At 35.1% G+C, this 72,089-nt stretch overlaps 1 protein-coding gene across 1 annotated transcript; it reads left to right on the top strand.

Moving 5' to 3' along the window:
• Window positions 1-34,368: 34,368 nt before the first annotated feature.
• On the top strand, window positions 34,369-52,501 carry TYRP1 (tyrosinase related protein 1). The gene is made up of 7 exons (XM_015437168.4): window positions 34,369-34,815; window positions 35,972-36,294; window positions 38,898-39,102; window positions 43,265-43,432; window positions 45,509-45,688; window positions 50,415-50,561; window positions 51,394-52,501. The coding sequence occupies exons 1-7, from the start codon at window positions 34,431-34,433 to the stop codon at window positions 51,597-51,599; spliced, it is 1,614 nt and encodes a 537-aa protein (XP_015292654.3). The 5' UTR covers window positions 34,369-34,430; the 3' UTR covers window positions 51,600-52,501.
• Window positions 52,502-72,089: the final 19,588 nt, after the last annotated feature.

Here is a 72,089-nt window from a genome sequence, read left to right as displayed (position 1 = left end):
GAATCTTCAAGGGACCTTCTGTAAATGGGTCAACCACAGTTTCCCACTAAAGATTAGAGATAATTTAATTCTCCACAAACGCAGTTGCAGAAATTGACTACTGTAACCTTAGGACGAGTTTTACGCAATAGCCACGGATATAACTCGCTGCAGCTCCAAGACTAGTTTTACATACTGCCTGCTTCCAAAACTTTATTGGTGCCCGTGAACTTTCTTTTAAAACAATATATAACATGTTTCTTTCTGATAAAACCCCCAACCTTCTCTTTTTTCTTTGGACGTACTGAACACCATTTCGTCTATGTGTATGCTACAAATTGTGATTCTGTGATTTCCAGCATAAAATGTTAACTTTAGATATTTATCTCTACATTTTATATTGACCTTGACACTGTGAACTAAGGAAGTTGGGTCAAGGAAAATCAAGTATTTCTTCTTTCTATAGTGGGAATGGACAAAATTAAAAGAAATTAATGCCCTGTGTTACAAATGATAGTTGAAGGATATAATTTTAAATTCAATGTAAAGGCACATTCTATCATAAACAGATTTTGTAATAAATTCCACCTCCATGCAAAAACCTTCCTGACCTAGTTAAAAAATAAAGTAAGTTTCAATCCCTCTCCTTAGCCTGTTTCACACCCCTGTGTGTTTCCTTCAAATCTCATATCACAACTTGTAATGTTTTTAATGTATATTTCTGTTTATTTAAATGTCAGGGTTTGGGATTTATATTTTTACTTGTTCTCTCTCTCTGTGTGTGTGTGTGTGTGTATGTGTGTGCGCACATGTGTGTTTACCCTGGTTCTTCAACTAGAATGCAAGTTTCTTGCAACCAGGGCCACTTTTGCATTGTACATATTTGTATTCTCTTTGTATTTGCCTGGCACATAGATTATCAATAGTTTGTTACAGAAAATAATGATCCTATATCCCTAATCAAAATTTATCATTCTATGCTCTATTTTCCCATTGCTTTGGTTGTTTACCTCTCTTTTAGCAATTACTATTATGTGTCACTTTTTAATTATTTGAGCTCCTTGAGAATAGGGACACATCTCATTCGCCTTTGTGTGCCTCTGCATTAGCCAGTGCCATCCTCACAGATAGTTATTAAATGATAGCTGAAATGACAATAGAAGATTCTGAAGGCTGCTTCTATTGCTTCCCTGCAACAAAGACAGAATTATGTGGCCAGACGTCGAGATGCTTAACTACTGAAAGGCTGGATCTCAATCTCAAAACTTTGGGTTTATTCCAGGATCATGTGAGTTACAAAGAAGAAAAAAAAAAAAAAGAGAAAGGAATGCAAACTATTTCTGCCTGAAAGCATAATCTTACCCTAAAAGTCATATGAAAATTCCAGCAGCAAGTCACTGACAAATCACAAGCATTGCTGTCTGTTTTCCTAATCATATATTTCAAACACTATGTATTAGGAGACAAAGAAATGGTACAATGACCTAATTCTGGTGTATGTTTCCAACTTCTGTAAAGTTGGGAAAACAATTAAACTGAGGAGCATAAAAATAGTTTAAATCCTTTTCCACTTCACAGAACCAAAAAGGAAACTTGGCTTTCTCCTATAAGGTTTTCGATCTGGGACAGATAAAAATATAATGTTAATTTTTTAACAACTCAACACAATGCAGCATCCATAAGAATGAATGTGATGAATTGGTGCAAGTCCTACACAGCAGGTAAAGGGGCCCTGAGGTTTGCCTATTGCTGTTACCACATACTCACTTAAACCAATGGTGGCAGCTGGTTCTTTGCATTTCAACTGAGGAGCAATGAGTGTATCACTTCTTTTCATATCAAATTATCCACATTCTTTGTGTTAGAATAACCTGGAAAGGTAATAAGCAATGTCCTTTTTAACTTTCAATGTAAAAAAATTACATTGCTCCTCAAAATATAGAATAAACTGTGATTATGTGGTCATAGATACAGTGTGTGCCTTACAACAGGGTTAGCTGATTTAGAAAATCAAAGTACAGGATTATTGAATAAATTTGACTATAAACCATGAAAAAAGTATGTTTTTCATACAGCATACTTATTCTAAAAAATTACTTGTTGTTTATCTGAAATTCACATTTACTTAAGAGTCCAGATTATATCTGGCAACCCTATCCTAAGTTCAAATTTCACCTTCGCTACCAGCTACACTTTGCTAGTTATTTAACCTCTTTGAGCCTGGAAAATTAGAGTGAACATATCCATATCTTTCATGGACTTTTTCTTTCCCTATTGTTTTACTGTGGTAAAACACATGTAATATAAATTGTACTATCTTAAGCATTTTTAGGTGTGCAGCTCAGTGACACTAAGTACATTCATACTGTTGTGCAACCATCAATACCATCCATCTCCAGAACTCTTTTCCTTTTTGCAAAACTGAAACTCTATACTCATTAAACAATAAATACCCATTTTCTCCTTATATCCAGCCCCCAGCAACTTCCATTCTACTTTATTTCACTACGATTTTGACTACTCTCAGTACCTCACATAAGTGGTATCATACAGTATTTGTCTTTTGTGACTCACTTATTTCACTTAGCATAATGTCTTCAAGCTGCATCCACGATTCATCTGTTGATGGACACTTGGGTTGCTTCTACGTTTTTAACTATGAGTAATGCTATGAATATGGTTGTACGAATACCTCTTCAAGAGCCTTCTTTCAATTCTTTTGAGTATATAGTCTGAGGTGGAACTTCCAAATCATGGGGTAATTCTATTTTAAATTTTTTGAGAAACCACCATACAAGTTTCCACAGCAGTTGTACCTTTTTACATTGCCATCAACAATGTACAAGGATTCCAGTTTTTCCACGTCTTTGCCAACCTTTATTATTTTCTGTTATTTTGATAGTGGTCATCCTAATGGGTGTGACGTAGCATCTCATTGAAGTTTTGATTTACGTTTCCCTGATGATTAGTGATGTTGAGCATTTTTTCATGTACTTATTGACATTAAGTCTTATTTTTGAGAAATAGATCCTTTGCCCATTTTTTAATTGGGTTAATTTTGTTATTGAGTTTTAGAATTTCTCTACATATCCTAATATTAATTCTTTATCAGATATATGATTTGCAAATATTTTCTCCCATTTTGTATACCAAGGGTAATGCTGACCTCACAAAATGAGTTCACCAGTGTTCTCTCCTCTTTAATTTTTTTGGAGATGCTTGAGAAGGATTTATGTTAGTTCCTCTTTAAATGTTTGGCAGAATTCACCTGTGAAGCCATCAAGTCCAGGGCTTTTCTTTGTCAGAAGATTTTTTTATTATCGATTCAATCTCTTTACTAATTATAGGTTTATTCAGATTTTCTATTTGTTCATAGTTTCGTCTTGGTAGGCTTTGTGTTTCTAGAAATTTGTCCACTTTATGTTATCCAATTTGTTGGAATAAAATTGGTCGTCGTATTCTCTTAAATTCTTTTTATTTTTGTCGAATTGGTAATAATGTCTCACTTTAATTTCTGATTTTAGTAATTCAGTCTTCTTTTTTTCTTAGGTCATCTAGCTAATGGTTAGTCAATTTTATTGATTTTTTTGAGGAAAAACTTTTTGTTTCATTGATTTTTCTCTGTTGTTTTTCTATTCTCTATTTTTTAAATCTCTGCTCTAATCTTTATTATTTTCTTCCTTCAACTAGCTTTGGGTTTAATTTTGGTATGGGGAGTAATTTTTCCTTTCCTTTAATTTTATCAATTTTTGCTTTATTTATTTTGACAGTCTGCTTTTAGTCATGTAAATGCTTACACTTGTTATATCCCCTTGTGGTAATTTTTCCTTGCCTTTAATTTTATCAATTTTTGCTTTATTTATTTTGACAGTCTGCTTTCAGGCATGTAAATATTTACCTTTGTTATATCCCCTAGTGGTATTGAAAGTCATATACATATATATATATACACACACACACACACACACACACACGTGTGTGTGTATATATATATATATAATGTTTTTTGTCTCGTAACATTTTTGTATTTAAAGTCTATTTTGTCTGATATTAAGATAGGCAGCTCTGATCTCTTTTGGTTACTATTTGCTAATAATTTTATTAAGGATCCGGTGTAGGTAATGAGTCACTTTGCTCTTGCTGCTTTCAAAATCTTTGTCTTTGTCTTTCAACAGTTTAACTATAATGTATCTCAGTGTCAGTCTCTTTGAGTTTATTCTACTTAGTTTGTTGAGTTCCTTGGATATTGACATTTATGTGTTTAATCAACTTGGGGAAATTTTTAGTTATTATTTCTTTAAATATTCTCTCTGCTCATTTCTCTCTTCTTCTGGAGCACCTGCAATTTGTATGCTCATCCACCCAATGGTGTCACACCGGTCCCTTAGGCTGAGGTAGCTTTTTTCCAGGCTTTTTTTCTTTCTGTTTTTCACACAAGAATTTCTATCATCCTGTCTTCAAGTTCACTAATTCTTTCTTCTGCCTTCTCAAATTTGTCTTTGAATTCCTGTAGTAAATTTTTTATGTCAGTTATTGAAATTTTCTATTTCAGAATTTCTTTTTAGTTTATTCTTAGATAGTCCATCTCTTTATTGATATTTCCATTGTATGTATACATCATTTTCTTTACTTTATTCAATTTACCTTCCAAGTCCTCCTTCAGAGATACAAGCCATCAATAGACTCTAGAGTTCTGAAATGCTGATATTGTACAGACTCTGCCAGTGCAATTGTTACCTAGGAGGGGAGACATATTTCTGGTATTTCCTACTCCACTATCTTCCCCGAATTGCATTTTTGAGATAATTGAGACATTACTATGTTTCCTGGCACAGATGTCAGATCCGAAGTAAACCTAAACATAACTTTTAATATAAACACATATTATCAGTCAAGATAAAGTTAAGTATATATTATGCTGACAATGCCCAAATCTAAATCTAATATAAAACCAGTTTATTTTTCATATATGTGTCATTGGTTGGGATTCTATGCAATGGCTCAATAATCCAGATTGTCTGGGTCTTGAAGCCCTAAAATTTTGGCATGGGACATTCTCTGTAATTGTCAGGCACAAGTGAGGAAGGCATAAAAGTTATCTCACTAAATACTTCAGCCTCAAAGTGATATACTTCACTTTTCCATGCAACCTATAGACAAAACCCATCATATAACTATGCTTAGCTACAAGGGGATGGAAAAATAAAATCCCATATGCCTGAAAGGAGAGAAGAACCAGATGTGGTTAAGCACTACAAGCTTTTACTGCAATACTTACCATGAAAACTAGAAACAATAATAGAATCTGCAAGTTAAGTAAGTAGTCAGCGGTCTAACCTCCTTCCTAATGTAGAAATCTCTTCCAAGATGTCACCAGTGCTTTAACTAGCCTTTGTTCAAATGCCTCTACTGGCATGGGGCTCACAGCCTCATTATTAAATATCTTCTTCTTTGTTAAAATCATTGAACCAAAATCTGCCTTCTGATAATTCATAAGATTTGCTTCACCCTGTGACTGTCACTTTCAATGTTTGCGCTTGATTAAAAAAAGAAAAACAACTGTAGAAAATAAGGTGCAAATTAAGAAGACATATTTATTTTAAAAATGAAGAAAAAACAAATACTTAATAAAAGAATAGATCACTTTTAAGAGCTAACAATGCTTAGGAAAAGTCACAATATATAATCTGTCAATTAGAGTTTTCTTGTAATTTTTTTAGACTACAAATTATTCTTCAGAAGAGGAGTATGAATGTGCAATAGGGCTTATTGTCTTTTTGCTTTTTGTTTTTATTGTTCTATGTATGTAACACCTTCCTTATTACAAAATAAGTTTTACGCAGCAAATTTCTAACTTAAAAAAGGGAAGTTTAATAGCTTAGCTAAATTTTAAGCTACCTTTCTTAATCTATTAGCCGGATACAAGTATTTTGTGTAAAATATTATATTTCAAAAAATTATAAACTGTGATGATGGCAGTGACTAATGTTTAAAGACCTAAATTTTTTTATTCACGGATTAACATAATAACAGTAATATCTAATATATGCCTTCCATGAACAGAGAACATAAAATATTTTGTAACTGGATGATTATGATTCATCTCTTCAAAATAAGAGTTTGCTTTCCATTTGATCTTTCTTATTGATTAATATCTGGGTTTAATTTTCTCTCTCATCAGGTTCCTATTTTGTTTGTTTAAATTTTTCATGCATATTGGCAGAATATCATTGAACTCTTCAGAAAGAATATAGAGCTACATTTTTATTGACCTACTTATAATTCTATATAAGAAAATAAGTTAATAGTTGAGCTCATTTCAAAAAAGGGCCAGGTGTGGTGGCTCACACCTGCAATCCCAGCACTTTGAGAGGCCAACGTGGGCAGATCACTTGAGGTCAGGAGTTCAAGACCAGCCTGGTCAACATGATGAAACCTGTCTCTACCAAAAATTCAAAAATTAGCCGCGCGTGCTGATGGGTGTTTGTAATCCCAACTACTCAGGAGTCTGAGACAGGAGAATCACTTGAACCTGGGAGGTAGAGGTTGCACTGAGCCGAGATAGCACCACTGTACTTCAGCTTGAGCGACAAAGCAAGACTCTGTCTCAAATATATGTAAATATGGGAAAAGATTTCATAATGACCACTGACTAAAAGAAGACTCAAATAGCACCTAAAATATTACAATAGAATTAGACAAGGAGTTTGATATTAAAGATCATAGGCTACTTTGTCTATAATTGTTAATACAAGATGTTAACACAGCTCAAAAATGAAATATATATTGTATGAACCAATTTTTTAGCTCCTTAGACATGTTTGACTGCTTTTTATAATCATCTCTCTGCCCCTCCACACCTCCTTTAGTTTTCCTGTTTATTTTAAATGATATAATAACACAACCAGAGCAGTTGTAATGCTTTGGAAATAAATAGTGCTGGAAATGGCACTAAGAAGACCCGTTCAGTCTCAGCTCGCTTCTTTACTGGTACACAGATTTGAGCAAATCATTTTAGTTTTTTGAACCTCCATGAGTAAGGATATCTACCTTATAGAATTGTAGGAGGATTAAATATGAGATGTGCTGAAATTTGCCCCAGTGCTGTCAATACTTCTCGAGTTCCCATCCCTTTATGATGTCCACGGAGATAAGAGGTCTCAGACAAAAAGCTGGAATTAAGAAACAAGTGAAAACCAAATATAAAAATTGAAAAAAAAATCCATAGGCCTTTGAAAGATAGAAATATAGAATAAGTAGTGCAAGTGGGCCATTTTCTAATTTTTTAAAAAAGGCCTTTTTTCCTATAGAGTTTATATTAGTGCATTTTTACAATTATACTTAAGAGTTTTTATAAATATTTTACAAAATTAAGAAATTGCTGTTGACAAAGCCTTTTGTGGACCTCAAGAAATTCTGGATGCTGGCGTGATAGATGTGAATAAACAGACACGCCAACACCAACATTTAGAATAAAGAGCATGCCCTGCTATGCTATCAATGGCCTCTTTTTCTCAGTATGACCCATGAGAATACCAGCACATACTTTTCTGCTGCTTTTCTGAATGGGTGTGCATTTCCGCATGAAGACTACTACTTCCTACCCACTCCCTCTTACTGCACATTCTAGGTCCCTGGGCTTCCCGTTTAGTGGAGGGTTACTAAGAGATGTTAATTGACAATCAAGTGCAGAAATTCTTTTATATTACTAATAATAAAATCTTGTAACCCTATTCTGTGACTCTACAGTGAAAAGGTAGGATGGTATACAACCCCCAAATAAAAGCCTTAAGTAATCAAACTCACACAGTTATGGACATGACTTATTTTCATTATCTGCTTAAATTTAAGTGATATTTGTTAACCATACAGAGTCCATGGGGTAGCAGTGATTGGGAGTGCCTCCTCTTGTCTATCATCTTGTGCCTGAGCAAGGTTACTGCACTTGGACCCTCATCTTCCTGGCTTGGCTTCCACAGTCACCTTACAGCAACCCTCTACACCTCTCTCATGCTGCTCTCTATCCCTCTTCCAGCACCTCATTGCTACCAAATTCTTCATTCCCTCCTCTCTTGATGTAACTTCTAACATCCAGCCTCACGGCAGATTGTCAGAGTGCATAGGGAGGAAACAGAGGTAAATGTTCGTTCGGATGAAGAGGTAGAAGGGGTCAGGAGGTTTCCATCATTGTCTGTCTTCTGCAAGCTTATCTAAAAGTGAAGAGACATCCTTAAAGTGAGTATTGATCAAATGTCAGTTGTCTCTTCAAACTTCCTATGGTTTAAAAATAAATGAAAAGAAAAAAGCTCTGTTTTCTTACCTAAATTTGAGTTATATTACCAAATGCCCCTTAGGTAATGGGGCCTTTATAGGTTCCAGCGTAAGTAGTATATGTTGTGTGCATGCATGTTTCTCTCTCTCTGTGTGTGCATGTGTGTGTGCGTGTGTGCGTGTATGTGCATGTGTGCGTGTGTGTGTGGAGAGAGAGAGAGATGGAGAAAAGGGAGGCGTGATAATCTTTCTAAACTTATCCAAATTGCTTGTGAGAAAAATAGCAGTAATCATAACACACCAAGTCCCTTATTGCTGGTAATGCTTTTCACGTATCTCCCCAGATTCCCTCATTTTAACTTCTTAAATGTCTCACCTCCTCCTCCATACCCTGGAAAATTATAATATGCTGATTCAATTTTTAAAAGTTATTTGAAATGTAGCCAAACTCATTTGATCTTCCTCAATTCATCACTGCATATGGCTTTCATCCCATTTTATTAGTACATTTGACACTGATTATGATAAATCCATCCAGAGCCACACATCTCCATCTGCAAATTTCAAGGTTTAATTTTAAACTTTTTAGGGTAAGATATTTTAAAAATATTTTCAACTTGTAGGATTTCAAATACCTTATTTCTAAATGTTTCAATATGATCAATCTTATACATGCGATTTTATACATCTATATCAGATATAAAAAAGATTTAGATTATTTAGACATTCAGTTAGTTCTCTTTATACATGAAGCTACTTTTACGAGCAAAATGAAGGGGAAGTGAGATAGTTGCAGTGCTGTCTTTTGAAGGACAGGCCAACTTATTTCTTGCTTCTAAAGGAAGTAGGCTTTACCCTTGAAGCCTTCCCGGTCATATGCTCTTGTATGTACTGTTTCCTTTCATCAGTAAGTTCTCCTGAGCTTCTCTCTCTCTCCTTCTCTCTCTATCTCTTTCTGTCTCTCTCTCTGTTTGACTGTTTCTCTGACATTACCCAAAGATAACTGGTTTTATTTTCTGGTCTCAGAATTATTTGATGTCCTTTAGTAATGAGGTCAGTTTCCACAAATGCCTTATTAAAAAAAAATTCTCCTTCAAATAGGCAAGAGGTGGAGGAGTTGAGTTCAAAACACCTGGAGTCTCCTTTGATTAGCAGTATTTAATTTCTGATAGTACCCATTTTATGGCATTTTAGTGAAGACAAGTCTAAAAGTTAACAGAGGAGTCAGGCCAATGGTTCCAATAGGAACATACTCCTTTGTTAATCTTTAAATGCTTTTCATTGCATTATTTGTGGATAGGGACCAGCAATGTTCCAAAATAGGAAGTGTGTTTTTGCCAACATTAAGTTCCATAGGTCTCTGATTTTCCTGTTTAGTGGAGGGTTATTAAAAGAGAGTACTTGATTTCCCACAGTTGGAAATTTCCCTGGTTTCTCTAGTCCACGTAATTCTCCAAAATGTTATAGAGTAGACCAAGACCTGAATTTTACCTGTGTTTTTGATTAGGCTTCAGTTTGTTTTATGAACTGAAGTTCTTGTCTCCTTCTGTGCTTTTTCCACAGTGCAGGCAGTAATCACAATATCCTTCATATAGTGTACCTCCTTTCCCTCGATGATATTAGAAACACATGGTATCCATTCCCATTGTGCATTTAGATAATAGCAATGAAAGCACAGAATATTATCTTGGCACCATAGAAGCTCTACAATCCCCAAGCGTCAACAGTACATTTTCTTCAAACGTTAGCAACTTCAATCCCTGGCAAGAAAAACAAAAACAAAAACAGATTATGCAATCTATAATGATCTTACTCTTCACCAAAATTCTATTTTTGTGTTCATTATTAGAAATTTCCACAGACATATTTTGGCAGTCATAATTCTGCCTGCCCAACTAGATGTAAGCTCAATGAGGAAGGGGGTCTATTGCTTTCTTTAATGACGGAGACACTGACGAGTATATGAGGAATTTTACCCATTAGATGTTTGAGGCTATAGAGATCTTTGATCGTGCCACTGCTCTCTAGTCTGGGTGACAGAGTGAGACCCTGTCTCAAAGAAAAAAATAAAAACAATGTGTTCACTCATTTAAAAACTCTGTCAGACCACTCTTTGTTATAATTTTTTTAATTTTTTTAAAAAATTTCGTGGGTGCAGAGTAGGTATATATACTCATGGAGTACATGAGATATTTTGATACAGGCATGCAACATTAAATAAGCACATCGTGGAGAATGGGGTATTCATACCCTCAAGCATTTATCCTTTGAGTTACAAACAATCAAATTACACCTTTTAAGTTATTTAAAAATATACAGTTAAGATTGACTATGGTCACCCTATTGTATTATCAAATAGTAGGTCTTATTCATTCTTGCTATTTTTTTTTGTACCTATTGACTATCCCTACTTCCCTACTCCCCTCAGACCCCCACTATCCTTCCCAGCCTCTGGTAACCATCCTTCTAGTCTTTATGCCCATGAGTTCAATTGTTTTGAGTTTTAGATTCCACAAATAAGTGACAAGATGTGAAGTTTGTCTTTCCGTGCCTGACTTATTTCACTTAATAGAATGTCTAGTTCCATCCATGTTGTTGCAAATGACTGAATATCATTTTTTACTGCATTTTGTATATGTACCACATTTTCCTGATCCATTTATCTGTTGATGAACACTTAGGTTGCTTCCCAATTTTAACTATTGTAAACAGTGCTGCAATAAACATAGGAGGGCAGATATCTCTTCGATATATTGATTTCCTTCCTTTTGGGTATATATCTAGCAGTGGGATTGCTGGGTCATATGGTAGCTCAATTTTCAGTTTTTTGAGGAAACTCCAAACTTTGCTCCACAGTGGTTGTACTAATTTACATTACCACCAACAGTGTATGAGGGTTTCCTTTTCTCCATGTCCTTGCCAAAATTTCTTATTGCCTGACTTTTGGACATAAGCCATTTTAATTGGGGTGAGAGGGCATCTCACAATAGTTTTGATTTGCACTTCTCTAATGATCAGTAATGTTGAGTATCTTTTCATAAGTCTGTTTGCCATTTGTATGTCTTCTTTTGATAAATGTCTACTCAAATCTTTTGCCCAATTTTGATTGGATTATTAGTTATTTTCTATAGAGTTTTTGAGCTTCTTATATATTCTGCTTATTAATCCCTTGTCAAGTGGGTAGTTTGCAAATATCTTAGCCCATTCTGTGGGTTTTCGCTTCACTTCATTGATTTGCTGTGCAGAAGATTTTTAACTTGATGTGATCCCATTTGTTCATTTTTGCTTTAGTTACCTGTGCTTGTGTGGTATTGCTCAAGAAATCTTTGCCAGGACCAATGTCCTGAAGATTTTCCTCAATGTTTCCTCATTGTAGTTTCATAGTTTGAGGTCTCAGATTTAAGTATTTAATCAAATCATTTTTTATTTGCTTTTTGCATATGGAAAGAGATAGGGGTCTAGTTCCATTCTTCTGCATATGGATATGTAGCTTTGCCGGCACCATTTATTAAAGAGATTGTCTTTTGCCCAGTGTATGTTCTTGGCATCTTGGTGAAAAATGTCTTTACTGTAGGTGTGTGATTTTGTTTTTGGGTTCTCCTGTTCCATTGTTCTATGTGTCTGTTTTTACACCAGTACCATGATGTTTTGGCTACTATCACTCTGTAGTATAATTTGAAGTAAAGTAACATGATTCCTCCAGTTTCGTCATTTTTGCTTAGGATAACTTTGCCTCTTCAGGGTTTGGTGTTCCATATAAATTTTAGGATTTTCTTTCTATTTCTGTGAAGAATGTCTTTAGTATTTTGATAGGAATTGCATTGAATCTGTAGATTGCTTTAGGTAATATTGACATTTTAACAATCTTGATTCTCCAATCCATGAACATGGAATATTTTTCCATTATTTGGTGTCTTCTTCAATTTCCCTAATCAGTGTTTTGTAGTTATCATCGTAGAGATCTTTCACTTCTTTGATTAACTTAATTCCTAGGTATTTAATTTTATATGTGGCTATTGTAAATGGGATTACTTTTTTATTTTTTTTCACATTTTTCACTGTTGGCATATGGAAATGTTACTGATTTTGGTATGTTGATTTTGTATCCTGTAAACTTTACCGAATTTGTTTGTCAGCTCTAATAGTTTTTTGGAGGAGTCTTTGGCTTTTCTTCAAATATAAGATCTTATCATCAGCAAACAAGGAAATATTGACTTCTTCATTTCCAATTTGGATGCTCTTTATACCTTCTCTTGCCTGGTTGCTTTAGCAAGGCACTATGTTGAACAATAGTGGTGACAGTGGGCATCCTTGTCATGTTTAGATGTTAGAGAAAAGGCTTTCAAATGTTCCCCATTTACTGTAATACTAGCTATGGGTCTGTTGTATATGACTTTTATTATGTTGAGGTATGTTCCTTCTATGCCCAGGTTTTTTAGGGTTTTACCACAAAGGGATATTGAATTTCATCAAATGCTTTTTCAGCATCAATTGAAATAATTGAATATTTTTATCCTTAATTCTGTTGATATGATGTATCACATTGATTGATTCATGTGTATTAAACCATCCTCACATACCAAGGCTAAATCCCACTTGCACGTGATGAATGATCTTTCTAATGTATTGTTGAATTCAGTTTGCTCATATTTTGTTGAGGAGTTTTTCATCAATATTCATCAGAGATATTGACCTGTAGTTTTCTTTGTTTTTTGTTTTGTTTTGTTTTTTGAGACAGGATCTCACTCTGTCGCCCAGGCTGGAGTGCAGTGGTGCAATCTCTGCTCACTGCAAGCTCCGCCTCCCGGGTTCACACCATTCTCCTGCCTCAGCCTCCCAAGTAGCTGGGACTACAGGTGCCCACCACCATGCCTGGCTAAGTTTTTTGTGTTTTTAGTAGAGATGGGGTTTCACTGTGTTAGCCAGGATGGTCTCCATCTCCTGACCTCGTGATCTGCACGCCTCAGCCTCCCAAAGTGCTGGGATTACAGGCGGGAGTGTTTTCTATTTTTTTTAAATGTGTCTTTGTCTGATATTGATGTTGCAGTAATACTGGCCTCATAGAATGAATTTGGAAGTATTTCCTCCTTCTTTATTTTTTGGAATAGACCAATAGGGTTTCACCCACATTGGCCAGGCTGGTCTCGAATTCCTGACCTCAAGTGACTAGAAAAGAAAGAGCAAACCAAACCCAAAATTAATAGAAGAAGAAAATAATAAAGATCAGAGCAGAAATAAATGAAATTAAATTTTAAAAAAATGAAACAAAAGTTGATATTTTTAAAAGTTAAACAAAATTTACAAACCTTTAGTCAGACTAAGAAAAAAAGAAGACGTTCCAAATACATAAAATCAGAAATGAAAAAGCAGATATTACACCTCAGTCCCTCAAAGTGCTGGGATTACAGGTGTGAGACACCACGCCTGGCCAATCCCGGGCTTTTCTTTACTAGAATACTATTTATTATGAATTCAATCTCATTATTTGTTATTGGTCTGTTCAGCTTTTGGATTTCTTCATGGTTCAATCTTGGTAGCTTGTCTGTATCTAGGAATTTGTCCATTACTTCAAGATTTTCCAATTGATTGGTATATAGTTGCTCAAAGTAGCCACTAATGATGTTTGAATTTCTTCAGTATTCTTGTAATGTCTTCTTTTTCACTTCTGATTTCAAGTATTTGGAACTTCTTCTTTTTTTTTTTTTTTTTGTCTGGCTAAAGGTTTGTCAATTTTGTTTAACTTTTTTAAAAAATCAACTTTTGTTTCATTGATCTTTTGTATTTTTTTCATTTTAATTTCATTTATTTCTGCTCTGATCTTTATTTTTTTCTTCTACTAATTTCGGGTTTGGTTTGCTCTTGCTTTTCTAGTTAAGATCTATCACTAGATTTCTGATTTGTCATTTTTCATCTTTTTTGATGTAGGCACTTGTATCTATAAATTTCCCCCCAAGTAATGCTTTTACTATATCCCGTAGGCTTTGGTATGTTGTGTTTCATCATTATTTGTTTCAAGAAATCTTTCAGTTTGTAAAAAAGTCTGATGAATCACCCATCTGCAACACTAATTATTAATCAATATAGATTTATAATTATTATGTTGTTTATTTCGGAGCCTTCAAAATAACAGTAGTTTTCAGTGGAACAGAGACTTCTAGCTGAACACTAAACTTATTTCCTCTTTTTCCTTGACATGTAGCTAGACTACATTAACCAAATTTCCTTTCAGTATGTGGGGTTAACTGACTAGTTTTAGCCAATGGAATTTTGTAGGAAGTAATGTAGTCCTTTACAAAGTCTGGCTTATACGAAAATCTGCCTCATAATAATATTCTATACTCCTTCACCATCTTTTTTTTTTTTTTTTTTTTTTTGAGATGGAGTCTCAGTCACTCAGGCTAGAGTGCAGTGGTGCAATCATAGTTCACTGCAGTCTCAAACTCCTAGGCTCAAGCATCTTCCTTCCTCAGCCTCTTGTGTAGCTGAGTCTCCAGGCAAGCACCATCATGCCCAACTAACTTCTTTGCTCTCTTGATGCCAATATGCACGGTGGTATTTGAAAGCAAGTGTTGAATAGGGAACGTTCACAAAATGTAAGAAATATGAGTCCTTTCACTTAGAGAAGGACTACTCTGATAAGAAATACCCATTTTAGATTCCACATGAGGAAAAAATTGGCAACTATGATAAACAACTGAGTGTCTGAAATTTGCCTACAACTGCAACTACGGCTGATAGTGAGATATCCATACCTTTTGCCGAAAGTATATGTTGAAAGAAGTGGAAGAAGAAATACCATGACTCAATCCCCAACCTCACCTTATTTATGATACCAGACAAGCATAACACAGAAGTTATAGGGCTCCTTCAGTTTTTGTTTTTGTTTTTAGAGATAGAGTCTGACCGTCACTCAGGCTGAAGTGCAGTGATGTCATCATAGTTCACTGCAGCGTCAACCTCCCAGGCTCAAACGATCCTCCCACATCAGCCTCCCGATTAGCTGGGACTACAGGTGTATTCCACCATGCCTATCTTTTTTTTTTTTTTTTTTTTTTTTTTTTGTAGAGATGAAGTCTCGCTGTGTTTCCCAGGCTTATCTCAAGCTCCCGACCTCAAGTGATCTTTCCTTCTTAACCTCCCAAAGTGCTGAGATGACAGGCATAAGCCACAGTGTCTGGCCTCCTTCCTGTTTTTAAGTAAGGCAATATAAAAAAAAAAAAAAAGCCTTATTCCCCATTTTACATGCACATCAAATTAAATATAAAAACTATATTCTAGAGTCTAACAATTTCTAAAAGAGTCACTTTCAAAAATTGTATTTGTATTTATATACATATATGAATCATATATAATTATTATATTATGTAATTTACATATAATTATATATAATTATAATATTGCAATCACATTATATGTATTATAACAGTATGTATTCCATATTATATATGTCTATATATTATAGATACTATTATGGATCGTTATATACACATTACATCCCATGCCTTGCATTTTTCAAATACTAAGAAAACTTGGTTCAATATTTACTCTATATAAGGTGACACTTTTTTGCTACAGAATGCTGACTTCCTAATCATTTTTCCTAGTGAAATCTGTCACTATCCCTATGCCTTATTTTATGAAAATTATAATAGAAGTTAAAGCAGAATTAGTGTCAATATTATTGATATAGATATATAGGCTTGATATTTTGTTCTTTGCTTCATGATTTCAAAACATGGTTTAAAAAATAATAACAGCCAATTTGCTCACAATACATTCCAAAGCATTGGGCCCTGCTCAACTCTTGTACATAGTACATGCTAAATAATAAGATGATGCCATGGTGGTGACTACAGAGATATGTTGAGAAATGTTGAAATAATTGAAATGTTATCTTTTACCAACATCACAATGTAGCCTTAATCTTTGAAATAAACACAGTAATGTTTACTGTGCAACACAGGTACTTCTCAATTCCACTCCAAACACAAGTGTTTCTGATTATTTTGGCTTTGATACCTCACACACATGTAATTTAGAAATTTCTCATAGGGAAGTCTTACAAGGTGATTTGCTAAAACAATCAGAATATATGTCATTAGTAAGAGAAATATTTTAAATGATTAAATCTTAATTTAGCAAGAGAGAATTTCACTGAACAGAAATCAAATTATTGTTGACTGACCCTGCACCAGTATTTGCAATGTTTTGTTAACTTTTGAAAGCTCAATTAAGAAACTATTGGCATAGTGTATCAGCAAACATGTTATCTGAGACCTCAACTACAAAACATTCTGCCCTAAAATGGAAGTGTTGTTTGACTGAATCTCTGCTCAGTGACACAAAAACACAGGTCTTACATTCTCCCACTTTGCTTTCATTTAATTTAAGCTTCTCCATGGGGTAAAAACACATGACTGTTCTAACAGATGACTTTGAGTTGTCTTAATGCCTGTGAAATTCTAACCATTAATCTGAGCTAAGTACAATGGAGGGTATAACTTAATAGCATGTAATCCAATTGGACAATTAATATATTCAGTATTATTTGCCACAAATGATCACTAAATACATTAATACTCATTAGCAATTTTACTGAAAAATACAGATGCTCTTAAAACTCCTTTTCCTCAATTTAATCCAAACCCCTAATCTTTATCATTTAGATTTTTACTAATTATGTTATAAATGACAATTTTAAAACACTCTTAAAAAATGGGAAGGGGGTCAGTCCTTTTGTATGAGACACAAGTTTAGCATTAACTATGAAGGTATTCATAGTAACTAATTAGTAATAGTTACTAATTAGTAACACACTAATGGTGGTTACTAATTAGTCTTCTTATGTTGCCAACATGTATATTTCTGAACAGCCCAATTCTAAATTCTCTACCAAGTGTTCTTTCATGTGTTTATTTCCTGTTATCTTCATAGGTATTTCTTTGGTTTAAAAGTGCACAAATATTAAGAGATAATTTACTTCAAATAAGATAAAGGCCTAATAAGGGAGTAATGAATGATGGAATTAGGAACCAAGGAGTCCATTTTAGGTGGAGTGGTCAGGCAAGACCTCACTGAAGAGGTGATATTGGAACATGGACCTGTATGAAGTGACATAGCAAGTCACGCAAACACCTCAAGAAATGGCAGAGGGAATAATAAATGTGAGGCACTGAACTGGTAATAAGTTTGCTGTTGAACAAAGGGCTAGCAGGGAGAGCCGTGGGGAGATGTTAGGAGGTTATCAGATCACACAGGCTCCTTCTGTAAGGATTTGGGTTTATTCTAGGTGGGCTCAGAAGCGGTTGAAAGGTTTTCACATGAGCATTAGTAATCAGATATGAGTAATCAAAGATCTCTCAGGATACTGAATGGAGAGCAAACTCCTGTGTGGTTAAGCGTAGAAGGAAAAGGAATAAATTAGGCTATTATCACAGTCCACGTGATAGATAATCATGAAGCTGGAATCAATTAGACCAACTGATAAATACAGGTTGTACAAACAAAGGGGAAGAAACAATGACTTCCGTGTGTGTGTGTGTGTGTGTGTGTGTGTGTTTCCAAAGCAATGGGGTTAATAATGATTCCATTTACTGCAACAGGAAAGACTGAGGAGCACATTGTATAAATATCTCATAAACTTTAGACACCTAAATGGACTGAGTGAGTAGACACTTAGATATATAAGTCACAAGGTTGTGACTTATATTTCTATTGCTATGGCTATTGCTATTGCTATTGGAGTTACTAACTTGGAATTTACCAGCTCATAGATGAATTCCAGTACATGAATCAGATCAGCCAGAGTAATTGTTTCCAAAGGGGGATTCTTACAACCCCTCAGCAGAAATATAAATCCATTAGGGTCCATAAAGAAGGTATCAGAATTGCATTTTACTTTTATGTTTATATTTAATTAGTATTCTATGAGTTGACACTGATATCCTCACTTGATCCATGTTAGTCTTTTTTGTGTCAGACTACACTCAGGTGTCCTGAGGTAACTATGGGAATTATACAACAAAGAAGTGCGATGCTCAAAGCCTCAGTCTTTTTTTTTGTCATAATGTAGCACACTGTAGTCTACCTATATCTGTACAGATGAGTATACATGAGTAGATAAAAGTTTTAAAAATATCTTTATAAAATAAACATTTTATTTTGGAATAATTTTAAATTTACAGAAAAGTTGCAAAATTAATATAGTTTCCACATATCCTTCACCTCAAATTCCTCTAATGTTAACACATACTACTTAGTACATTATTCAAAACTACTGAAAAACCAATACGGGTAAATCGCTACTAATATTGCTTAAGAGAAAAAATGATCATCTAGTTAGATTTGGCAAGAAGTCTGAATAAAAAAATAAAAACTATCAAAAAGACTACCTGTATTTGTCCATTCTGTGTTGCTCTTTAATATAAAGGAGTACCTGAGACTGGGTAATTTATACAGAAAATAGGTTTATTTGGGTTCACAGTTCTGCAGGCTGTACAAGCATGGCACCAACATCTGCTCAGCTTCTGGTGAGGCCTCAAGAAACTTTTACTTATGGCAAAAGGTGAGAGGGGAACAGGCGTATCACATGGTAAAGGACGGAAGCAAGACAAAAAAAATGGCCAGGCATGGTAGCGCATGCCTATAATCCCAGCACTTTGGGAGGCCAAGGGAGGAGGATTATCTGCAGCCAGTGGTTCAAGACCAGTTGGGCCAGATAGTGAGACCCTGTCTATACAAAATAAATAAATAAATAAATAAATAAATAAATAAATAAATAAGAGAGAGAGATAGAGAGAGAAGGGAGCAAGAGAGAGTGGGGTAGGTCCCACACTCTTTTTAATAGTCAGATCTCTCAGTAACTCATTACCAAGAGGAGGACACCAAGCCATTCATGGTGGATCTGCCCCCATGACCCACTCAGCTCCCCCAATGCCCCACCTTCAACACTGGGGATCACATTTCAACATGAAATTTGGAGGGGACAAAACATGCAAACCACATCACTGTCTAAATATTATTTTATATATTTATTTTTCACAATTAACTTTGTTCTAAGTGAGTAGATTCAAAGCCTTGCAATACTAGTTGAGTGCTTAAAGCCATGAGAATTAGCTAGGTACTTTAAAATTAATCAACCAAATCTTGAAGACAAATACTCAGCATGTCTCAGTGATATTTAAATCTATGTAATATTCAATCTAGAACATTACAAAATTTGCCAACATTGATGTTTAGCATGATCTTTTGGTATACTATAATATAGATGACATAAATTTAAATATACTAATACAAAAAGATGCTTTGGTTTAAAAAATGAAGTATAGGTATTATAGTTTACTACTTTACAGTTATTCTTTATACTAAATTTGGAATCTGATGATAATATATGTAGAAGATTTTGATGACTACAATAAGTAAAAGTGTGAATTCACTGATACTAAATCCTTAATGGCATCTTCTAAGTATTTTTCACATTTAGCAGCTTTCTGACAAAAATGTGAAGAAAAATCTTATTTTCAAAGTTAATCTGTTCTGAGCCCATAATGGAAATAAATAGGAAATCAAACCAATTTGTAAGCTTTTCTGATATTCATGCCAGTATAACAGAATTGTGCAATGTTAAAAATATGTTAAAAATATTGCATTATGAAAGAAAAAATGCTATGCAAAGTTATAGTACTTAATATGAGTGTGTACACTTTTCAAGTGGAACTCCATGTATGATGTATAATAAGGACTAAAGTTAGGTTTTGTTGGTTTTACAAAGATACTAGAGAAGAAACATTGAGCTATATTGAAAAAAAAATAAAGTGTGTAAAAACCTATTTAATAGCATCCAACTAAGACATATTAGGCTGGTGCAAAAGTAATTATGGTTTTCAATAATATAAAAGCAAAATATTTGAATCATGTCTTTTTTTTTTTGACGAAGTTTCACTCTTTTTGCCCAGGCTGGAGTTCAGTGGCATGATCTTGGCTCACTGCAACCTCCACTTCCTGGGTTCAAGCGATTCTCCTGCGTCAGCCTCCCGAGTAGCTGGGATTACAGGTATGCGCCACCATGCCCAGCTAATTTTGTATTTTTTTTTTTTAGTAGAGACAGGGTTTCTCCATGTTGGTCAGGCTGGTCTCGAACTCCCGACCTCAGGCGATCCGCCCACCTCGGCCTCCCAAAGTACTGGGATTACAGGCATAAGCCACCACACCTGGCCCATGTCTCATTTTTATAGAAAATTTGCTTTCCATTAAATTCTGTTCATGATATATTGAATTACATAATATACTATATAATAAGTATAATGATATAATTGCAATTAATTTTTAAGACTGACTTTAAAGATTATTTGAATATTTTCTCGTTACCTATAAAACGTAACTTTAGTAATGCTTTTAAAACTTTCAGGAACCTAAAAATGCAATTATTTTCTCAAAATCTAATGATTTATTCTTGTAAGCAGCCTAGTATTGCTAACTAAGAAGTAAGACATCATCAGCTTACTCCAGACTGTAACCAGGTCTCTGCCTTCTGAACGTGTAAAGTGTGATAGAAAGTGTGTGCTTTTCTCAGAAAATGTCAGTTTTGCACTTTATAGCATCCTCCATCAGGACTTCTAGTTGCAACTTTCTAGGTAAAACAGGTTATTTTATAAATTATTTCTCCTTTCCCGAGGGACCTCTACCTTCTCTCATGTACCTATTGCACAGATTCCTACCTACTATTTGGTAATATAATAATAGGCAAAAATTGTTGCTAAAACATAGGCCACATTATAAGGTAATGTATTAGAATTTTAACAAAATTTTCTGTGACAGGTCAGCATTTACAAAAGATATAAATTTCTGTATCTTTTAAGCCATCCCACATAATAGGCTTCGTGCTTTACTTACATGAGGCTCATAATATATTTCTATCAGCTCTTGTGATTGGTTAAATAGAAATAAGAAACATCTTTGAAAATCTATACCCATTTGAGAAGAATATAACTCAATGGGGAAATTTTAAAATAAAAAGACCTATTTGGAATAAACACACCTCTTTCTAACTATTAATCTCCTTCAGCTATCAAATATAGTTTTGGATATTGGTCTGGTGATCAGTGGGGTAACTTGCATCATTTTTTTTACAACTGTGCAAATAACAAAAGTAGCCATAAATTCTTCATATGAATACTGAGTTTGGTGACTTGATTTAATGGTTATAGGTCCACTTGCTAAAGATATTGGTATATTCCTAGGCCATGCGACCCTGGAAATAGAGCCAGATTGTAATAAAATAATATAGTTCTAACCTTGTTTTTTTTATTATTCTATTAAAATCCAGGCCCAGGCTGTTGACCACATGCATTTAGGTCCTAAAAGTCAGTAAGATAGGTTGAATTGTTCACAGTATACCTGGGTGTTCATCTTCTCATACAGAAGATAATTGCCATGGAGAGATAAACACTAAAGAAATTTCTAGAGAATATACTTCAGGAAGAAGGAAAATGATACCAGGAAGATTTGAGCAATGAGAAGGAATAATGGTAAAAATAATTAGTAAACATTTAGTATGCTAAGGAAATACTTTTTAAAATATGATTAACAATGTCTACTTAGTTACTACAATGTCTACTACTACTAACAATGTCTACTACATATATATATATACACACACACACACATATATATATAAAAGAAAGAAAAAGAAGGGAAAAACCATGCATAGAAAAATGAGACAAGTAAAAAGCAAATGTATGATGGTAGAAAGTAATATAAATATATTATACATTTTAACAAAAATGAGTGAACCAAATACTCCATTTAAAAGACAGAGCTATTGACACTAGATTCAAATAAAATTAAAATATATGCTATTTACCAGATGCTGCTTTTAAATATAAGGATGTGAAAGGGTTAAAAGTAATGGCAAAAAAAAAAAAAACACTAACCGAAAGAAAGCAAATAACTATAACAACTTCAGATAAAATTTCAAAATTAAAATGTGTTATCAGAGATAAAGAATATGGATTACTTGAGAAAAAAAGTTTAATTTCTAGAAACACTTTAAAATTATAAATTTATTTGTAAATAATAAAATAATTTTACAATGTAAAAAGTAATAACTAATAGAATTAAAGACAGAATAAATAAAATTTTCAAAATTATGAGAGATTTAACATCTAATTCTCAACCATTGATAGGTCATGCAGATGAAAATTAGTAAAAGTTTAACTCCCACTCATGAGTGAGAACATGCGGTGTTTGGTTTTCTGTTACTGTGTTAGTTAGCTGAGGATGATGGCTTCCAGCTTTATCCATGTCCCTGCAAAGGACATGAACTCATTCCTTTTTATGGCTGCATAGAATTCCATGGTGTATACGTACCACATTTTCTTTATCCGGTCTGTAGCTGACAGGTTAATAGGTGCAGCAAACCACCATGGCACACGTATACCTATGTTACAAACCTGCCCGTTCTGCACACATGTATCCTGGAACTAAAAAATAAAAATTAAAAATTAGTAAAAGTTTAGAATATTTTAGATACACATTTAAAAAGCTTAATTATCCTTGAAAATGGCAAAAAAAAAAAATGCATGTTCAATTCCACAATTAGAAAATATATATTTTCTCCAGCATACAAGTATAATTTTTAAAATTATCTCTGTCATGTACTAAGCCATGAGAAAGATGCAAAAAATTTTAATGAATCAGTATTTTTAAGATTTGATTTAATTAAATATATGCACTTTTCAAAGTATAAATAAAGTATGAAGCTATACATTTTAAAACTTGTGAGATCAATGAAATGAAAATAAAACCAATAAGGAAATAGGTAGCCATATTACTAAGGGTTCTTCAGAGCAATAGAATCAACAGGGTGTGTGTGTGTGTGTGTGTGTGTGTGTGTGTGTGTGTGTGTGTGTTGTGTAAAGAGAGAGAGAGACAGAAAGAGAAATGGAAGAACAGAGAAAGGGAGAAAAGAAGATTTATTATAAGGAATCCATAAATCTTGCAAGTCCAAAGTCTACATTGTAGCCCAGTAGGCCAGAGAGCCGGGAGAGCTGATGGTATGATGAGGTCTGAAAGCAGACTGCTGGAGAATTCCTTCTTACTCAGGGATGGCAGCTGGCTGCTTTGTTCTGTTCAAACTTTCAACTGTCTGAATGAGGCCCACACACATTACAGAAAGCAATCAGTTTATTCATTGTTCGCTAGTTTAAATGATAATCTCATCCTCAAATACCCTTAATGTTGATACATAAAATTTACCCATTACAATAGCCTAAAATATTTAGCAATTCTAAAGGCTAATTAACTAAGTATCCAACTTCAGTTAGAAGAACAGAATGAAAACAAAGTAAAGGAAGATGATATAAGCACAAAAATTAATAAAATATATAAAATATATATTTGAAGTCAACAGAACCTGAAGTTGCTTATGTGAAAAAAAATTAAGAGTGAAACCTCTGGCTGAACTCATAAAAAAAGGGCAAAGTTACAAATAAATACTGTTAGGAATAAAGAAAAAGGCATAACTACAAACTCACAAAGATTAGAAATTAAATAACAAATACTGTATCAAGTTTATGTAAACAAAATTGAAAAGTTCAAAGGAATATAAAAACTCCTTGGAAAAATACATCAAACATGGCTCAAGAAAAAGTAGAAAATAGGAATAATTTACATGGACATTGAAGATATTCAATGAATAATTTAAAATCTTTCCAGAAAGAGACCAACAGTTCCAAATAAATTTATAAGAAACAAATTAATCCAAAATCACCTAAACATATTCATAAATTAGAAAAAGTAGAAACACTTCACAATTACTCCATGAATTCAGAATAACTTTGATGCCAAATGCCGACAAAACTAGCGCTAGAAGAGAACTTAAGATCTTATGAATATAGCTGCAAAAAATTCTAAACAACATGTTAGTCAACCTAAAATCAGAAAACAGTTTGGAAGAAGAACAATTTGAGAAGTGTTTCTCTACCACAGTAAGATCTATTAAGAAGTATAAAATAGTAATAATAATCAAAATATATACTATTGAAGATAGTCATGTTCACCAACAATTAAATTGCAATGGCAGAAATAAATCCTTTTATACATGAAAACTTGAAAGCATAATATTGTAGATAATTGAGGAAATGATGTATCATTCCGTAAAAGATGCTCTGAACACTGATTTTTGATATGGAATAAAAAATTTAATTATGATTCTGACGCAGGATTTTCTCAGCCCCTCCACTGAACTCTCAACAGGGATGGTCCTTCTACTCTTGCAGGAGGGATCACGTGAGCGAGCAACTGCGGGACCCATTTGGCCCCGCTGGACCCCAACATAGTAACTACCTCCGTGTGGGGACTGTGGCCAGACCAGGTGTAAGCAAGTGAGTGGCGCTCTGGTGCCCACACAGGAGCAAGCTGCATCCAAGTCCTGCGGCCAGACCAGGCGCGAGGGTGCCTGCGACCCTCGAGCCGCAGAGAAAGTGTTACGGTGTTCCTTTAGTTCCGCCATCCACAGTCCGACAGACGGTGGCATGTCAGCAGCTCAGTTGGCCCCTTGCCTTAACACATGGGGCAGCTACCCACCCCTGGAATGGTTGAAAGGTGGTGAAGATAGAGAATTTTACTGAGCGATGAAAATGGCTCTCAGTGGAGAGGAAAGCTGGAGGGGACAAGAAGGTCAGGTTGTTTCTCCCTTTACCTACTGAGTCTGGGGTCTTTAAAGGCACAGGATGGGGAGTGCATGTTGACTGGTTTGTGAGTGTGCAAAAAAGTTTAAAGCAAAGGCACCACTCAAAGGTGGGCACGACGGTGTAGAAAACCAATTAGGAATGTAAAATAGGTGAAGGGTGGGGACGAATCAGAAGAAAGCATGCCAAACAGGAAGGCAAGTTCTCAATCTAGTCCAAGGATTTAATTTGTAACTTAGCTTTCCGGCCTTAAGCTGTCTTCAGATTGGAGGTGGGGTTTCACCTGGTACCCATTCCTATCTGCCTAGGCATTTGGCTGCCTCCTGTCACTATCATGTACCCCTCTGAAGAGGTAATTTTTTTTTTTTTTTTTTTTTGAGACGGAGTCTCACTCTGTCACCCAGGCTGGAGTGCAGTGGCCCGATCTCAGCTCACTGCAAAATCCACCTCCTGGGTTCACACCATTCTCCTGCCTCAGCCTCCCAAGTAGCTGGGACTACAGGCACCTGCCACCACTCCCGGCTAATTTCTTTGTACTTTTAGTAGAGATGGGGTTTCACCGCGTTAGCCAGGATGATCTCGATCTCCTGACCTCATGATCCTCCCACCTCAGCCTCCCAAAGTACTGGGATTACAGGCATGAGCCACCGCACCCGGCCCTGAAGAGGTACATTTAACTACCAGTAGAATAGGGGTGAAGACCAATCTTAATTACTTCCTGCTGATAGAGGGCACTATTTTGGGACAACAGTGGTCAGATTTCCCTCAGAGGACTATCTAAGGGGCCCCACTAAGAAGGATACATCCTTTGAGGCTCTGGTTACATGATCATTTGGAGTTCGATGGGTTATTAGAAGACATATATCAAAATGAAACAAGGTGGGTATGGAAAGCTCAAAAATCCCAAAGCAGCTGATACCACCAAATGACTGATAGCTATAGTTATGCTTGCTAAGATTTGGGTGCATGGGGCTTGGTTTGGTTACCTCCCTTGGTCTTATTTTCACAAAGAATGAAACCTCCAGGTTATGGGCACCCTATTTACTCCTGGTAGCATTTGCAGGATAATTGCCCAGAACTAGAAGGTTGATCCAGATTTTTTATATTGCCCATTCCTTCTGTTTCTTCTGACCGGCAGCCAGAGATTACTAGTTGGTTCACAGGAATAAAGAGGGTTAGGCCTAAATGTAGACAAAAGCTTAAAAACAACTAATGAGACTAGAATTTAATGATAAGAGTATGATAAGTTTTGAAACATATTTTTTCTCTCTCCAGTCCTCATTTTTGTTAAAAACAAATCATGATAGGACTGAGTCATTTGCAAAATAAACTTTACTCTTATACTGGCCTGATTATTTGCATAAAGTGCAGCAAGAATAATTGTTTTTCACATAGGCCTTTTAAATTGGCTTTGATGGAACTCTGTTCCACCATGAAGATCAGAGAAGACTTTTTTTTTTTTTTGAGACGGAGTCTCGCTCTGTCGCCCAGGCTGGAGTGCAGTGGCATGATCTCGGCTCACTACAAGCTCCGCCTTCTGGGTTTACACCATTCTCTGGCCTCAGCCTCCCGAATAGCTGGGATTACAGGCACCTGCCACCACGCCAGACTAATTTTTTGTAATTTTAGTAGAGACAGGGTTTCACTATGCTGGCCAGGATGGTCTCGATCTCCTGGCTTCATGATCCACCCGCCTCAGCCTCCCAAAGCGCTGGGATTACAGGTATGAGCCACTGCGCCTGGCCCAGATAAGACTTTTTAAAGTCAAGCCCAGCCTTGGGTCTGTACCCTCAAATATCTGTGAGTTGGGTAAATTCCTATATTCTTGAGGTCTCAAGAACATGCGGCTCCTGGGCCTTTTAGAAAGTGACATTCTTTACTCACCACAGATTAGAAACCCTGTACACAGACTGTGTAGAGAAGGTATGAGGCATTTTTCCAAGGTGTTTTTACTGGCTCTTCAAGTTAAGCTTGATTCCTTAAAGGGAAACACACCCTTCCAGTCAAAGCCTTGGTAAAACAGTTTCTCCAGTTGTGTCCTGTTGCAAAACAAAATGGTTTCTTATTGCACTCATGCAAATAACTGTATTGCCATAGGTTGAGAATATTCACAAACAGTCTCCAAATTCTGGAGAAGCCAGGCAGAGAGAAACGAATATGCTCCAAATGTTGTTCACAAGAATACACCTTACTCAATTATTAAAGGTTGTAAATGGCTCAAAATAAAAGTGGTCCTTGACTCTGAAAAGCAAAACAAGGATCAGCAACGTTTTAAACAAAAAGTTAAAAATATTACTTTAGTTTTTTATTAGTTCAGTCAATTTTGTTAACTCTTGTTCAGCCTGATAGTAATGAACATTTCAGCTCTTCATGAGTCGTGTATGTTTTCTTCTATTCCAATGTCACAATCTCCAAAGATATCAGAAAGTTGCATCTGTCAAAGTCCTATAGTTGATTATAAAACATCTTTTGGACAGGATCAAAGCAAGAGAACAATTGTCTGTGAAAGACAAAATATCCAGGGTAGTTACAGTCAAAAACACAATTGACAAAGAAACTTGCTTATTTCTGTAGTTTATAATAACTTAACATAATAACTGTAATTATGATTGATAGCATGTACTCAGATATTAGGATTTCAGAAATCCCATACAATTTTGGAACATATATTAATAATATTCACTAAAATATATCCTGAAGAAGACTACATCTTTTTTTTATTTTGGTAATCCCATGTAACTAAGCTTGTCAAATAATACTGTTTACCTCTCTTTTGGATGCTCCAGGGGCCCTCTGTAGCATCCAAAAGTTAGGGGTCAGCAAAGAAAATTTGGGGGCTGAAATTTGATTTTCAGAAGCCTACCAAATATGTTAAAGGTTTAAAACATTTGATATCATGGAATAGAATTCCAGATTACCATGTCATTTATTTTAGCCAAAATGATGACTCAAAAATTTTAAAAGAAGGCAAAAACCTTTACTCATTAAGAGGGAAGATTTAGCTTTCCAAACAATCTGTCTTTAATATTACGTAAAAGTCCTGCTCAAGAAAGAGAAAGCCAAATTTCACCCTTGCATTAGTCTACTATTAATGTCAACCTCAATTTTTAATGAAACCTGATAGATAATTCTACACAATCTTAACCAGTCTGACCATGAGGTGAGATTCTTGTAAACCTTTCATAACCCTTCACAAATTGTTGTTAAAGAGCATACTGGTGCATTAAGAAAACTTTGTTGTGGTATTTCAACGCTCAATTTATGGCAAAACCATATACAATTTTGAATTTAGTGATTATGTTCACACATGTAACACATATATGATTACACAGACAGACAGAAGGTCCAGTAGTTGTAAGATTTTTAATCTGCCAATCTCTGAATTGGATTATTGGCCTCAGTGTGGAGCCTTTCAAGAAGCAGGGCTAGGAAAGCATGCAGTTTCTAGGGCCTAATAAACAGACATAGCTGAAAGACAAAAACAGATTTTGAAAGGGATCTATCTGTTTTTTATTCTGGGAGAGCCATAAAAAAACAGAGGTGTTTCCCCCAAAAAACCCCCCAAAAAATGAGGTCCATGGTACCTTCTCTCTGTTTTTCCCAAGGAATCTCATGCTCTCAGAGTCATCCTAGGACCTCTTGTGTGTGCACTAACAGTGGCAAGACAAAATGGAGAAAAATAATTTAGTCATCTGAGAAAAAAATCATTTCCCAGAAAAACAAGATCCAAGAAGAGAAAAACTTAAAGGCCTTTCAAATATACCTATAGTTTGATAGTCACTTTTAAATAAGCCTATTGTTAACCATAGCATTCTTTAAGAGACTCTTTTTTTTTTTTTTACATTGGCCAGGCTGGTCTTGAACTCCTGACCTTGAGTGATTTGCCCACCTCGGCCTCCCACATTGCTGAGATTAGAGGCATGAGCCACCATGCCAGACCAAGAGACTCGTTTTAAATCCGTTGTTACCTATCTTTAGCCATGCCAAGCAGTCAATATTTCTGGCTTTTTAACTTTACCAAAAGTAACCTCACAGGTGAAACCAGTAAGCCTTAACTAAGGTTATGGCTTAACTGCAAATATATGAGGTATTTTCAAAGAGGTGGTAAGCAGTTTTTACAAAATCTAGAATCTTTAAAGATAGCTCAGAGAACGGAATTTTTAAGAAAGAAGCTAGAAGTTGTTTAGGGAGGGGAAGAGAATCAGCAAATGGTGAAAGTCACAGATATTAACCAGAAAGTACTCATTCTTTAAGTCAGGATTGAACCCAGGCCACCATTTAAAAATAGTAGAGACCAAAAGAAAGTATTGCCATGTGGTTACAAGGTCAAACTCCCAAGGATGTAAAAGAAGATGGAGAACTCAACCAGTTTTTTTCAAATCTTTACAGTGATCTTAACTATTCCGTTTGCCAGTTTGCCCAGGGAGAGAGAGGCCAGAAGTTCAACTGGAAAACAAAACAAAACAAAACAAAACAAAACAAAACAAATAAAACCTTTATTGCTGGCATGTCCAGCTTCTGGGTTCCCTTCCACCAGCTCAATTTTAAGCCAAGTTGTTCAAAATTTGGGGAAATTAACTTTCCTCAGTTTGAACAATGCATGTGAGGGGAGTGTGCTGTGGTATAGGGACACAATTATGCATCTGTGAAGAGGAGACAGAGGAGGAAAAAAAGGAAAGAAAGTTTTGTTTTGTTTTGTTTTGTTTTTTCAAAGGAGGCTCAGTGATTCAGGAGGAATTCAAGAGAGGTATAGACTGTGAAGATGATTGGATACCCATCTGGAAAGAAGGGAAAAGAGGTGTCCCTCAATTCCTTTCTCTTCCCAGTGAATACCTAGGGAACATGAGGGAGAGAAAGAAAAGGCATCCTCCATCTTCCTTCCTTCCTTATATCCCTGAGTCCCAGTGACCTCAGCAGGGTGCTTCTCATGGGTGTCAATGTAGCTTTGACCATGTTAACAGGGGGCCTAGATGGTGGGGATTATCCATACTCACCCATGTGCTGCCTTCCCCCGTGCTCTCATAGAAAAGCTCCCTGTATTTGCAGGACTATCTGAACTCCTGACATGGTAGAGAAAAACTAAAACAAAAACAGCGTAAGTGCAGGACAGGGAGGTGCCTGGGGAAAAAGCCTCTTGCTCTATGCAAATAGGTTCTTTCAACAGGGGAAAGACTTAATTGCCATACCCTCATTGCCCTAAGAACAGATGGAAATCACATTGTTCTGAATTGCATAGCAGATGACTGGGTCAATTCTACCCAGTAATATTTCTGCAGTTTGCAGCAACACTCTTAACATTATAAAAGGAGAGATAGGAGCCATTTCAAACTGTGAACAAAGAAAAGAAAACTACCATAGAAAGTCAGGGGCCTCTACTCAGCCTGCCACACTCAACCCCTCACAGGAGGGATCACATGAATGAGTGAGTGCAGGATCCAGCCTGCTGCTCTGGGTGCCAACCCAGGAGCAAGCTCTATGCAAGGACTGTACAGCCAGACCAGGCGTGGGGGTGCCTGTGGCTCCACAGTCCCAGAGGGGGTGTTACACTGTTCCTATAGTTTTGCTGTTCACAGTCTGACAAACGGCAGTGTGTTAGCAGCTCAGTTGGGCCCTTGCCTTATCACATCGGGCAGTTGCCCTCTGCTGGCAAAGGCGAGGACCAGTGTGACAGCCTTTTCTGGGTACCTGCACTTGGTGGGTCCTGAGCTCTTCTCTAGTGTCCAAGAAGAATCAGGTCACATGAGTGATTGAAGGGTGGTGAAGCTGGAGAATTTTACTGAGCAATGAAAACAGTTCTCGGTGAGAGGAAAGAGGGGAACTGGAGTGGGGACAGGAAGGGCAGGTCATCTTCCCTGAAGTCAGGTCATCTCTCCCTCCACTGACTGAGTCTGGGGTCTTTTTAGGCACAAGATGAGGAGTGCATGCTGATTGCTTTGTGAGTATGCAAAAGAGTTTAAAGCAAAGGCACCACTCAAAGGGCACAACAGTGTAGAAATTCAATTAGGAAACAGTAGGTATATGTAAAACAGGTGAAAGGTGGGGACCAATCAGTGGAAAGCATGCCAAACAGGAAGACAAGTTCTCAATCTGGTCTTAGGATTTAACTTGTGACTTGGCTTTCAGGCTTTAAACTGTCTCAGCTTAGAGATGGGACTTCACCAGGTACCCACTCCTATCTGCCTAGGCATTGGGCTGCCTCCTATCACTATCAATTTCTAGCTTACATCAGGTGCAAGGTCCAATTGCATGTATGTTTAAAAGTTTAAATGTACTCAATGTACAGGCAATATTTCAAGTACTTGAAGACAATGTAAGAAAATACTTCATTTCCCTGGAATAGGAATATTTTTGTTTGTTTGTTTTTGAGACAGGGTCTGGCTGTGTCAACCAGGCAGTGGTACAATCTTGGCTCACCACAAACTCCGACTCCTGGGTTCAAGCAATTCTCATGTCTCAGACTCCCAAGTAGCTAGGATTACTGGCACACACCACCACACCCAGCTAATTTTTGTATTTTTAGTAGATTCAGGCTGGGTCTTGAACTCCCGACTTGCCCAGGCTGGGTCTTGAACTCCCGACTTCAAATGATCCACCCACTTCAGCCTCCCAAAGTGCTGGGATTGCAGGCATGAGTCACTGTGCCTGGCAGAGGAAGGATTTCTTAAGCAAGATATGAAAACTAGTAACCATAAATTAAAAGTTTGGTACAATGACATGAAAATTAAGAACTGTTCATCAGAAGACTACATAAAGAATGTAAAAATGAAGCCACGAATTGAAATAAGATATTTTCAATATATTTATCTAATGGAAGACTAGAATTAAGAATATATAAGGAACTTCTACATATCAAGAAGACAAAAACACAATACAAAAATGGGTAATAGACATGAAAATACCATTTAACAGTAAGGGAAACAATAAGGATAAAAGCACAAGAATCGTATTAAATCGTATTAGGTACTGAGATTAATGAAATATCATTTTACATACATATAATTGGCAATTAAATCTATTAACATGAAGTGTTAGCAAGCTTATGAATCAATAAGAAATCTTACACACTACTGGCAGGAATGTAAACTGATATAACTACTTTGGAAAACAGTTTAGAATTCTTTTGTAAATATTCACAAACTCCATGACTAGCAATCCCCTTTCTAAATATCTGCCATTAAGAAATTCTCATATATGTTCACCAGAAAACATTTAAAGACTATAGATGCATTATTCATAACACACACAAAAAAATCATGGAAAATAATCCAAATATCTCTGAAGAGAAGAATGGGTAAATATAATGTGGTATATTCTTATAATGATATTTCAAACTGCCATTGTTAAAAATCTGTAAAATACAGTATTTTATATGCAACAACTTGGATATATTTTGGATAATAGTACCAGTGGGAAAAAAATCTGGTCACTGAAGATTACTTCTACAGTAATGATACCATTTTTTGTTATTCTAGCCTAGAGATTCAAGAGGAAAAATAGTTGCCCCATATATATGAGCTAAATTATCACCAGAATTTTTCTGTTTAATAAAGCATTTTAGTAAATATCCTAATGTGTATATACATTAGTAGATTGTCATATAAGTAACAGACAAACGAGAAGGAAAGAATAACATTTTAGATTCACAAATATCTTAATAACCATAGTTGGATGTAATTGTAATAAATCATATTGATGATATAGACAAGGGACAATGAACAGGAAATTCCTTTTATTCTTTCTTACCTTAATTTATAGATATATCTTTAGCTGTCTTTTTTGTTTGTAACCATACACCAAATTATTTTATATAATTTTCTGGACAATTTGATGCCTTAGAGTCAAATAAGACAACTAACTCTGATCATGAATTATGATAACCTTTGTACAGTTATTATGTATTCCAAATAAAGATTAGATTTTCAAATTGACTTTATATGCATGGCTTTTCAACTCCAGAGGAACATTCTTCTGGAAATATATGAATCTATTACCCCTAGTGCCATTGGTCTTTGTTGTTCTTTGTGTTTGTAACCCTACATTCAATTATTTTAGATAGTTTTCTGGACAATTTTATGGCTGATGACAGCTAACCCTGATCCTGAATTCTAATAACCTTTGCACAGCAATTATGTATTCCAAACTAAAGCTTACAGTTGAAGATTGAATTCATATACATGAGTTTTCAACTTCAGGAGAACACTCCTCTTGAAATACAGGAATCTGAATCTATTACCCTTAGTGTCATCGGCTTAAGACTACTTGAAGAGAAAGTAGGAAACTAGAAGACATTGAGTAGGCAACTTCTAAACAATAGAAGTAGCAGTGACCCTGTAATGTTTTGCCACAGAGATGGACACCAGCCCCAGTGAAGGTAAGGGAGTTGAAGTTCCCAACTCCCCGTCAAAACCCACAGGCACCATGAGGGCCAATGTCATGTGCTGTGGTGTAACTGTACCTGATTCCTTTTCCACTACAATTATTCTCTCTAGAAATTGTAAGAACAGCAGCATCTGTTTTCAAGACAGAAAAGAACCAAAAGCTACTATCAGGTACAAACACTAGCCTGGCCTTTGTATCATTAGGAAAAGGTAGTTCATCTTGTTTCAGCCTCTAAAGATAGACTGTGAAAGGAAAAAACAAAATCTCTGCAATGCAAACAAATCTCACTGGTTTCTCTGACTTGTATTCCAAATTAGTGCTTCTGGCCTTTACTTAAAACTGTAAGCATCACAAGGAAATCAGTAAGAAGGGAATCATGTGCTGATCAAGTCCTTAAAGGGCAGAAACATTCACTGAAGTGAAAAGGATTAGTAAAGGGTGGAAAAAAAGACTAGCCCCTCCTAGTTTGGGTGAGCAGATTTGGGATTAATTATCAGGCAGCAATCCACATGCAATTAACAGTTCTGACGTGAGAGGACAAAAAACTCAAGCAGATATAAAACATTCAATTCTAAGAGAAGTTCATCAGAGACATCCTTCAGGATTTTAAGGTACTGGAAAGAAGTCCTATGGGCAGTGGGTGGACTCCTCCCAAAATTCCATTAGTATAAGGGACTTTAAATCACAGAAATTAACTTGCTGGAAATCTGTTCCCAATTATTCCTTCAGCTCCAAGGTTAAATTAAATGTAATTAATGATGGTGACCTGCTAATTCATGCTTTTGATAACTGATATCTAGTAATATATAAGAAAAGAAAATGACAAAGACAGGTAATTTAATTATGTGGGTATCACACATGTGGGTGTTATACATGTCAAATTTTAAAGGTAAATTACTATTTTTATTATTTGTGTGAAATGTCATTTTCCATATGGATTCCATTTTGAAGGTGGTTTGGGAAGGGTTCATACCATTTTGAGTACCAAGAAAAACTTGCATAATCTCATTTTACTTACTCTTTTTCAGCTGAATTTTCATCTACATGCTTCAGTCTTCTCTACACAAAGGGCTGTGAAACAGATCTTTGTTTTGCACTGTTACTTCAAGCAGAATGAGTGCTCCTAAACTCCTCTCTCTGGGCTATATCTTCTTCCCCCTGCTGCTTTTTCAGCAGGCCTGGGCTCAGTTCCCAAGAGAGTGTGCCACTGTTGAGGCTTTGAGGAGTGGTATGTGTTGCCCAGACCTGTCCCCCATGTCTGGGCCTGGGACAGACCGCTGTGGTTCATCATCAGGGAGGGGCAGATGCGAGGCAGTGACTGCAGATTCCCGACCCCACAGCCCTCGGTATCCCCATGATGGCAGAGATGATCGGGAGGTCTGGCCCTTGCGCTTCTTCAATAGGACATGTCACTGCAATGGCAATTTCTCAGGACACAACTGTGGGACGTGCCGTCCTGGCTGGAGAGGAGCTGCCTGTGACCAGAGGGTTCTCATAGGTAAGTGGAGATATGAATGAGTTCACAAGTCCTGCATGAGACTCAAGGCTCTTAATAAAATCTTAAATCATTTGAGCTGCAAGAATACCTGGAAATCATATAGCTCAACCCTCTCTTTTTATAATTGAGGAAACTGAGGCTTAGAAGGGTTAAGAAACTTCTTTAATGTAAAGGGTTGGAGTTGAAGCTCAGAACTTCTGACCAATATTGTCTCCTGAAACATTGTTGAGCAACCACCATATCCTAGAAACTGTGTTAGGTATTATGACTAGTCAATTCAGTAACTCCTTCAGGTAAACATGTTAATTGTCATAGATGAGGTTCGGAAAGTTCAAACCCACACAGCTGATATTTAGTAAACCTGAAACTCAGCTGAGAACTATCTATCTGGCCCTTATATTTTAGTTCTGCAGCTACCCCTGCTGACCCTTAAAGAAGTTTCCTACCATGATGATCAAATTCAGGCATTTGAGATGAAGAGTTTGGCCTGCAGACTAAATACTATTAAATAACAAAGCATTAAACAGTAACAGCTAACAATATTTGATTTGTTCTATGTGTGAGATAGGAGACTAAAGGTTTAACAGAACATGTATTGAGTCTTTACTATGAGTTAGGCCTTGGGCTAATTGCTTTTTATGTGTGTGCTCTTTGAACTTTCAATTCTATAAAGCAGGTATTATGTTTATCCACATTTTAATGATTTAAAAAAAAAAAAACTGAGGCTTGGAAAAATGTGCCCAAAGTCATAGAATAATTTTCTGGTGTTAACTACTATGTTATACCACCTAATTTTGGAAGATTTATGATGGTAAAAAGATAAAAATTTCAACAAAAATGCCAATAGTGGGCAGAAATCAACATGACAAGGTCACAGAAACATAAAATCCATAGGTAAGATTAAAGAAAGGTAATAGAAATCATGCAGTAAATTGGAGAGAGGAAAAAGAGAGAGAGAGAAAAGGGAAGAAAGAGAGAGAAAGCAGGTTTGAAGAAAGGGTTTTAGTTAAGGATATTTTTAAAAGTATAAAATAATTTAAAACACATTTGAACAGATGGATAAATGGGCGGTGGCGTGTTACAAGATGATTATGCTCTTTCTCTACCCATCCCCTCAAGGCAGATGTTTTCATGCTTGAATTTTGTATCCCTAAAGTCAGGAGAAATCTTCTGGACTTAAGTAAAGAAGAAAAGAACCACTTTGTCCGGGCCCTGGATATGGCAAAGCGCACAACTCACCCTTTATTTGTCATTGCCACCAGGAGATCAGAAGAAATATTGGGGCCAGATGGCAACACACCACAATTTGAGAACATTTCCATTTATAACTACTTTGTTTGGACACACTATTACTCAGTCAAGAAGACTTTCCTTGGGGCAGGGCAGGAAAGCTTTGGTGAAGTGGATTTCTCTCATGAAGGACCAGCTTTTCTCACATGGCACAGGTACCACCTCCTGCGTCTGGAGAAAGATATGCAGGTATGTAAGAAGCGTTTCAGTTTTCAGACTCTTCACAGACAAGTTGCCTTGTTTGTAAAACATTTTAATTCACTAGTTTTCAGAACCATCAGGACATTTGATGAAAGAGCAATTTTATGTTACTAACTTGTCTTTGGCATTTTGTTTTCTCCTTGTTTTGGTTACTTATTAATTAATCTTTATCTTAGTGAAGTGAAAATAAAGGAATATCAATAATGAGCAAAATGAGACATTTGAAGGAATGAATTAAAAGTTTAAAAATATTTTGCAGTTTAATTGAAAACATGATTTTCATAAAATTTGAAACAGAAGAATCTCATTTGCATGTCTTCCTTCTCTAATAAATATAAGCAGATTCCTCCTCCTGGTCAAATAATGTGAGTTAGAGACTTCTCAATCTTTCCAGTCCCAAATGCATCTCTCATCATTCCAGTGATGATTCCTTCCAACATGGTACAGGGTTTAAATAACAAAAAAAAATTCCTTTCCATTTAGACGCTCATATTTTCATTGAACTATATTTTTCCATGTTCCCTACCCTTTGAGTCTTACAGAAGAAACCTATTAAAATATCACATCACTATGTAAGAGGACAGATATGTTAATTTGCTTGACTATAGTAATCACTTTACTATGTACATTTATATCAAAGCACCATGTTGTACACTAAAATATATAAAATTTGAAAAAAAGTCAAAAAATACCAAAATAATTTTGTCAGTCAGGCAATATTTTTAGTGAAAAGACATTGGCTTTTTATTTGGCACAAAGTGAACCTCAACTCAAGCAGTTATTTCATGCTTATTTTCTAAGCAGACAAGCTTCAAACATATTAAAGCATCTAGTTACATAGATTCTTTACTCTTATTTCTTTTACCAACTTGTCTGTTTCTTGAGAAAAATATTGAAATTTTAAAATAAAATTTTAAGTTGTTAGGTATCAACTAGGAAATCCACAAAGTAAACCTGTTTTCTATGTGAAATAACAGCAACGAATCTCCCCTTTCAAGTTAAAGTATACAAATTAAGCCAAAACTATCTGAAGACAGGAAAGGTATTTAGATTCATTTATTAATTTGCAGAATGCTGTGCCAGCATTATTCCGAGAAAAAGTAAATGGTTAGAAGAGAGAGAATTAATACACTAAAATACAGGATAAAATATTCGTTTGAAAGTGCACTATCCATTTGCAGTTTGAGAGTGATTAAATGAATTCATCTGATACTCTGAACATCATATTTTATAGCTCTGATTGCAAGTGAGACATTTAGTAGATTATGAGTAGATAAATCTGTCATTTGTAATTGACTGCAGATCTTCATGCCTTCAAGTCATTTTCTCATGGGCACACCAAAATGAAAGGGCAGGTGGAAAGTATCTGAAAGCTTCACTTTTGCCTGTGTAAACTTCAACCTCTATGACTTACATTTTAAAAACCCAACAGCACAAGGGATCCAACAAATTACAATTTAAATGTAATTCATGGTTGAAATGCCACATGAATATGCTCTGGCTCCCAAATGTCAGTTGCTGAACCACAAACCAATTCTTAATGATCCCTTGGAAGCTGTCACTAATTTTTGTGAACCACAATGATGGCTTCTAAAGGAGGACTACCAACCCCTGGAGACCAATAACTGAGGATAACTTGGAAAGCTTTTGGCTCTCTAAAACACCCAAGGATAAGAAAATGCTTCCTAGGAAGGGATTTAAAGTGAAAAAGTAGAAATATACTGAGTGCTTGAGAGATAAGATAAAACAATTGCGATCCCTACATTTAAATCTCATACCGTAAATAGAACTTCTCAAGGCCCCAAAGAAATGAGAAATAACAAGGAAATGTATGGTTTAAAGCACGAATGAAATAAGCATGTGATCTTGAGGCCAGCATTTTAAAAAATGTGAGATCAGCTCTGAATGGAAACTAGGTCACTGATCTAAAAAACAATGGGCAGAAAGATTTACTCCAGCTTCTGTTTAGCATTTTTATCAGTATAAGATTTAGGCAGAAGCCTGAGTCTTGAAAGTTTGGATTCTAAGGCAGGGTTTCCTAAATAAAACACCTTCCATGCTCAGTGTGAACGAGTCCATTGGCCTGTGGCCAAACCAGAATCTAAATGCCTAGTCATTCAAATTAAATTTAAAAACAGAAATTAGCACTCCACAAAACATATTTTAAGGCTGGATCTGGCTGCAGACTAAGAGTTAATGATACTTGAATTAAAGATAGGAAAATGGAAAAGGTGGAAATGCCAATAAGTGGATGTTGTTATTGATAATTTTTATATAACCAATATAAATGTAATTACCTGCCTAAAAAAGAAAAAGAAGATCCTTTATCCCTCTAAATCATTTTCAGAAACGTCTGCATAATAAGTTGAGTTTCATTCCCTCTAATGCCTAAATGATACCTTGTAATAAATTACCAGCTTTGTTAAATAAGATTTTAACTCCTCTGGGCCCCTCAGACACCACTGATATACTAACCAGTACCTTATTGTCTAAAGAGAGCTAATAGAAATAGGCTGTCAGAGAGTAGACCAAACAGAAAGGAAGAATTATAAACAGAAGCAGAGAATATTAATGTAGTTTCTGTGATCTAGGAAATGTTGCAAGAGCCTTCTTTCTCCCTTCCTTACTGGAATTTTGCGACGGGGAAAAATGTCTGTGATATCTGCACGGATGACTTGATGGGATCCAGAAGCAACTTTGATTCCACTCTAATAAGCCCAAACTCTGTCTTTTCTCAATGGCGAGTGGTCTGTGACTCCTTGGAAGATTATGATACCCTGGGAACACTTTGTAACAGTAAGTTGCAAATGATAGCTTGGAGTCAGAATTTCTTTTTAGATAAAGGGATTAAGTATGTTGCCTGGAAGGCCCTTCATTCTACTAGAGAATTCAGACTAAAATCTACTTTTATTATAGACAAACAATGTACCAGGCATTCATTAAGCACCTAGAATGTTTAAGGCAGCGTGTAAGTTGCTGCAGGGGAAACAGAAAGCGCCTACACATTTTTGCACTGCCTTTCTTGAGTAATTTGGTCAATGTCTTTCTAGCTTTCTTATTTTGGAAATGTCTAGTTGTATACACTAATCCTCTTAGTTTTCTTAGCACTACTTAGTAGTCATGTGTCTTGTGTTGGAATTTCACAGAAAATGTTTCCTAAGAAAATGTGAAAAATAGGCAAAAAGTTGGAAATGCCCTGGGAAGAAAAAAAAGAAAATAAACAAACCAAATGTATGCTTGCAGTTATAAAGTTAGAAAACAAAAGGTGATGTGGGAGATAGTTTTTAGAAAAGGAGGATATGGTACTGATGTCTGCCTCCTAGCTTCTTTCCAGCTCTTCCGAAGTGAACACAATAAGAGAATGCCTAACCAATTGTCCCAGCATCTTTCTCCAGTGATCTGAATGCCACCTCTGTCACAGGTCAAATTTCTGCCCCATGTAGATCTCTTCCTGAGCTTTTCGTTCTCTTCCTTGGATCACATTATTATTTGTGCCTGTGCTAGTAACACGAGGTTTAATTATTAGACACCCCCTACCTCATCTTATTTTTCGTTTTCAGGCATGTATGGCTCTCTTGATTGTTGTTCCATATAAAAATAAGAGTTATGTGAAGTTGTTTTATTATTATAGTCACAACATATTTATTCTACATATATTATTGTATTCATCAAACATTAAATTATTTTATGAACTTAAATAAGGAATACTCTAAATAAATCAAGAAGAATTAGATATATATTTTCACCATTAGATTATTTAGCAGTGTATAGGAATAAGAGAAGTGATAATATATGAACATCTCCTCTGTAGAAGTTTAAAACTTAGAATAAATTTGTATTTGTTTGGTATGCTGAATACATGGTCCCACCTTGTGGCAGAGAAATGAAATTGAGGATCAGGATGTCTGCAGATACCAAAGCATTTATTCTTTTTCTGACCAGGCCATTGTATTTTGGTCTGAGAGTTCTCTCTCTCTCTCTCTTTTTTTTTTTCTTGAGACGGAGTCTCGCTCTGTCCCCCAGGCAGAGTGCAGTGGCCGGATCTCAGCTCACTGCAAGCTCCGCCTCCCGGGTTCACTCCATTCTCCTGCCTCAGCCTCCCGAGTAGCTGGGACTACAGGCGCCCCCGCCACCGCGCCCGGCTAATTTTTTGTATTTTTAGTAGCGACGGATTTTCACCGTGGTCTCGATCTCCTGACCTTGTGATCCGCCCGCCTCGGCCTCCCAAAGTGCTGGGATTACAGGCGTGAGCCAACGCACCCGGCCTGCCTGAGAGTTTTCTAGACATTTCCCAATCACCCTGATGATTGGATACCAAAATAAAACACAGTTTAAATGAGTAAATACAATCATAGCACAGGAGGGGGAAGAAAGAAGGAGAGATTTTCTTTTCATCATAATTTGTGTTGTCAATTAATATAACAAGTCTCCTAACTCAGACACATAGTCTCATGACAAATTGAAGAATATTTATTTTAGGTTAAAAAAAATTTTAAGCTTATCCCTTGTCTCACTGCAAGAGATAAACAGCAGACATTTTATTTATAAGGCAAAGGAAAGGGAAAAATTATCATTGTATTGAACAAATATTATGTATCTGATGTGGTATGAAATGCATTGATATAATATCCTATTTAGTCTTCATAACAATTATCTCTTCTATAACCTTTCTTCTTAAATGATCTTGTCCATTTCTGTAGTTCCATTCATCATCTTTTACTGGAGACCCACACGTTTCCAACTTTAGATAAAACCTTCCTTAAGTATTCCATACCCCTGTCTTCACAAGCTTGTTGCATAGTATTTCTCCAATATTCAAAATTAATGAACCAAACTTGGTGGATTGAAAATAGTTAATTATTTTATTGCAGCTAACATTCTTCCAGCCACCAAAATACCATCCTTGAATCAACATACAAAAACACTGTTCTTTATTCACAATACTTCTCAAATGTATTTTCTTCTTCAGACATATGCAACTTTCCATTTATTTTTATGTGGAAATTTCACAGGACTTTGGTCCATAGGATGTTAGGTGCAATGGCAGAGGTTGTCCATATGCAAACAAATTTAAGAATCACTGGAATAAAAAATAAAATGGTTTATTTTTTATTTAAACTAGTTTCTTTACTATCAGCATTTTCTACTATGGAACTCTGTGAGGGCAAATCAGAATGTAATGCTTTGAAACTTAAGTAATTAATATTTGTTTCTTGGGATTTATTGATAGCTTCCTGAGCAGCAATTCCCAAAACATCAGCTTGAATTGATAGTTTAGCTAGCGATGCTGAAAGTTTTTGGTGATCATGTACACTCAATAAATAGTTTCCAATCCCAACTGAGGCATATGTTTTAGTTACATATTATGTAAATTTTATTATGCTAACTTAACAGGTCCTGATTATTATGTTAATTATAAAGCATAGAACATGGGAAGCTTTCTGAATCAAAGCATCCTGGCTAACACGGTGAAACCCCGTCTCTACTAAAAAGTACAAAAAACTAGCCGGGCGAGGTGGCGGGCGCCTCTAGTCCCAGCTACTCGGGAGGCTGAGGCAGGAGAATGGCGTGAACCCGGGAGGCGGAGCTTGCAGTGAGCCGAGATCCAGCCACTGCACTCCAGCCTGGGCGACAGAGCAAGACTCCGTCTCAAAAAAAAAAAAAAGAAAAAAAAAGAAAGAAAAGGAATAGGAGTTGAAATTGTAATATTATCGCTCCCCAGATTAGTGGATTATTTTGCTATCCCTCTATGGCACATAAATTCCTTTTAGAGACCACTGGGACAGAATGATGCAAAGTTCTCCTAACCAGTCACCTCTCCTCCCACCCATGTAAGGTTTTGACTTCTCTCCACTTCCTAATAAATTACACATAACTTTCTTATCTTGATACTTGATTTTTTTTTTTTTTCCACAATATAGCTCTGGTCTAGCTTCTTTTCTTTCCTACAGTCCACTACTCTCCTGGCACATACTCCAGGCAAACTATTTCCCAAACAGGCCCCCCCCCCTTTTTTTTTTTTTTACAGCTAACATGATATTTTCCATATAATGACAGGCACCAAACAACTCTTCAGCACCTATTAAATGCCAGGTACTGTGCTAAGTCTGTGGGATACACATGTTTTCTGTTATAGATAGGGGATTTTGTTATAGACAGAAGAACGTGTATCATCTCTTACCATTTCCTCTACCTAAAATGTTTGTCTTGTAAAATTTCTTTTATTTCACCTATGAAAACTTTTCTTAATCCTATGGGGCTCTTTGTAAATCTATCTTTATAAAGCTTTTCTGGAGATCTGAATGGGCAGGATCTCTCTCTTTCCCCGCTCCCTCCCTCCATCTCTCTTCTTTAAGGCTCCTATCATATTATCTATCCCTAGTATCACAGTTCTTTGTCTGTTTGTTACTGCCATTCACAAAGTTTCATTATTTCTCACATTAATTGCTGAAAAAGTTGAAAAATGTGTGTTGGTTGAAATATGTATCACTTTCCAAAGAAATAGAAGGTTTTTTTTTCCTTATTTCTCTGAAGGTTTAAATAGGCAGCATTTGCATACAAAATATCACATATGTGTGACATATAGATTTTAGTGTAGAACTTAGGTTTATGGGATTATTTTGGCAAGATTCAATTTTCCATGGAATTTTCATTTTAATACATTCTTGTGAAAGAAGCATATATTGGTTTAGCAAATGTCAAGACCTGTATCTGTTAGTGTGATTGTTTTTTTTCCTTCAGATACATTTATGTATCACGTATCTACTCGATTCAAAGAAGTGGGACATGATTACTTAGATTTTCTCACTTTAATGCTACCAAGTATGCATTTTTAAATTTTGTTTTCTACCAAGGAAATCCTATATTTCATATTCATGCTATGTATAAAGTTTTAAAGAGCAATAATAAGACATCCAAACATTGTGTAAATGTTTGCACACCCCATTTTTTTCTGCAGGCACTGAGAGCGGGCCAATTAGGAGAAATCCAGCTGGAAATGTGGCCAGACCAATGGTGCAACGTCTTCCTGAACCACAGGATGTCGCTCAGTGCTTGGAAGTTGGTTTATTTGACACACCTCCTTTTTATTCCAACTCTACAAACAGTTTCAGAAACACAGTGGAAGGCAAGTAAATGAAATGAGTACTTTGAAAAGATCTAGCTATCAGAGTAAACTGAAGTATTCAAAAGCAAGTTTCTTCGAGAAGGCTTTGAATAGTATATTAATCCTGTGCGTTTATGTGAATGAGGTTGTCTATTATGATACACCTGCTCGAAAAAGGAACTTTCTTAAAGAGAAGAGTCCAACCATGAAGCTCTTTTCATTATGGGAGAAGACCTTGGAAATCATGCTCCAATTTCTTAAACACTCAAAAACAATTTAAATTCAAATTTCTGGTAGCTAGCTGATCAATATGTGTAACTATATCAAGGTCTAGCATTGGCAAACAATATTCAAGACGTTGACAGTGTATTAAATTAGTTTACTTTTTTTTTTTAAATGAGAGAAATAATAAAATCATTCCAAACAATTAGTTGACACTGAGTAAAGCCTTGCTTGTGCATATGTGTTATTTAGGTCAGTATTAACCTGTAACTTTTTTCAAAAGTCTATACAAATTCGAATTAGCATCTACTGATGCTTAACTTGGTTTTCCTTATTTCACACAAAATATTTTAAAGCTGAGGAAAGTGAGGTATAAAGAGATAAAATTATTATCACAAGATATTCAGCTAGTTACTAACAGAGCATAGGTTCAAATTCAAATTTTCAAAATCCAGTGTCTTTATATAATACATTTTGATACCTCCAAATGATGCTTGATATATATATATGTAAAGTCTTCAAAAGAATATAATTACTTTTATCTTATTATAAACTTGTTATTGTTAAATTTTACCTTCAGTATAGCATTGTCCACGTCTAATGCATCCCATCTCCCCAAAAATGCAAATAGATTTCTCTGTCGTATGATCAGAGATACTTGGTATATAAATCTAATAATTATTTTTAATTCTCTCACCTTTTAGTCTCAAAATTATATGCCATTTTAACCTATTTTTGATTATTTTAATAACTACCCAAATGCACTGATTTGAATATGATTCAATAAAAAATCACTACATTTTGGCTAATCTGTAAACTAAGGCCATCAGCACTGATTTTTTTTTAAATGTGCAGATTGTGTCTTCTTAATGCCCAATCAGAAGACAATTATACTTATTTCCTGACAAAACGTATAAAAAGACTAGTGACAAGCCACCTTCCATATATATCACAGGCAATCTTTAAATGTTTTTGAGTCAAATAATAGTGGAATGGGTGCTTGAAAAAATGCATAGGTGACTAAATAAGTGGCTACAACTATACAATTCATCTTAGATGAAGAGAGAACTGGTTAATGTATTTTAAAGTCTGATTTCATTTTATAATACACAACCATTCCCTGATCTCAAACCTCTGGTCCTTCCAGCCAATTAGACATCCTACATCATAGACCCTCCATTTTTATTTATGACCTGTCCTATACCTATCCTTGTTTTCTCCCTTATATATGGAATATATATATGTATATATGTATATATATGTGTGTGTGTATATATATGGAATTGAGATATTTATCAAAAGCTGTATAAATGTTTTGACAGTAGGTTTTCTCAGTGTTTAAAACTAGCACAAAGATGGTAAGAAAGCCCTGAGAAATTGTAGCTTCCCCATAAAAAATAAAGTAGTTTTCCAAAAATAAACATGCTGACAGTCATTCAAAGGTAAGGTAGGAGGCTGAAGTAACATCTGGCAACTTAAGTTCCAAAACAATCAGAGCATTCTTCTCCAAATTGTGTCAGCAGTTTTTAGTAGAAACTGGAGGGTTTTTCACTATCTTTATTTCCATGTAGAACAATGTCTGCCTTGTCAAATAGAGTGTCTATATATTTTGACTGGTATCCTTTGCAGGTCATTATTTTTAACCTGGAGGCTACATTTAGAATGTCATGCCACTAGCATAAAACCAATCTAGCTCTGGGTATAGCAAACAAATATCACCAACCATAGGTACAGAGAAGCAGTGCTATTATATTAAGGCAAAAACTGGCCTGACAAGCCTTGGAAAAATTGTTTCCCAATATAACCATTACTATTAACTGGAAAAGTAAAATATGTTCAATAGTTTTACAATTCTCCTCCTTATTATGTGTCTAGGTTACAGTGATCCCACAGGAAAGTATGACCCTGCTGTTCGAAGCCTTCACAATTTGGCTCATCTATTCCTGAATGGAACAGGGGGACAAACCCATTTGTCTCCGAATGATCCTATTTTTGTCCTCCTGCACACTTTCACGGATGCAGTCTTTGATGAATGGCTGAGGAGATACAATGCTGGTAAGACATTTTCATATGCCTTTTGCATGGTCAGCCAAGCGGACTGTTTAGATGGCATAGTTATCAGTTTAAGCTGGGCACTCAGTACATAAAAACACATTCAAAATAAGGATAACATAGCTGTAATATCAAGTCACTTCCAGACATTCAATTCTACTTTGAAAATGCAGGCAAGAAGTCTCTCCAAATAGTTATTATAGGATGATATTTTTAACCACTTGCTAGGACTAACCAAATCACCTCTCCTAATTTTTGCTATGAAAAAAATGCTACTATGTTTTACAAATTTTTCTCACCCTCATCTTCCAACATAAATTCTAATTACTTTTAAATATAAATGAAGAAAACCTTATAGAGCTCTTCTTTGATATCCCAAAAGACTAAAAATTGTATATCCATAATCCACAGTTCTTATTTTTATTGCTTAATGGCCTCTCACAAATAGAAATTTTGTTCCACTTGAAAAGTTAACGTTGGCTTTTATATCACACTACAGGAAATCTCTTTTAAGTTCATTTCAATGCATTCTTTAAAATATTATTTAAAATGCCTCCTTCTCTGCCTTCCTATACAGCTGAGAGCTTAGCATTATTTTTCAAACAATAAAAGTGCTTCCACTGGTTAAAACATCACAAATTTTCATATGTTGAAAGCATTCTCAATTTTGGCTTCTGTGCCTTTAGTTCATCACACACATGAACATGATATTGTAGCTTAACTACCTATTGATTTATGTATCCATTAGGCATGCTTACATTTCTGTGTGTATATGTGTGCAGTAAAGTCCTCTAATTCAACCTAATTAGGACCATTAATTGATGAAATTGATGAAAATAGTTTGTTCCATCAAAAATTATTCAAGAAACAACTTACACATAAGCCTGTAATCCCAGCACATTGGGAGGCCAAGGCAGGAGGATCACTTGAGCCCAAGAGTTTGAGACCAGCCTGGTCAACATAGTGAAACCCTGTATCTACTAAAATCACAAAAATTAGCCAGGCGTGGTGGTGGGCATCTGCAATCCCAGCTACTGGAGAGGCTGAGGCAGGAGAATCACTTGACCCCAGGAGGTAGAGGTTGCAGTTAGCCAAGATCATACCACTGCACTCCAGCCTGGCTGACAGAGACAGACTTGATCTGAAAAGAAAAGAAGAAAAGAAAAGAAAGAAGAGGGGAGGGGAGCGGAGGGGAGGGAAGGGGAGGGGAGGGAAGGGAAACAACCTACACATAAATATTGGTTCAGTTTTCAATCAGTTGTGAATTCAGTTATTGGAGTTTCATCTCATTTTTCATGTGTATTTATATACGTAATGGCAACCATAATTAATTATCTATAATTTACACTGTCAGCTTTTTAAAAAAGTGAAACAATAAATGAGTGACTTTTGAAATACGATATGAGGGCAAATATTTAGCCATACACCTTTAACAAATCTTTCCAAAGTGTTCATTTTACATACTACAAAAACAACACCCTCCTCTTTGTTTTACAGTCATGATGACCACTTTATGTTTGCTTAACTAGATTCCTTTTATTACAGTAATGAGTAAACTCGAATTAATAGGTTTAGGAATTAACAAAACCAACTTTTGTTAAACATGCACTTCTGGGAACCATATGGCAATGTTCAAGTTGTATTTATTCAGTTATTCACAATGCCTTGGGTGTTAGTAAACTTTTCAGAGGAAACGGAGACTATTCAGTAACCTAGCAAATCTCTTAAATGGAGTTTTCTTTCACCTTTGAAAGAAAGGAAAGATATTCCTTCGCCTTGTGTATCTTGGCTGAAAATATAATTATTTCACATTCATAGCAAGTTGTTAAAGGTTTTCCAGATTTTAACCTAAAGGTCACTGATGAACCAGAAAAACACCTTTTGAACATTTTTTTCTGACATTTTCTTTCTTTGCAATATATAGCATAAGATTTCTCAATAACTTGAATTGTAGTGGGAAGAGAAGTACCATAAATGAAAAATAGGAAACTATCCTGCAGCACATTGCTGATAAAATGTGGCCATAAAATTATAGGATAGGTCAATGTAAACACTCCAAATTGCATGAAAGCTAAGCTGAAACAATTAGCCTCCTTCTTAAATATTCCTTGTACCTGCAAATACCTTTTAGAAAGCAGTGTCATAAAACAACTGTAAAGAAGAGAAAGAAAATTTAGAAAGATTACAAAATTTTATAAACTCTCTATAAAGCAGAAGTCTTGTTTAAAATAAGTCTAGGAGTGGAGGGATGGAATTCTTTTTCAAAATGATTGAAAGGTTTTTACAAATACAGAAAGCTTTTTACAAATTGCAGAATAATAGAATTATTAGGCTCAGAATGGAAAAAAAATTACACTTTACAAATAAAGAAAAGTAGAGTCATTCAAGTAGTAATGTCCATTACAGATTCCTCTCGTTAGACATGAAATAGTACAATTAAGAGCATCCAAACTCTAGTTACTACCATGTTAATTTCTATTTACTAATATTTCTGATCTATGTACACATTCAATTCAATTCTTTCTCTTTTATTTCGACTAAGAATTATATGAGGTAAGTTTTAAATATAGCAGCCAAGAAGTTCAGTGTATTTTCAGAAGAAGCAGTTTATACATTTCCAAGAGTAATCACTACTTTACTTTTTGAGCTGCGAGAGAAATGAAGTAATCACACATACACTTAAATCTTTTCATATATATTATTTTCAAATCTACTATTTCCTGGTCAGTATTCAAGGTACCAGAAATATGATAGTATACAAAAATCCACCAACAAATTTTCTTCCTGAAACTTTTATTCCTGTTAATAAAATTGACAATAACCATATGTAAATACAGCATATTAGATGGTGGAAGTCTCTATAGACAAATAAAATCAGGAAATGGGAAAGGAAGTACTGTGTAGATATATGGAAGAATGTCCTAAGACAAAGGAACAGGGAGCCAACTGTGGCTGGAGTAGAGTGGGGTCTGGGGAGAGAATGGTGAGAGATAGTAAGGTAAAAGGGATCACAGGAGGCAGAGCCTGAAGGATACTGGGATTAACTCTAAGAGAGATAGGGGGCCATGGAGGATCTTGCATAGGGAAATTACAGGACAATCCAATTGCTATTGTTATTTTTACTATTATTTCTCCCCTCATTTTAATGGACAAAACTTTACCACACAGCTGAAGCTGAACTGGATTGAGGCTGGTCAAATCAGAGTTAAGCAGAAAACTAAAATGGGGAATTAAAAAGTTTTCTAAATTATCTTAATACCTAATGCTAATAAACAATGAATTTATAATACATTAGAATGTGAATTATTTGAGAGTAGAAATATTGTCTCTTTTTTTCAATGCCACAGCCTAAGTGCCTAGACCAGCATCTGGCATTAGTAGGTACTCAGTGGATTTTAACAGATAAATATTTAATTAGCTTTAATACATAGTAAATTTAAAGTCACAAAAATATCAACACTACTTGGCATTTCTATGATAGATTTTTCTTCAATCCAGATGCTGAAACACCCTTCTGTGATTCACGGAATCACTGTACCTGTCAAGGTATTATACCTACAAGCAAAGAGAAAATCTAATACTTAGATAGCTGTCTTAGTTTGTTTTCTGTTGCTTATAACAGAATCCCTGAAACCAAGTAATTAATTAAGAAACTGAATTTATTTATTATAGTTATGAAGGCTGAGAAATCCAAAGTTGAGGGCCCACATCTGTGAAAGCCTTACTGGTGGGGACTTTCTGCAGAGACCCTGAGTCAGCCCAGGGTGCCACATAGTCCAGAGGCTGAGTATCTTAGCTTAAGTGTCTCCCTCTCCCTTAATAAAGTTACCAGTTCTTCTCCCATGATAACCCATTAACCCATGAATCCATGAATGGATTAATCTATTCATTAGGGCTGAATTCTCATAATTCAATCACCTCTTAAAGGCTGTACCTCTTAATACTGACTTATGTTCCCATTGGTGTCTGCCCAATCCCACTTCTAACTCTTTTGTGTGTGTGTGTGTGGCATTCTATTTGGTGTTTAATTGTACCAACATAAATATAGAACAAAAAAAAGAGAAACAAACATCTTTTGCCACAAAAAAATTTCATTCTTTTTATTCCTGATGATAGAAACTCATTAATAATATAAATAGCCATAGTTTATATTCATGAGGTATCAGGAAGTGAATAGGATTCCAGGACCTTGATTCAAAATTTTAAGCATTTTTTGCTAACAGAGTAAAGCCCTAGGAATAAAGCTAATATTGATTTCTCTAAAAGTAAACAGACAAAATAAAAAATATTGAGCAGAAATATTCATAAACAAGCACAACCTCTAATAGATATGCCGTATCTCAAATTTTAAATTACAGCTGATGCCACAGCAAATTACAGGTTTATGTTTTCTTTGGCTTTGAAAAACACATTTAATACCTTATTCAAATTGCTTTATGTAATTTTTAAAAACTGTTCAACATCATTATAGATGATGAAATACTAAAACTCCCCTGCTTTTAAACTCTCTTTTTTTATTAAGTGGTATATTGGTACTGTATTCAAAGCATTTTCTGTTTTATGTAATTTCCCATCATGCTGTAGTGAAAATTCTTATCTTTATTCAGTGTAAAATAAAAATAAAATTTTTTCATGTTCTCCTTGAATATTGGATCCCTTTAGAACTCAATAATGATATGAATATTAATTTTATTATGTTTATTAACAAGTTGTTTTTGGAATAATTTAGATATATCTACATTTCCATTGGAAAATGCCCCTATTGGACATAATAGACAATACAACATGGTGCCATTCTGGCCCCCAGTCACCAACACAGAAATGTTTGTTACTGCTCCAGACAACCTGGGATACACTTATGAAGTTCAATGGCCAAGTAAGTATTGAAAGTGTATTTTTACTGTGATAATTTCCAAAAGTAAATATGTTGTCTTTAAAGTAATCACAGTGTTCTGAAGCTATGTTTTCCATTTGGACTTAGAAACTTTCATTTGTATTTTTATTTGAGGATAAGGGAGGGAACTTGATATTTCTTGAGAGTCCACACTAAGCTGACACTGATCTTATTGTACAGCACCCTATCTTATTTAATCCTCACAGTGCTTTGGGGTGAGTATGAAAATCTTCATTTTACAAATAAGGAAGCTGAGGCTTAAATAGGTTAGCTATTTACAGATTCACATTTCTAATAAGGGAAGAGAATGAGTTTGAGCTTAGGCCCATGGAATATGCCCCAATTCTTCTACTATACCATATTGCCTGCATTTATCTATCTTAAAGGAAAAGGGAGTGGGATACTCTTCAGTGTTTTTCTGAGATTTTGAAAACCAAAAACTTCTTGTTTAAATCTTTCCCCAACAAAGGCAGTAGGGCATAGTGGAAAAGTACAAGACTTATACTCTAAAATACTCAGGCTCCAAAGCCAACTTTACTTCTTACTAACCAGGTGACATAGGCAAGTGACTCAAACTCTTTGAGTCATCATTCTCTCACTTTCACAAAATGAAATGGAAATAACAATGACTATCCCAATAGGGTCCACTCATTAAAAGAAATCAGGAAGTGGCTTCAAGGCCATGTGACCATTATAAATTAAATATGAGGATTTCTATTAAAATAGACATTTCTACCTAAATTTCAGGTGTCCAATTTTTGGTGATAACTATTGTAATATTTATCTTTTTATTTTTATCTTCCTTTCCAAATAGGTCGGGAGTTTAGTGTACCTGAGATAATTGCCATAGCAGTAGTTGCCGCTTTGTTACTGGTTGCGTTGATTTTTGGGACTGCTTCTTGTCTGATTCGTGCCAGACGCAATATGGATGAAGCTAACCAGCCTCTCCTCACTGATCAATATCAACACTATGCTGAAGAATATGAAAAACTCCGAAATCCTAATCAGTCTGTGGTCTAATAGTTGCCCTACTGTCTTATGAATTAGTATCACAAAACTACCTGGTTGAATGTAATAGATTGAGTTGTTAACTGTATCTTCTTTCACTTTGTTACCTTCTTTCTAATACAAGCATATGTTAGAATTAAAGATCCAGCCATAATTTTCAAAGCTGGGAAGACTCTTTCAGAATCTTTTCAATGGGTTTTAATTTTCAGTTCTATTTAAAATGGTGAGTGGCACTAACTCCATGATATTTAAGGATAGTGTGAAGATCTTTGGCATGATTTAAAAGTTGAGTATGTGAAGATATAAGTAAGCTACTATGCTTTGTTTACGTGTAAAGGAAAATAATGTTTGATAGTGAATGTCCACTTAAAATACATGAATGGGCATTTCTAAAATGTTAAAACATAAACACATTTCCATTCATGGATATTTGTCAACAGATTTAAAGAAAAACACAGTTATTAATTAAAGCAAATTATATGTAGTTATAAACAAATGAAATTTTGATTAAACTTTTCAAATTAATGTTCCAATTTGAAGACCAATCAAATATATTATTTAGTCAACATATACTATTTAGTCTCAGGTTCAAGTCTACAACAAAATCACCATCTTTGTCAAGCTTTGGAGAGGGAATATCTTTGCTTTCTTAAGCAACAGTGGATATTGCCTTTGTTTGCCACTGTGTTTTCCTGCCACTCAATTCACTGAAAAAGGAACTACCTATCTATACATTTCACCTACTAATTTCTCTTCTAACATCTTAGAGGTCCATGAAGAAAGCATATGGAGAACATGTTTTATACTGCTCTATAAATACTATTCCAATCACTGTGCTTAATTTAAATAGCATTCTCTTATCATTTATCAGCCTTTTATGTATTTTCCAAGTAAAATATTAACGTATTATTTCACTGGTCTTCTTTTTTATCTAGTTCTATGTGAATGCTATTTTCCCCTTCTCTTCTAACATGAAATATATTTTATCTTTTTGATCTTGTGCTATGACACAGTCTTCCAAAGAATTGTATAAGGTGGTCATAAGTGAACATTTTAATTAAAATCAGTAAAAATAAATAGTAACAATAGTAATCATACACTATAGAAAATGGCTAAACTGAGATTCTAAATTCTACAAACAGAAACAAGTTGAAGTTATGTATCCCTGATTGGTTAGTTGGTTTTCCTATATTCAGCAATATTAAGGCTATATATACACAAGATAAACAAATAAAATATATCAAAGAGCATGCATATAACAATAGGATATTTTACACTAGCATTACTCAATTTATTCTCCTGGAATACATTGCAATTTGTTAAAATACAGTATACTCACAGCTTTTCAAATAAATCATTGCATAATGTAAGATGCCTTTTTATATAGAACATCAATGAAACTAAATACCTCACTTTATATTTTTGTAGATTTACTAATTACTCATTTCAGAAACATTTATTAAGCATATACTAGATGTCAAAGATTTAAAGGCACTACAGATTTGGAGAGAAGAAAATAAGAATTGTAAAATTGAGAAGGTCATATTTGACTTGTGCTTCAAGGAATGCCAATGGATTTACCAAATATAAAAGCAGAGAAGGGCATTTTATTCAAAAGTGACAGTATGGACAAGGGCACAGAAGTTTAAAAGAGCATGGAACTTTTGAAAATATAAAATAGGTCAGTATGGTTAAAGCATAGTTTTTATGGAGGGGAGTAAAAAGACAAATTGGAAATGAAACCAGAGTGTCCTATATGCAATTCTTAATAATTGGAATTAATTCCATGGGAACTAGGAAACAGGGAGAGTCATAATCAAGCTGTATATTTATAAATATAGTAGTGATGGTGCTGTTCACAAATAGTGTTGAAGAGAAACAATTTGGAATGGTTAAAAGCTAAGAAACTAGTTAATATGGAATAGATTGTGGGAGAGAGAAAGAAGTCTTGTTTCAAAACATCAATTCTAAATAATCATAATTATAAGATAAAGTTGTACACATCTATAAATATAATAAATGCAGCTTATATTATAAATACTATATAATATTAAAGTTATAAGTATAATATAAATATAACTTTGAGTAAATCATTACAAAAACATCAGTTAACAATGGAAGAGAGATTAAACAATGTGAGAGAGGATTAAAACAAGAGCAAAACAGAAAACTATTAACAAAATGGCAGTTAGTAAGTCCTCACCAATCAGCAATTATTTTAATGTAAATGGCTTAATATCCAAAATTAGAATGCTTATAGTAGCTGAATGAATCAAAAAACATGATCCAGTGACTTGCTGTCTATGATATTCACTTTAGATTTAAAAATACATATAGGCTGGAAGTAAAGGAATGGAAAAGGATATTCTGAAAATGGTGAAAAAAAAAAAAAAAGACAACACGGGAGGCTATCCTACCACACAAAATAGACAAAGTGAAAAACTGTCTCTAGAGGTGAAGTTCATTATGTAATAATTAAAGGATCAATTTAACAAGATATAATAATTGTAAGTATATACATATTAAATATTAGAGCACTTAAATATACAAAGCAAATATTGATAGATCTGAAAAGAGAAATTGATAGCAATACAATACTAGTAGTAGAATCCAATATTCCACTTTCATTAATGTACAAAACATCCAGGTAGGAGATCCATAAGGAAAGAGAGTACTTGAACAACACTGTACACCAATTGGACTTCAGGAACTTATACATTACATACCACTCAACAGCAGCAGAATATTCTTATACTTCAGCAACATGTTCTTCTCAAACACATGTGGAACATACACAGGATAAATTATGTTAGGCCTCAAAACAAGTCCCCCAAAATTAAAAAGATAAAAGTCATTTCAAAGATCTTTTAAGGTCACAATTGAGTAAAATTAGAAATCAATAGTGCAAGAAAGTGGGAAATTCACAACGATGAAAAAACAATATACTCTTAAATAACCATTGGGTCAGTTAGGAAATCATAGAGGAATTTAAATTATATCTCAAAGCAAGTGAAAACAAAAATGCAACATACCAAAACTTAACGAGATTCAACAAAAGTACTAAAAAGGAATTTTGTAGCAATAAATGCCTACATTGAAAACTAAGGATCTCGAATGAGCAACCTACTTTATGCCACAAAGAACTAGAAAAAGAACAACAAACTAAGCCCAAAGTTAGCAGAAATAAATAAATAATAATAATTAGAGTAGAATAAGTACAGAATAATAAAACAAGAGAAAATTCCGAAAATTAAGGGTTTTTTTGAAAAAATAAAAAAATTGACAAACCCTTAGCTAAACTAAGAGGAGGAGAGAAGACTCAAAATCAGAAATGAAAGAGGAAGCATTAAAATGTATTCCTAAGAAACAAAAGGATCAGAAGAATCTTTTATGAACAATTGTATGCCAACAATTGGATAACTTATAAGAAATGGATAAATTCCTAGAAACATACAACATACTGAGACCAATTTCAGAAGAAATAGAAAGCCTGAATGTAACAATAATAAACAAGAAAATTGTTGCATAATCACCCATTTCTTGTTGTATAAGCACCCATTGCACGTGAGTGCTACGAACTGATTTAAGCTTTATAGTCTAAGTGGAGTCAATTAAAATATCTGACTGTCCTACACATGAAAAATAAAAAGCTATTACTTTTTTGGCCTTCAGTTACATCTTGTCTTCATGTCCAGAAGCAGATTTCAGACATAGCACTTACTTACAAGTCCGTGTAATTTTAAAACATGAAAAGATAAGTTTGGGGCTATTAAAATAACTGTTCCAAGATTCAGTTGTAAGACATTTGTTCGGAGCCCAGTCCGTGAATATCCAATAATGCTATGTATTTTTCCTTTGCTATAGCCTGCTCAAACTTTTCACAACGAACTGATCAATGGAAAATCAAGTTGAGCAGAGAGCTAATATAAATGTGAAAAAAATAGATTTGAAAAATGTATCTATAAACCAAGAACAGAGCCTGATATGAAGGTAATAAGGAAAAATGCAAAATATGGTAGTTAAAAAGCATGATGGCAAAATTAAAGGGTAGAAAGAGACAGGAGTTTTTGCAAAATAACCACGTAATTTTAATTTTAAATTAAATATAAGCCAATAGTGCAATGCAGCCCATAAAGGGAAAAATGAAATGCAACTGATCAAGGAGGAAAACAGTGAGGTATTGGGCTTCATTAATACACAAAAGGAAACTCGTGGTGTTTGAATCACACCTGGCCTGTTTTACAACTTTCAGGCCACACATTAAGGGGAACATTGGCAAACTGACCTTCTGCCTGTATGTTTTATCCCTTATTAAAAGGGAAGTATTGAAGTCTACCACTATTATTGTATTGCTGTCAATTTCTCCATTCAGATATGTCAATATTTTATTTATATATTTAGATGCTCTGATATTGAATATGTATATACTTATAATTGTATCTTCTTAGTGATTGTTCATTTTATAATATAATAACCTTTATCTCTAGAGACAATTTTCAACTTTAAGTCTGTTTTGCCTGACATAAACATAGCCATTTCTGCTTTCTTTTTGTTACCATTTTGGAATATCTTTTTCTATCTTTTCACTTTCAGCCTATGTGTATGTTTGCATCTAAAGTGAGTTTCTTGTAGATAGCAAGTCACTGGATCTTGTTTTCTTCATAATTCAGTCTTGGCATATTGTTATATTCATTCATTTTCACAGTGCTATAAAGAAATACACAAGACTGGGTAATTTATAAAGGAAAGAGGTTTAATTGACTCACGGTTCCACATGGCTGGGTGTGGGGTGGGGGTGGCTCAAGTGACTTATAATCATGGCAGAAGGCAAAGGAGAAGTAAGTACCTTCTTCACAAGGCAGCAGGAAAGATAAAACGAAGGGAGAAGAGCCCCTTAAAAAATCATCAGATCTCCTGAGAACTCACTCACTATCAAGAGAAAAGCCTGGGGGAAATCATCCCTATGATCTAATCACCTCTTACCAAGTCGCTGCCTTGACAAGTGGTGATTGCAGTCAGAGATGAGATTTGGTTGAGGACACAGAGCCAAACCATATTGCCTGTATATTTATAAGAATTCATCAATTTCTTCTATATTATCCAATTTTTGGCACATACTCGTTCTTAAAAGTCCCTTATGATCCTTTATATTTCTGAGGCTTTTATTACAGTTATTTTTGCCCCTATTCATCAAGGATTGAGGCCCCTATAAATCCCCTCAATTCTCCTGCATTTAAGTGAGTGTTCTTAAAGAAATCTTTGTTCCCAGATTTTTAAAAACCATATTTACTGTAATATTATCAAGACATTACATTAGGAGCCATACCTTACCCATGTGTTCTTTGGTTTGTTGGTTCCTAATTTATAACTATGGGTAGTAAACGTGGTATGGAATTTTAGCAAAGTAGAAATTAAGCCAAATTCATTTATCCTTCAGCATAGCATACTTTCCAAAAGTTTCCTATTGAAACTTTCTTATAAAGATGGAATAAATCTGAGTATTGTCCAGTCTGGCTCTTTCATTATTCAGATAAATAAATTGCATTACATGGAGGTGAACATATTTGTACAAGACAATACAGCTAATAAGAACTTACTTTTATATTCCTCCACAACTCATTTCATTTGGTAAGATGAAATACAGGATAATGCAGAAATTATAGGATATGGCAAGGATATAACAGCCCAAAAATACTAAGAAGATGTGGTTGTCTCATAATCATGAAGATCAGAATAACTAAGCTACTTAACATTGTTTCACCAATTTCTAGTGCAGTGAACAGTAAATGTTTACAAGGGGGAAGAATGAACAGACACATTTTACTGAAATATTTCATACATATATGAAATTGAAAGATAAATGAAACCCAATACAGTTATTAGAAAGATGAGAAGATGAGATTGATAAGTTCCTAGAGAAATAAATATTGTTGACTGAGACTGTAGAATACAGGATTAATTTTTAATATATATGTCAGAAATTTTTCCAGCGATAACTTAAGCCTCAAAAAAGGTTGGAAATATGTAATTGTGTACATAAGGTATCACACTAAATGCTCTCAAAAAGTAAATAATTTGAATTTTGATTTGATTAAGATACACATTAATTGTATAATTATTTTGTTAGTACATTTTTAAAGTTTTTGGGAAATAGAGCCAAATCTTTGTATAGTTCTCTATCCTTATCCTAGTGGAATGTCTTGCATGTAATAAGCTTTGGATAAATACTTATTAAAAACAATAATAATGGTTTGAAGAGAAGAATGATGTCAACACAAATGAAGGATAATAATTATCATCTCAGGGCAAAGAGGAGGATTAAAAAAATCAAAATTTTTAAAAGACTGATTATCTAGAGAGAAATATTCTGGGAATGCAAGTGTTTCTATTGTTGAAAAAATGTACCCTATAATCAAGAAAAATAGGTCAATAGTTCCTATCGCCTTAAAGAATTCTAAAATTTTACTATTTTATTCTCTATTATTCCATGCTTAAATAGGCAAATCTATTGATTTGTCTGCTTTTTATAATAAGAAAAGAGAAAAAACCATATTCACGAATATTCTGCAAAATAAAGACATCATTATCAACTAATAAATTGTCTTTCTCTTATACCTGGGGATACCAGTAATATACACCTTTATTTTAGGACCTATCTTGTAGCCCTGAATGATTCGTATGTAAAAGTTCTAAATTTCACTGTTGTTAGAGAAGAAAGACGCAAACCTGAGCTAGCTTAAATAATGTCTGCAACTCAAGAAAAAAGTTCTTTTCTGTTGGAAATGATCTAACATAAACCAAGAAATGATCAAACACAAACTACATTTTATGTTAAGTGAAGGAGACAGAAGAATATAAAAGTCATATCTCCACAGGAGGTATGTGGAGTGTAAAATATCTTGTGTGTGGACAGTAAATACCTTGGAGGTGTGTGGACAGTAAAATACCTTGTTGAAAGGATATATTCAGTTCTATTAGATTAGAGGAATTCATCCAAAAAGGATTATAAAACACCAAACAAATTAAAAAGTGGGATAATTATTAATTCTAGGGAAACAACGATTTGTGTCAGAAAAGAAAGTCATTGTAGTGTACTATGTACTATGCTGTAAACAAAAATTCCATCTAAATAGTAAAAGAAATTGATTAAATAACAACAAAAATATGATATAACTAAATTGAAAAATGCAAGCAAGGGTGAAGTAAAATATGTTGGTGAGCAGGGCTATGATAAAAGCTGAGTCTTCATCATCCAAGGTAGAATATCAAAACTTACTATCTCTAAGTTTTTAAAAAAGATTAAAAATACACTTAAAAACAGAGGCAAAATTAGAAGAAATAATTTGAAGAGCTGAAAAAGTTGTATCAAAAAGTGTCATCTGTGTATAGGAAAGGCTGAGGCAGGAGAACCTTGGTCATTCTTTACCAACCTTGACTTTTTTAAATAAAAATTTTTAAAAAGCAAGTGATACTTCTGGAAACCTCAGTGAAGAATGATTTATCTCAGAATGTGTAACACTAAAGCAGAAATTCATTCTTCATGTGTTCTCCTATTATATAGAAGTATTTACACTTCTAATTTGGGGAAAAGAGAAAAAAGGACAGGGCTTTCAAATAGAAACTTAGCAAAATGAGTAAGAACAATCATTAAGCACTTTGATTAAATAAGTAAATTACACATGGAAATACACTCTGGCATTCTTTTTTTTATTTATGCTCCAAAATACTGGCTTCTGGCATGTTGTAAAATACATTTCTTCATTGTTATTTCTTTCTGGTCTTCAGATTTACTCAGACTTTTGCCAATATATCTGCTAAAAATTGAATAGAATATTATCCCAAGATGGCACCTTTGAACATATTTCAAAATGTTGATTATGAATATCAAACTGAAATGAACAGTGAAGACACCTGTTATTCCTTTTCTGGTTTTAAAAAATGTTCATGTCATTCTTGAAAGCAGAAGAAATGAAATTTTCATTTTAGTAGAAATGAGTTTGTGTGATTAATAATCTACACATGACTGAAATGTTCAACTAAATAACAATGACAAAAATGTATCTTCTTTATCGACTAAAATACTCTTGTATACATTATCCCCCTTTATTATGATCACTGATCATAAAGCCCTTCCGGGCCACAAAATGAAGAGTGAGTGGCATATCACCCAAATGGTTTCACATACAATAGATGATGATGCCAGGACCAAAGACATTGATAATTTGTGACAAGGGTGAAAGGGCTAGCCAGCTCTGGGAATCAGCCCCAATCAGCTGCTGAGAATACAGTGAAAGTCATGGTTAACTTTGTACATGTACACTTAAAGGTTTCAAAACTAGCCTAAGAGAAGGCTCAAAAACTTATTTTAACTTACCTGGAAAAATTATAATTTATAGAAAAGTTGCAAGAATACAATAAATTCCCATGGACACTGCACTTAGATTTAACAATTGTCAATATTTTGCACATTTGCTTTTTTACTCTATCTCCACACATACCTATGTGCGTATCGTTATTATGAATATTTTTCCTGAACAAAATTGAAAGTAAATAGCAGATATTATGACATTTTATCCTTGTTTTAGTATGTGCCTCCTAAGAGCAATGGCATTCCCTTACATAATCACAGTACAACAGTCAGGAAATTTAAAATGGATGCAATAATATGTTCTAACATATAATCCATATTCAAATTTTCCACATGTTTCAGTAGTATCCTTTGGAGTGATTTTTTAAAATAATAAACTCAACATTTTGAAGAAGAAATAAAAACAATATGACATAAAAATATAAACAACATAAGAGAAACTTAAAGAGTAGAAGAAAAGGCGAAGAGAGGACATTCTATCAAATTTCCTTTGGGGGAAAAAGTCAACATCTGTTTGTGATAGGCAACATAATAAGACTAATTCTATATTCAAGCAGCCCTAGTTTGGCTTCCTGTCTCTTTCATTTATTAGCAAAGTGTCCTTGAGCAAGTTGCATTACTCCTCTAAGCCTCAGTTTTCTTTATCTGTAAAATAAAGGCGGTTCTTACAAAATAGGGATTTTTAGAACATCAGAAGTGATAATGGTATGTCTCCCAATCCCTAAAATGTAGTACTTGTTTAGCAAATTTCAGCTTTTATTCCTAGATTCATAAAAACTTAACTCTTTACAGTTACCTCCTTAAAAAAAATGATTTGGCAAAAAAGAATTTATCTCTTGGTTCCTAAGTTAAATCTCTTGGTTCGTGATACCATGTTGCACACGGGTTTCCAACTGAACACTCTCATCCCACTGCCATTGAAGGGCATGTCACAGCTAATTATCTGTCATCACGCCCTGTTGCATAGGCAGTACCTTGCCTGCTGCTGCTGGGACCTCAGTGCTGTCTGTTGATTCATTTGCATTGCCTCCTGAGTGTCTCTGCTGTGTATGGATCACACAGAATGAAGCCCAGGGGCCAACTGGCAGACCCATCTGAATTGTGGAACATATCTAAGTCCCCTCCTCATTACTTAGTGAGTAATGTGGGGGATGTTCCCTAGTTCACACACCCTGGCAATGTAAACGGTCATCTGCTGCCTCATCTGCTTCTCCGCGTCTGGGGTGCAGGACCAGATCGGCTGAGGAACTTTGCTAGCACTTATGCAAATAGCTATGGGAGCTCCTGGGTTTGGCAACATTCCTTTCAGTAGCCTCATTTGTGGCTGCACCGTCTGCCTCTTTTGTGCTTTCACAGCTTTGTGAGGCAACCTCAAAATAGATCTCTCCCATACTCAAGTTGTATTTATGTCCCTTTACCATGGAAAGACTGAAACCCTTCCCAATACATTTAGTGCTCCCGGTTCGGTGTCTGAGTGACTGTGAGGTTTCCATTTAAACTCTAAAAGAACACGTATTTGAAGCAAAATCAGACTATGCATATCTAGTTCTGATTCCTCAAATTAGACTTAAAATATATAAATAAATTCTTACAGCATGTGTAGACGTAGAACAAGTCCCAAACTGTTAGGCATATATGTATAATACCATAGTTTTGTTCCAATACAAACTTCATTCTTCCAAATAAACTGCATAATACATACTTGTAAAAAAAAAAAAACTGCCTTGAATTTATTTTAAAAATTTTTCTTCAAACTACTAACTTCAGAACGTAACTGTGGCATTCAGAACAGGGCATTACTGAGTGACAAGGATACTGTTTAATCTTGGTATGAATTCTTATTTCATTAAGGGATGAGGTTTCTTAATTTTTCCTTCTCTTTCCTCTATATTGCTCTATACCTTTTACTAGGGGATACTCCTTTAGAAACTAAATTTAAAGTCTATTTATAAAAGAAAGAAAAAACAAAGCATTGTAAATAAGCCCCAACCATGAGAGATTTCTCTATCTACAAGCGGCCGTTAAGAACCACTGGAAATAAATGATACCTAAAGCTGATTTCCTCTAGGTGTCAGTATAGTCCCAGAAGTTTTAAAGCTTAGATTTAATGAAAAAATAGGAGCACAGTAAAAAAAAATGTTTACTGCTAGTCCATACTATTTATACATTTGAAAGATTTTTTTCTTGAAAACTGAACTAAATTTGCCACTATGAATGTTCATCTGTAGATGACAGAATAGATTTTGTACTAGAAAGAACAAGATATGGCTCTGATATATTTCTACAAACACACATTGTTTTTTCCATCTTTTTTGGCATTGGAAAGCCCTATCATTCACTATTGGCTATCATAAGTTACCCTGTCCTCTGGGCAGACATTAATGTTCTAAAATTTCAATAAACTTTGCAGATAATTATTGATACCCATTACAATAATTGGGCTCAATTTAAAATTCTCATTGGCAGTGAGTCTTACATTATACCTTTATCACCAACAGTGTAGATTTGTTTAATTAGACTAACACAGAATTTTTAAAGTAACACAAGATACATACATGTTAATGAGTATGTGACTGACATTTATCATAACATGTATTTTATTAAAACACTGTAATCCACATTCCTCCAGCCATAGAGAATCCTTCTCTATCTTCTCTCCAAATTAAGTTTCCTGAGAAGGCTGTATACCAACTGGATGCCTCCCAATGATCAAACCAGGAAAGTAATGGTGACACTGCCGCACCTATAGTTTTAGTGTATTTAAGAAATTCATTATGCCCTATTTTGTAATTTTTCTCCAAGCTTTATTTTGAAAACTGTCAAAGCCCCAGAAAACTGAAAAAGCAAAGCAAAACAATGAATACTTGTACAGACTATTTATTTCAACAGTTGTGAACATTTTGTGACATTGCATTTCTCTAAATAAATAGACATGTAATTTAAGTAAAACATCTTTCTGAGGAGATCATATAAATTATTGTTAATCAAAATCTCAGGTAATGTAAATAGCTATATCAGTTTTCCCTGAAGTCCTCAATCCAATTTTTATACGACACATAAGGGGTGTATGGATAGATGTAGGTGTCTAAATTCCTGCTGATATGATTGCAGTCCCCAAAAAAGGCTGGAGATCTGGATCAGGTAGATAATCACATACAGAGCAATCAGTTAGCAATGCCAAGTTGATAGGATCTTTGAGATCCTTTTCAGAGCTCATACTTCAAAGCCAGCACAATCTCTACCCTCCGAAGACCCAACCGGTGCACTTTATGTCTCATATCTCTACTATTACTCTGTTACCTGAGGAAGGTCTGAAAAGCACCACTCGAAAATTCAGAAATATGATTCTAATGACCTCACAGATAAATCTCTCCAATCATGGCAAAATCTCTGATCACAGATAGGAAATTAAAAATAACTAAAAACTTAAAAAAAAAAAAATAACATGATGGAAGTGACTTTGCCAAGTATAATGGATGAATCTTTATTCATTTCTTAGTTTGGATGGGTGACAAATTATTAGCCTTTCCTAGGCACCAAGTCTTAGTCTACTCAATTTTCTTCTATAACCTTATGACTAACCCAACTCCCAACTGATCATGTCACTCTCATAGTTCAAGATTAAATTTCATCTATCAGCTTTCTCCAGAGAATAAGATTGGGACAGTGTCAACTTTTTTTGAGACTTTATTTTGTACTTTGTCAAAATATTAAATAATTTTAATTCTGCTTAAGTAAAGTTTTTTTAAGAATATCTTTGAAGATCTCTAGTGAAATTACTTTATAAGTTTAAAGTACTGTTTTAGTTTTATATTTGCTACTATAACAAATTATGACAAACGTGGTGGCCTAAAACAAGACAAATTTATTTTTTTTTTCACTTCTGAAAGCTGTTTTTTTTTTTATACTTTAAGTTCTAGGGTACATGTGCACAATGGGCAGGTTTGTTACATATGTATACATGTGCCATGTTGGTGTGCTGCACCCATTAACTTGTCATTTACATTAGGTATACCTCCTAATGCAATCTCTCCCCCCTCTCCTCTCCCCCAACCCATGACAGGCCCCGATGTGTGATATTCCCCTTCCTGTGTCCTAGTGTTCTCGTTGTTCAATTCCCACCTATGAGTGAGAACATGCGGTGTTTGGTTTTTTGTCCTTGCGATAGTTTGCTGAGAATGATGGTTTCCAGCTGCATCCATGTCCCTACAAAGGACATGAACTCATCCTCTTTTATGGCTGCATAGTATTCCATGGTGTATATGTGCCACATTTTCTTAATCCATCTGTCACTGATGGATATTTGGGTTGGTTCCAAGTCTTTGCTATTGTGTATAGTGCCGCAATAAACATACGTGTGCATGTGTCTTTATAGCAGCATGATGTATAATCCTTTGGGTATATACCCAGTAATGGGATGGCTGGGTCAAATGGTATTTCTAGTTCTAGATCCTTGAGGAATCACCACACTGTCTTCCACAATGGTTGAGCTAGTTTACAGTCCCACCAACGGTCTAAAAGTGTTCCTATTTCTCCACATCCTCTCCAGCACCTGTTGTTTCCTGACTTTTTAATGATCACCATTCTAACTGGTGTGAGATGGTATCTCATTGTGGTTTTGATTTGCATTTCTCTGATGGCCAGTGATGATGAGCATTTTTTCATGTGTCTGTTGGTTGCATAAATGTCTGCTTTTGAGAAGCGTCTGTTCACATGCTTCTCCCACTTTTTGATGGGTTGTTTGATTTTCTTGTAAATTTGTTTGAGTTCTTTGTAGATTCTGGATATTAGCCCTTTGTCAGATGAGTAGATTGCAACAATTTCCTCCCATTCTGTAGGTTGCCTGTTCACTCTGATGGTAGTTTCTTTTGCTGTGCAGAAGCTCTTTAGTTTAATTAGATCCCATTTGTCAATTTTGACTTCTGTTGCCATTGCCTTTGGTGTTTTAGACATGAAGTCCTTGCCCATGCCTATGTCCTGAATGGTATTGCCTAGGTTTTCTTCTAGGGTTTTTATGGTTTTAGGTCTAACATTTAACTCTTTCATGCATCTTTAATTAATTTTTGTATAAGGTGTGAGGAAGGGATCCAGTTTCAGCTCTGAAAGCTGTTTTTACAAAGTCACTGGGCTGAAATCAATGCATGGTCAGGCCTGTACTGTCTCCGGAGGTCTTTTTCTTTGCCTTTTCCAGCTTCTAGAGAAAGTGTCATACCTTGCATTCCTTGGTTCATGGCTCTTTCTCTATCTCCAAAGCCAACCGGATCACATCTTCTCTGACTCTGCTTACATTTCCTTATGTCACAAGGCCTTCTTTGCCTCTGTCAAATCTTCCTCCATCTTCACTTCAAGCACAAATTTGTCATTGCATTTAGGACCCACCCACCAAATAATTCAGGATGATCTCTCCATTTGAAAGTCACTAATTTAATCACATCTGCAAAGTCCATTTTATCACATAAGAACATTCACAGGTTCCAGGAATTAGGACCTGAATTTTCGGGGGTCATTTTTCAGCTGACCACAAATACTTTCTTTGTGTGCCCATTTTGAGAAATTGGCTCAGTTATTACCAATAGATAAAAATGAGGCCAGTTCCAAATTCTTCATTTTTCTTCATTAAATTGCTGTGAAAAGTTTACTCTTAGACAGTTTTCTGGCAATGATAGAAGACACTGAATCAAGACTGTAAAACTGACTGAGGAATTCTGCTTTTACCTCATAAATCTTCCCTGAAATTTCCTGCTCTCCAATTATTTTTCTTCCTCTCTACATGGAATCTTTACTTTATGCTATATTTCTACTTAGAACACTTCTATGATAGACATTTTGGTTTCATCAATTAGCAGAGGGTTTCAAATTCCTCCTGTAAACCTAGTTTGTTTATTGGTTTGCTTTCGTTTTCTTTACATGTTCCCGTAATTAACATGGCTTTAGTAGTCACAGTTTGCACAAGAAAGGTTAACTCACCTGCCCTTGTGAAAACATCTTTCAGATTTAAGAAGAGTCCCAAGGGAGCACCCTGAGATTATTGCTCTTTGCAGGCTATAAGCTCTCCTTAAGTGATCTCAACCATTTTCACAGTTTTAATTACCTTCCCTAGGCTAATAATTCCTGAATCTCTATATTCAGCCTTAGACACTGCCATGAGCTTCAATTTCACATATTTAATTGCTGGCTAGAGAAATCCATTTGACTAGCTCTCAAGACTTTCAAATTCCATATATCCAAAATGGAACTATTTCTTTTCCCTATAAAACAAGCCTCATCCCTCCTTTACCTATGCCTCAGCTAAAAGTGCTATCATCTATGAGACACTTCAGCAGAAACAAGGAAGTCAATTTGGATTCCTCCTTTCTCTTTAATCTGCCAGTTGGCCACCCCATCTTTATAATGAATATACAACATGTCTGCTCATGAATCTTCAACAAATATTTTTCAAGTCTTTTCTTTCTCTAATTTTTCACCACTGCCTAGCTAGACCTCTGCAACCCTTAAAAAAGGCCTAAGACATTTTCATTTCCTGAAACTTTCAGTATGTTAACAGTGAAAAAAATTGCTAAATTAGTTATCACTATATATATTAAATACTTAAACTGAATGAACTAATGGTTTCAATACAAGTAAAATGGTGCTATTCATGAGAAAAATATAGGACTTATAAAAAATTCAGACCGTTACAGGAAATATGACTAATATTGGAATACAAGTTTAAAACTGTTTGATAATACAGCCTTTCAAACTTGTCAGTGTTTATCTGAGACTAAATGCATAATTTCACTTCAAGATAATATTAAATGTCTATATTTGAGAGTCTGTGAATGTGAGTCCAATACCGCATGGCCTTTCTGTAACTTCCTCTGTCCTGCCTCTCCCTCACTGATAGATTGAAGCCTGATCCACCATAGTTTTCTCCCTGCCTTCAAACTATGCTCCTCTCTTCCAAGGCTTGATCTACTAAATCTTAACTATCTCCCTGCCTTTAACAGAGTAAAGTACAATCTCAGCATGGTATTTTACGTCTTCTGTGACCAGTCTGTGACAGTTTGGCAAGCTCATCTTCTGTCTCTTCCTCTTCCCAAATTTTAAGTTCTAAGCCTATGAAATGTTTGCTTCTCTGAAAACCCCAATACTTCTTCATACTTCCAGGCTATTGCTCATGCTGTTCCCACTAGTCTACTGTTTATCCACCTAATTACTTCTCAGGAATCCACCAGGCAAGAGTCATTCACTTCACATAGCCTTCCCTCATGCCCTTGCTGGGTGCAGTCCTCTGCAATGCAGTTTGTCCAAGGCGTATCCTTGGCAGTTTCCACACCTTCATGCTTGTGATGTTGTGTTCTTGGTGGCAGAAACCATGTCTTACTTGTTTTTGTGACCAGATTCCCTGCAAATGATCTAAGACAGGATGTAAGCAAATGGATATTTATCAAGTTGAACAAAACTGAGTGAACTTGGAAGGCACTGATTTCACAACTTCCAACTTCCACCAGGTGGCAATATTTTATTCTCAATAGAGAGCAAATCACAAAAATAGGAACTTAATGCAAGGATGGTGTTCAGTATAGATATACAGATATGTCATTATTTTAGAATAGATATATATTGAATATATATAAAATATATACTGAACACCATGCATGTGTATGTGCCTGTGTAGAGTGAAGCTATTCTCCCAGCTACCCATTTATACTAGCGCAAAATATCAGTGGACAAGTTGATATTTCCTTTACAATCTTTACAAAAACATAGTTGAAAAATAATAAATTAGTGGGCAGTGGTTAGAGTAGATCTTCCTAAATAAAGGAGATCTTGTGTCCTTTACATCCGTAGTGCTATCACCCAAAGATTTTCAAAAGTAGATGTGACACTGAACTTCAATTCTTGGCATTGGTTGGGTGTGGCGGTAGTAGTAGTCTCAGCTCTTGAAAGGTGGAGGTAGGAAGAACAGCCTGGATCAGAGTGAGATGCTGTCTCTAAATTTTTTTTTAATTAAAGAAAAATATGAATTCTGATTGTTGGGATAATTCAAGTATATTCCCAACTAGTGAGACAGGAGGATGGAAAAATTTGGGGGGTTTATGAGCAAGGAGTTCTTGCCCAGTACAATTTTAACCCTCTGACATTCACTGCCTAGAGTATGAGAACTTAACAATAATGCTTGTCTTTAAACTATGTTGTGAAGGATTTGGCATTATGCAACTTATAATACATTTAAAGTAGCCAGCACAAAGAAGAAACTGAGAATCTGGTGACAATAATAATTATTAGAGACAGTAGGAGGTGTCAGGAAGTGGGATTTTCATCTGGCCTTAAAGTTTAAATATTTTAAGCTGCTTTTTTTTTGCTTCAATAGACTACTTGGGCTTGGATCTGCTTCCACCACGTTTTGATGTATGTCACCTAAACCTCATTTTTCTCAGCTATAAAATACACCTCTAGCAATCCCTACCACATTTGATTGTTGAGGGGACTGATTTAAATATTACCTGTAAGTCTAAAGAGTACTAGTGGAGCAAGAGTAGTAGAAGTCTAGAATGTAGCAAATCATTTATCCAAAGTTCTATCCATCTGTCTCAAGCTATGATCCAAAGCTCACATTTCAGTTCAGAATGCTGATCTTACTAACGGTGCTGGGTTCAGAGAAATTATGTTTAGATACTTCAAAATGAGTCTCAGAAATTGAACTTAATACATGTTTTGTGACCTCTCTCCCTCTACAAGAAGATGCTCTTTCCCTTTAAAGAAGCAAAGTCATTTCACCTGATGTGTGTATTTACATGGCAAATGCGAATGTGGAAGTGCTGCCTTAATTCCTATGCTGGTGCTTCCCCTAGTTGAATGACAATATAACAAGGCCACTGTTAGCAATAATATTCTATTTGGAAGTTCTGCCCTTCCAAAGCAGAGAGTAGGTACTTCTTGCTTTAATATTAGGTAGCCATAGAAGAAACAAGAAACCTGCGTGTGTGTGCGGTGTGTGTGCGGGGGGTGTGTGTGTGTGTGTGTGTGTGTGTGTGTGTGTATTTAAATAAAAACATGACTATGTAGAAAAGTATCCCTTTTTAATATTCCTTAGTATTCAGCTTGCCCAGTTGGTTGCTTGCTAGTCTAGCTAGCAGACTGCCTACCACTTCTATGGCTGGAACACAAAAGCACAAGGAAGTGAATATCTGAGCAAATAAATATCTCCCCCAATAAGTAATTAATTCCTAAAACTCCACAGTTAAAGATTCATTCTTTTGATTTAAAACCTTTGACCCCTGGTAAACACATGCTTGGGCAGATGACTCTTGATGTCTTATTTGCATCTAAGTATGAGTGATCTTACTAGAATCCCTCCTCTTAAACAGATTTTGAAAAGGGGAGGGTGGAGGAAGCATAAAACCTCCAAAATCTTGAGGGGGATAGAGACAGATTTGGGGGGACACTAATTCCACCATTTTATACACTCCTGTCAGTCATGCTGAAGTTCATTTTTAAGTATATTTATTCTAATTTTATAGATAAAATGAAGCTCAGAGAGGCCAAGAAACATCAAGTAGTAGAGGTTTTATTCAGAAGGAAATATGCATGTCCAAATTATGTAAAGTCATGCACCACATAAGAACGTTTTGGTCAATGACATATGGCATACAGCATGGTGGCCGCATATGATTATAATAGAGCTGAAAAATTCCTATGGCCTAGTGACATCATAGCCCTCTTAAGGTCATAGTGCAACACATTATTCACATGTTTGTGGTGATGCTTGTGTAAACAAACCTACGGTGCTGCCAGCCATATAAAAATATAGCACATATAACTATATACAGTATATAATACTTGACAACGATAATAAACAACTATGTTATTGGTTTATGTATTGATTATACTATACTTTTTGTCATTATTATTATTTTTTTTTTTAATTTTTTTTTTGTCATTATTTTAGAATGTACTCCTACTTACATATGAAAGAAAGTTGACAGCAAAACAGCCTCAGGCAGGTCCTTCAGGAGGTATTCCAGAAGAAGGCATTGTTATCATAGGAGGTGACTAACCGCGCCATATGTGTTATTGCCCTGAAGACCTTCCAGTGGGACAAGATATGGAGGTAGAAGTCAGCGATACTGATGATCCTGACCCTGTGTGCCTAGGCTAATGTGTGTGTTTGTGTCTTAGGTTTTAACACAAAAGTTTAAAAAGAAAAAAAAACTTAAACATTTTAAAAATAGTAAAAGTCTTACAGAATAAGGATAAAAGGAAAAAAAGATGTTTGTACAGTTATAAAAGTATTTGTGTCTTAAGATAAATGTTATTACAAAAGTCAAAATGATTTTTAAAAATTGAAACATCAATTAGATAATTAAAGTTACAGTAAGCTAAGGTTAATTTACTATTGAGGAAATAAACCTTTTTTTTAAATTTAGTGTAGCCTAAGCATGCAATATTTAGAAAGTCTACAGTAGCATACAGTAATATCCTAAGCCTTCACATTCACTCACCACTCACTCACTCAGAGCAACTTCTAGTCCTGTAAGGCTCCATTCATGCTCAGTGCCCTTTACAGGTGTACTGTTTTATAAATATTTTATACTGTATTTTTACTGTGCCTTTTCTATGTTTAAATACACAGCTGCCTACAGTATTCAGTACAGTAACATGCAATACAGGGCTGTAGCCTAGGAGCACTTGGCTTTATCATATAGCCTAGATATATAGTAGACTATACCATCTAGATTTGTGTAAGTACAGTCTAGATGTTCACCTGATGACAAAATCTCCTAAAGACGCATTTGTCAGAACATATTCTCATCATTAAATGATATATAACATAGTTCCAAAGTTCAGACTACGAGACCAGGGTAAGATTGACTTTATCAACACAGTTCTGTGTTAGATACTCTGCCACTCCCATTTCACATTTCCACAAAGCTGCCAGGTTATGGATAGTTAAAGGAAATAAACTATTTAACTAGGGAATCCTTGTTAAAATGGCAACCCTGGGCTCATGCCTGTAATCCCAGCACTTTACAAGGCCAAGGTGGGAGGATCACTTGAGCCCAGGAGTTGACAACCAGCCTGGGCAACATAGTGAGATCCTATTTCAAAAAAAAGGCAACCCCAACTTTACAGCTGTTATGTATACATCTAGATTTCTCCACCTTATCATTCCACACATATAAATAAGCTTAATTTAATATATGTAAGAGACTTGAATGTGTTTTAAATTCTAGCCTATCTCTTGGCAGCCATGAGTGTCCATAGAACATACCACAAATAGTAGTTACTTTTTGAAATTTTCTTCACAATCAAAAATTATTTCACTTGTTATCCTAGTTGTTTTCTTTCCCCACTTACAGCAACTAAAATTTTAGATAATGTTGTGGAGAAAGCTAAAATGATACTATAGTTTCTTTCTTTACAAAATTAAATATAGAAATTGAAAATGACCTCTGTTAATAGTTTCCAAAATTTCACTGTCACAGCTTGACATAACTACTAGCATTTTTCAAAAGCGATGGCTCTATCGTGACGTTTTCAGCATTTTTGTCACCGTCTTGACAGGTGGTAAAGTGTATTTCTACTAGCAAAAGGACAGAAGAAAATACATCAAAATTTTTAGCAAGCAAATAATGTTTCTTAGTGCAATGCCAGGCCAGATCTCATAAATCATCTTTAAAAATTGGCCACTTTGTTGAAATTCTACAATGACACAGGACCTGTTCAGTCATGATGATCCCTAACACTCTTTTCTTATTTATCTACAAATGTGGTTTTCTTTTTTTTTTTTTTTTTTTTTTTTTGAGGCGGAGTCTCGCTCTGTCGCCCAGGCTGGAGTGCAGTGGCCGGATCTCGGCTCACTGCAAGCTCCGCCTCCCGGATTTACGCCATTCTCCTGCCTCAGCCTCCTGAGTAGCTGGGACTACAGGCGCCCGCCACCTCGCCCGGCTAGTTTTTTGTATTTTTTAGTAGAGACGGGGTTTCACTGTGTTAGCCAGGATGGTCTCGATCTCCTGACCTCGTGATCCGCCCGTCTCGGCCTCCCAAAGTGCTGGGATTACAGGCTTGAGCCACCGCGCCCGGCCACAAATGTGGTTTTCTAAAGTGCTTTCTTTAGTCAACTAATCAAATAGACTATCAAACCCCCTACT

The sequence above is a fragment of the Macaca fascicularis genome, chromosome 15 (genome assembly GCF_037993035.2).
Source record: "Macaca fascicularis isolate 582-1 chromosome 15, T2T-MFA8v1.1".
NCBI classification, from domain to species: domain Eukaryota; kingdom Metazoa; phylum Chordata; class Mammalia; order Primates; family Cercopithecidae; genus Macaca; species Macaca fascicularis.
The sequence above is the reverse complement of the archived record's forward strand: the minus strand, read 5'-3'. Positions and strand labels throughout refer to the sequence as shown.

Coding starts and splice junctions, on each gene's coding strand:
- TYRP1 (XM_015437168.4), top strand. CDS start 34,431: ATGAGTGCTCCTAAACTCCTCTCTCTGGGCTATATCTTCTTCCCCCTG. Junction 43,433..45,508: donor TTTCAGAAACACAGTGGAAG/GCAAGTAAATGA, acceptor TTATGTGTCTAG/GTTACAGTGATCCCACAGGA. Junction 50,562..51,393: donor TTATGAAGTTCAATGGCCAA/GTAAGTATTGAA, acceptor CTTTCCAAATAG/GTCGGGAGTTTAGTGTACCT.